Genomic DNA, 72,089 nt, shown 5'->3' with positions numbered 1-72,089 from the left:
CAGCCATTACTTGACCTCTCTTATCTATTAAGCATCATCATCACTATCATCATTATCACATTTCAGTTTTCAGATTCTTCTATATACACTTCACATACACAAAGAGTGAAATTTGGCTAATTTATATATATATATATATATATATATATATATATATATATACAAATGGTTAATTTATATATATATAATTTATATATATATATATATATATATATATATATATATATATATATATATATATAATTGTAGATGGACACAATACCTTTATTTTATTTGTTTATTTTTATGTGGTGCCGGGGATTGAACATAGTGCCTCACACATGCTAGGCGAGTGCTCTACCACTGAACCACAACTCTGGCCCTGGTTAATTTTAATCTTAAAGTAATTCTCTTCTTTGTGATGAAATAAAATATTTTTCTCAAAGGAGCATTTATAATTCTCTAGTATTTTTTTTTCTTTTTGCAATGCTGGGAATCAAATTTTTTGCTTTGCACAGGCAAGGCTAGCATTCTACCACTAAGCTATACCCCCAGCTCAGGACGAAGCATTTTAAAACTAGTACACCATCTCTAATGATATACAAAAACCGTGTGTTAAATAATAAATCCAAGATGACTTCTGTTATGGGTTGGATCTTAAATGTTCCCAAAAAACTCATGTGTTGGGAGATTTGGTCCGCAGTGCAGCAGTATTCAGAGGTGGGACTTTTTGAAGGGCTCTGATACAGTGAGTGGTTTATGGATTCATAGCTTAACAGGCTTAGCAGGAGTGGTTTTAGTGTAAGAATATGTTCCCCCTCTTTGTTTCCTGGCAGCAATAAGATGAGCAGCTTTGCTTCAACATGAGCTTCCTGCCATGATGTTCTCCCTTGCCACAGGCCTTAAAGTAATGGAGCTGTGTGCTGCTGAGAAGAAAGTGTATTCAGTCATTGTTGGATGAAATACCACACACACACACACACACACACACACACACACACACTAAGTCTAAATTAACAATTGTATTTTTTTTAGTTCTATAGCTCTTTTATTTAGTTTTTGTTTGGAGGATATATCCAGTGGTGAAAGAATTGTGTTAAAGTAACCCAGTATTATTTTGTTGTGGTCTATTTGATTCTTAAAATTGAGAAAGGTTCATTTGATGTTCAAAGATGCTCCATTGTTTGGGGCATAAATATTTATAATTGTTATATCTTGTTGATATATAACTCCCTTGAGCCATATGAAATGCCCCTCTTTGTCCCTTCTGATTAACTTTGACTTGAACCCACTTTATCTGATATGAGGATAGAAACTCCTGCTTGTTTTGCAGCTCATGTGAATGATATGTTTACTCCCATTCTTTTACCTTCAGTCTGTGGATGTCTTTTTAGATGAGGTGAGTCTCTTGGAGGCAGCATACTGCAGGGTCTTAGTTTTCCAAGCTTTCCTTTGGTTGGAAAAGCATGTTTCCTCTCTCTTGCTACTTTCCTTGCCTGAAATCTATTTCGAAGCTCTGTCTATCACTAACTATGCCACTTCTGACTTCTTCAGGTGACTTGGGTAAGCTGAAAGGGATTAGAATGGGGAAGAGTACCTTTCTTCCAACTGGAATAATGTTTCAAAATTGTGTTCTATCAAATTTCCATCTCTAGAAAGTGAGACCTTGTTATGGTAAAGTCTGCAGGCAGATTGCATAAGGGATACTTTTTACCACACCCGCCAGATACAGAAGGAAACCTTTCTCATTTTCTCAAACTTTGCTGAGAAAACCTAAGGGAGGTGGTTACTGTAGGGCAAACTCACAAAGGCATGGGGGAAGAGCATGCTGAAATTGCAGCCCCTAGGTCTTTCTCACTCTCAAGCAGGTTTATGTTCAACCCCTATTCTTCTGTCAAAATTAAAGTGTTCCCGGTTGATTAAGGCTCCAGTAGTTCCTGTCACAGATAAGTGAATCTCTGTTGTGACTCTCTGTATTTTCCTACTTCTTCAGATTTTGAGATTTGTTTGGTAACCTCAGCACCCTGGTAGGTCCATGGTTCTCTAATGGGCCCATAACTATAAACCTATTCCATTAAAATGAGTGATATTTGTTCATTTGTCAAAAATAAGAAGTGGGCAATTAACTTAAATCTAGACATCATTTAGTCCTTTCCACTTTTTTCCTTTTTTGGCCCCAGAATCCAGTCTAGGATACCACACTGGGTGTGATACCCTGATCTGTGACCATTTCTATTTAGCTTTTGATGATGGCTGGCCAAATGCCTTTACAGTGCTGCCCAATGTGACCTGGTTTGCTTTTCTCATAACTGCAGTAATGGATTTAGGAAAATAAAGTCAAAGAGGTGAAGGAAACTTCTTGTCACCTCCTGTCAGGGATTTAGGGAATACATGATAGCCATGTGACCCTACTGGCATTATCATCTGATTAAGGAACTATCTCCATTATCAATTTATTATTTTTCCTTTCCTTTCTCTATTCTTTGAAAGTGCGTCACTGAGGCTAGCCCATCCTTATCAGTATACTTTCATGGTGCATGCTTTGGTGCGATAGCCAAAGCTTCCTTGACAAATATCAGATCATGCAAATATTTGCCTTTATTTTATTCTAAATGATTGATAGTTTTACACTTAGATTTAGCTTCATACATGACACGTTTTTGGTTGTTTTATTTGAAGCATGAGGACTGTCTGTAGGTCCATTGGCCTGTGTACACCCCATTATTCCTAAATTTTTTACTGGTAAGAATACCTTTTCCTCATTGACTTGCCTTTCTTCACTGAATTATCTTTGGCCTTTGTCCAGAGATAATTGTTGTTAGCCAAAAAAATGCTAACAACAGGAGAGACGTGTATGGAACTTCTCTTGTACTACTTTGTAACTTTCCTGGAAGTTAAAATCATCCTAAAACAAAAAAAAAAAAAAATGTTTATTCTATTAGAAATCAGGATAGAGTTTGCACTGGGGCACTGAGGGAATGGAAGGGACTGTGAGGGCTTGTTAAATGATGATAGTGGTGAACTGCTAAATACAGGAGATAATTAAACACCCATATAGGGTGTTTTTCTTTGTTAAGATTTGACTTGCTGACTTAATGTAATTTTCTGGGTCTATTTTATAATTCGATAAAAATTATTTTAAATGAGAAAAAAGATATCTGTTAATATTTAATTGCACATGATATATTTGAAATTTATATAAGTAAGATTTTGACCATTTCAATCAATTTAGAAGTGAATTAGCTAATATATAAACTATTGTATATTTCCATTTAAAATCTGTGATAGAAATGAGAAAATATGACAAAGTGGTTTACATCAGGAGCTTTGGAGTAGGAGAAACCTGGACTTCATTTTGGAATCAAAACTTTGGGAAGACTTTTCATTTTCAACAAAAGTAATATTAACTATCATATAGGATCTATGTAAAAAGCAAAAATTACAATTTACTAGCTTATAAAAATGCTTAATAAATGATAATTATTATTCATTTTAATTTATGAATAAATCACAGAGGATCAATATGGCTAAGAGCTTTGTAAGAGAATAGAAAATCAGATGAGTATGTATCTTCCTTTCAGAGGATTAAATGAAGCAGATAGAAAAGAATAAGTAAATAAAAAAATATAAAACAGTAAAGTTTCTAAATGCATATACAGAAAACTCCTTTGTGTGATATGAGGTGAAATATGTCACATTGTTTTCAGGTAATGTAAGAAAAGTCTCTAAAATCAATTTAAGCTTTGAGGGCATTGCAGAATTTTCACAGATGAACACAGAATGACTGTAAGTGAAGTTACAATCAATGGATTTTATGCAGGAAAACAGTAAATAATTCAGAATATCTGGAGAATATCCTTCATGTTGATGGGGGAGAATAATATAGATGAAATTCAGGCTTTCTGGAAAGACAAAGTGGAACTTAATTTTGTAAGCTATGTATTTTTTTAAAGGGAAAAGTAACATAATAAAATACACAAACAAAATTTAAAACATTCATTTTACTATTATTGTACCTTTTCAAATTTAATATTCAATTATCCAGGTAGATGTTCTGAAAAAGAAGTTCTTGAAACTAATGAGACAAAGGACAGTTCAGTAAGAGAAGAGAAACAGGTAAATATATTGGTGAGGAAAGAGAAAAAGTCAAGAGTTATAAGAAACCCAGCAGTACAAGAGTATGCTCCTGTTGGATGCTCTATTTCAGTTTCCCTTGTAAAATAGTATGAAATTAGGTGTGGAACCAAAGATAAGTAGAAATTTCAAAGCAAATAGTAGTACACATTCAAATTGAATTTTACAATATTGCATAATTAAAGAGTTACAAAAATAATGAATAGTGTTATGTTCTTCTTGAGAAAGTAGCACTAATTGTTGTTTTAAAACAATATTAATCATTTATTTTTGTTTAATATTTCTAATAATTAGTGTTCCTAAATTGATTATCTGAAATACTAAGCATAGCACAAGAACTTATTAATGGGGAGTATCGAGGGCAGACATTACTAATCTTAATGTAATTCCAGAAAAATCTTAGAAGCAGATAGAATTTTGCCATTTTATGCTCATTCTTCATATGATAGCCAGTATGAGTTGTTTCCTTGAGAAAATTCATTTAAAGGGGCTGTAATAATGCTTCTTCTGAGTCTCATGTTTTCATTGTAAATTACGTTTATATTCAAACTAGTAAAATAGATGCAAATATAATTCAAAAATTGATTTGGATTTTGTTAGCAATGTCTATTCTGTGTCCCTGCATGTATACCATGGAAAGATTTAATATTCCTATCAATGGTGACTACTGCATGCCTTGTGAATGGATCATTTAAAACAATTTCCCAAACTGTAGTGATAGTTTTGATGGGATATATATGTTAGAAGAAGAATAACGCTAAAATAAAGAACAAATATACATAAGCTGCTTCTTAAATATGGACCTATTTATGTTTCCAAATTATGCCCAGGGATAAGTATTTTATTAGCTAAAGTTTATTTTAAATAAAGTCTTGAATGTTTAAGCATGCTGATGACCAAATTTTGGGAAAAGGGACAAGAGGATGTATTTTTGGTAGTCAACACAGGGGTTAAAGGAGAATTACCAAATGGATTCATGAAGAATTCACTTTCACCACAGCTCAGTAAGCATGATTGCTGCTGCCTGGGCCAAAATTCATTTTATTTTCACTCTAGCTTTCTTTGCCAGTGGGGAAACCTAAGTAATGCTGCTGTCTTTTCAGTCATCCTTATCATAAACGATCACTCTGTGTGGCATGTGTTAATTATTCCAGCCGCCTCTCTTTCTCTCTATTAGATTAATAGCTGCCAATTATAAATCCTCTCTCCTGCATTGCTATTGTGTACACATTTTCTAATTCTCTTCATTACACCAGTGAGTATCTATAATTATGGTTGTAAGTTATCCATCTATCTTTTCAAGGACAGTGAGCAATGTAATGCTGTGAGGGCCTGGAGTTTGTGCATGTGTGTTTGTGTATTTGAGAGAGAAAGAGACAGATACAGAGACAGAGAAACTCTTGGATAAACTGGACTGCAGGAATTAGAAAATCACCGATCAAGTCTTCTACAGAAATGGATGCATTGTTTTTATTAACCAACAAAATAAAAGTAGTAAAAATATATTAATACAAGCAAAGTCTTATTATAAGCACTTAGTCTGGCCTTTGAGAGAATACATTTACCCTGCAACACAAATATCTTCCCCAGTTTACTGGTGAATCAAAACTCCTCATTCTATTTGAATATTTTAAAAATATATGTATTGTCATATAATCGACAGTATAAAATTAAAATGTTATATAGTACCATATCAACTAAAATTCACAGTATATTGCAAACATTTACAATATTCAGTGGGAGGTTGGAGGGGGAAATAGACAGTTAGGATTTGTATGATTTGGGGCAATGGGGCCAGTGAGACTCAACAGGAATAGTAGTAACAGAAAATAGAGGTGATGAGTTTTGAAAACATCCACTTACAGCCTCCAATAGAGTTGATTTTTAAAAATTTTTTTATCCCCCCCTTACCAATATGATTTTACCCTTAAGTTTTTCCAGGTGTCCAATTAATAGATTTATGAATACAATTAATAGAAGAAAAAGTAAAGATGTAAAAAAATATAATATTTGTATTTCTTTCCAAAAATATTGAAGACAAACTAGACACATATTTTCAAATCAAAACCTGTGTGTTTGGAGGCATGAGGCTGTGCTTATATATTCTGAAACTTCACTTCCTTTTGTTTATGAGAGAAGTACTGGTAAGCCACCAGACCTATCTCTAATGGGTTGTTCTGTAGATTGTCAGACCCTTTGCCTGTGGGGATTCTAACCTTTACCTCCTTGAAAAAAAGAAAAGATAGATGATCCTCCCTCACAGCCTTTTCAACCTGTGTATTCCTCCTCTTCATGTAAATCCTCATTTCTGCAAAGCTTTACTTGGTCCCATTAGCCAGAAAATTGCCTCATCTATTTCTGGACTCTTAACCTTTTGTATATCTATTAGCACTTAGCATATTGTGAATGCTTGTTTATGTATATCTGATTCTATCCCAAGAAAATAAACTGCTAGAGATTAGAATCTTATTGGAATTATTTACAGCCTCAGTTTATTCCATAAGTCCTGGATCATAGTTATTGTTTAGTGTCTTCAGAACATATCTCATAAATTCTTCCTTCAATGGAGATAATCACTTAGTATTTTTAAGCATCAGTTATCCACTACATACTGTGCTAGGAGATGCTGTTACAATCACAAGTTAGAGTTATTTCTCTCAGGCAGTGTAAGGTCTAGTAGCAAGGAATTAAAAATATATATATAAGATAAAACACCCTAAATCACATATACACATAATTAGTGAATTGACGTTATTGTAGCATCATATACATATACATATACAACAGAGGTGTATGCATACAAATATACTTCTCAATATTTGAAATTTTATTTGGTAAATAAATCATTCTTTGAGAACAAGTTCTAGTTTTGTTACTACAGTACTAATCCCTTTTTAATACATATGCAATGAAATATTAGCATTGCTAAAAGTAAATAATTTTAAAATAATATATAATTAATATATAAAAATAAAGAATTTAAAAATTACTTTTCTACTGTTGCATGATATTTTCTAAAACTATTTTTAAGAGAAAATTTATCATATGTTTATAATAATGACAAATATTTATTGGACATATAATTTGTGTTTTGTATTGGACAAAAGAATATACATCCTTACAACACTCTATGTGTTTCTATTCTTTTAGAATATATCATAATGAATATATTCTTTTAGAATACATCATAAAACAAGCTGCATTTATTATCTCAAGGAATGTGGTTCCGGTGTCTGTGACTTAGTGGGATACTCTGTTTGGGATCAAGGCTGAGATCAAGTGTTAGCTGTTCTCATCAGGAGGCTTAAGTACAGGAGAGTACGCTTACAGATTTTGGCAGAATTTTTCATGCAGTTGAGGGACTGAAGATCTTGTCGTTGGGTTAGCTATTGGGTAGAGGTTGCATTTAGCTCCTACAGGCTGCCTTATGAGCCTTTTTTCTCTGCAAGCAAAAAAGTCACTGGACAGTTTCTCTAGAAAGATTGTATCTTTAAATAATATCATACAATCATCAGGTGACATTCCAAAAACTTTGCCATATTCTGTTGGGTATAATTAAGTCATATAAACTTTCTACACTCAAAGAGAGGTACTTATACAAGCTGTGAACACTAGGAGGTAAAAACCAAAGAGAATTACTATGAATTCCTATGATCCCATATAAAGTTGACTTTATATTATAGTAATGATACTAAAAGCAACAGAGATGTATAACATGCCTGATTATCTAGCAATATCCAGATCCAGCATTGGCTGTGCAATTACTATTTATAAGAATGACTAGCACTCTCTTGAGGACATAAAAACATGAATGTCTCATGTTAGTTACAGAGTCTTAAATTGACCTAATAGAGTATGATACATTAAACATGCTATATTTGGATCTTGGAAAAATGTAGGTTTCCTGCTTGGAATCAAATTTTAAATGTATTGCCCTCAATAGGGTTAGGAGCTAAAGTGACAAATTTGTGCCAAGTATTCTTTCTTTGGCTGCTCCAGATAAAATCAGATCTGAAAGTGGCAGATGATCTTCTTATGTCCTCCTAATGAAAATCACTACTGTGATCAGAAATCATTCCTTGAACTCAATATTACTTGATAGCTATTTGAGAGTAAGTCAATTGCTTTCTTTTTTATAAATTTAGGGAAGCCCACCCTAAGTGTATCAGTAATACATCTCTCACAGGAAAAGAAAACAGAAAAATGGTGAGTTTGGAATGAAAGTGACACCCTGTTGATCATGAATGAATTATAATGATAAGAAAATAACAAAGATTTATCAAAGACATGGAGGTTTTCCTATTACATCTTTAATTTTAAAAACAAATGAGGAACAAGACAGATAAATCTAACTTTCAATCTAGTGATAGCAATTATTCTTAATCAACTTAAAGGAAAACACTTTAATTCTCTTTGAATCATGTTTCCTTATCAATAAAAATGATATGATAAAATTCAGTTGTTAATCTCCATTTTCCCCAGGACTTGCTGTATGTGTAAAAATATGTAATTAAAATGGAAAAACTTTGTATGAAGTACTTTAAAATGACTATTGATAGCAGATGATCTTATTTTTACCTGGTGTTTTGAAAAATCTTATATCAAATGCCAATAATTTTCAGAATAAATTTATATATATATATATATATATATATATATATATATATATATATATATATATTTAATACAGTTAGATGTTCAACTATATACAGAACATTGACCATGAATAACTGATTTTTTACATGGCAGACTGTTTCAAAAAGAAAGTGTGGGTCATATTGCTGGGGGCGTCACAAGTCATTCCTAAAATGCACTTTTCCTCATTTAACTTAATGGGAAAGATTACAACTTTTTACTTCCCAGGTGTGATTTGATGCCTTCAGACATTGTCTCTCTGTTCACATTTCAATTAAATTAAATTACATTGTTCCTATGGATGCAATTAACTCATTTGGTTTATAGCAAGGAAGTCATCATTATATAGACAGGCTCAGAATCCAGGTTCTCTACCCTTTTGTCTGATTTCTTTCTACTTGCCAAATGTTAGTCCCAGTGAGCATGCAAAGTAAAAGTTTGTTCAGCAATGCTATCAATTGCACCTTGCAGAGCTTGAAGCAGAACATGAAAAATAAAATGAGTTAAGAGTCAGGATCTACTCTTCCTTGTAAGCAAGAGAAAGAATACAAAATAGGTGAGGAGAGGGAATAGAGGAAAGGCTGGGGGTAACCTCTTTATCAAGATAAGAACCTGTGGAAATACTTAAATGGAAGACTTAAGTACTTTGTGTCGGGTCACACAACAAATCAGTAACAAACAGGGGGAGGCCCCAGGAGCTCATAACCTTGGTCTGTGATCTCAGAATGAGACAATGTTCTTTTCTCAGTCTCACAATTGTACAAAGCAAAGCTGGAAATTTTGTTGGCAAAGAATGAGGGCTAACTTGCCTTCTTCTTCTCACCCCATGGAGTTTACATGGATTTACACATCACTGTGTCCTGTGTTGCTCATGGCTGCTCAGTGAATCACATCTCACAGGCACACAGAAGCTAAAGTGGAGTAGAGTTGCTATACAGAATGGTAAATTTTTGTTTGCTAAAGTACTAAATTTATGCAGAAGCTCTGAGTAGACCTTAAAAGAAAAACTTTCACTACTCTCTTATTTATCTTTTTTTTTCTCTTAACTGTTTTCAAAAGCCAGTATGATGAATTGAAATAAGGAAAATAGAATTGAATTTCTGGTTTTTGAACCTCAGAGGTGAATAATACAATTGCTTTAGTTTGGTTAAGTTAAAGATTCCATGCCTTAATACATTCTAATGTCAACTTAAAATACATGCTGTACATACACTGCAGGAATTGTGGTAGCCTTTCCTCCACTGTGCCAGCACATTTATTAGTTAAAAACCACTTAGATTCTGAAGAAGGGGGTGGGTGACATGATTTCTGATCAAGAGGGCTTGATTTAAAATTTCATACTTTGAACTATTCTCCTGCTCTAGGAATAAAACCGTGGATGATGTAGAAAAAGTCAGTTTTTATAAAACAAAAGCAACACCTTTGGAAATCATAACAAACAATTCTAAACTGAGTGAAATTCCTCACTCGCTGAGCACTGGTCTGAAGGCTTGCAGAAATGGGAGATATCCCCATGTCCTGGAGATAACAAGTAAGAGAAGTGTTCTAAGATCAGGGTGCTTCAGGAGGAATGACTACCAGAAATCAAAAACTAGGGGTAGGAGGAGGGGCTCTGTAAGATTTCATGAGGAAAGCATAAAACTCCTATCACTACTCCTGTGACTAGAGTTTTAGTATTCTTTAAATATTGATTATACTAAAACTGTATCTCTAGATCCTATCATTTCATGAAAATCATCCAGTTTTCTAGTAGATCATCTCTATTTGGAGGCACCCAAGCTACTTCTAACTTCACGTCTACAAAGCTGAACTTGAGAACAAATGATGACAAAGTTCAAACACTTGGACACAGAGATCTACTACATGAGGAATGAATAAGCAAAGAAGCTAATGTTTGAGAAACACCAAATAAAGACTCATAAAATCACCCTGGAATATTATTTTTTATACAAAAAAAAGACAGATTTTGAGCCTGAATATACCCTTAGTTTAATTTTTAAAAATTCTTAATCATAATTTTTGCTAGAGAATTTCAGATTGTTTGCTATTTAATAACCAGTAATGGAAGTGGGTGAATTTGTGTGCCAATGCAAATAATACTTTTTTGGCATTACAAGCAACTAATCTGAATAGAATTAATTTAATTTCTATTATGTAACATGAAAATATAATATCCAGAAAGAGCTGTTGTTTACTTAGAATTGTTCTTTTATTTTCTTCTTGCTGCTATCCTCACGGAATGTTCCACAATTGACATCTGCTTAAATTTGATTGAATCCATAAAATGACTTAATTTTTAGGTATGAAAATGTTGCTCCCATTGAGAAAACCCTTGAATATAAAGATTCTGCCTTGAACTATTAGTTTTGGTTCTCTGATCATACATAGACAGAAATCTTTTTCACATTTTTCTTTTCTTCTCTCTGTATCTGGTTTTCCTTTCTCATTCCCAAACTTTTATATTTGTGCCCCCCTCCATTTTTGTTTGTTCACAAACATGTTTAAGCTTATTTTTATAACAAGTCTAGCTTTGATGACATTCAAGTCTTCTCAAATAATTATCATTGTCCAATTTCTCTTTTGCCTCCTCTAGGCCCATATCTTTACTAGAAGCTATTTCTAACATTTCTCTGGTTCTCTCTCTTTCTGGCTAATGATCCTTGGTAACACTTTTTAGCTGCTTAGGGACTAACAGTTGCACTAACCTACAGGAATCTCTTGTGGGTTTTCAATCTATCAGATTAGTTTCCAGTTCTCTATTGAGACACTAGGAAGAAGCAATAAAGAGACCAGAGAGAATTCTACCCAGTTGATTTTCTTTTTCTCTGCATGTTGGTTCTAAGGGAGACCCAATGAGTACATTCAAAGTGGATTTTTCCATTTTTCTAGAGAAAAGGAATCTTGGATGCAAAGCTTCCAATCCCTGCTCCCTCCAATATGGCTCCCTAGACTCTTGCTCACCTGAAAGGAAAAAGAGTCCTGCGTCAGATCAGAAGCTTGAGTTTCCACAAAGCCTACGTTCTCACTCAGAACCTTCTCTGTCAGCCTCAAGCGACAGAAGTTACTTGATCTTGGAGGGGCTAATAAGTAGAGGGCGTGCAAACTACACCAGAAGAGGAAGAAGAGGAATTCAAACTTCCATGTCCAAACGTCCTCCTGAGCAAGTTAGAAAGAAATGCCTTCTCCTTGTGTAAGAAAGAGGGAAAAAATGAGAGAGGAAGGAAAGAAGAGACAAGAAAGTGTGAGTAAAGGATGGGATGGGAAGGAATATTCAATCACAGTCAATAATATTCTATTTCCTGTACATTTCCCTAATTTAAAGTCAAGTCTGTAAATAGCATCCATTGCAAATATCCAAGTCTATAAATAATATCCAAATATCCATTGTCATCATTATACTGTATTATTTCCTGCAATAATATTTGGACTTCTTATGTCTGACATAATACTTCAAAGTCAATTTTGAAACAATATTACCTTTCCTATGGAATTGTATCCACATACAATGTACTGACAACCCTTTCCAGAAAGAATAATTGTATTTGAAAAATGATGATACCATTAGAGAAAATAGTCAACATCCATATCATCTAGAGTTAGTTCACATGTATTTATTTGAAGAAATTCTTAATCTGAAGAGGGAGAAGGATTCTGGAGGGGTTTCACTTAAATCATGAAAGAACAAACATGTATGTATATGTATCAATATATATGTAGATTTATTTGTAAGAACTTTGAATCCTTGTCTTTCTTTTTTATTTAAATTATCCCTAAATTGATGAAATTTCTCCTATATCATATCTCATTCATCAGTACTCATCCACTTGCTATGGTTTGATTGGGTATTCTATACTTTATCATTCGGGAAGTTAAACCCCAAACTGATATGTTAATGGTTTGGGGAGGTGGGATCTTTGCCAGGCATATTGGCAATATATGAATATACCCAAATATATATACTATACTCTGCCCTCAAGAATAGATTAGTCTGTTCATGGGTTAATGGATTAATGTGTTATTGAAGCAATATCTTCTTTATGAAAGTGAGCTCGCTGGCATGTCTTCTTTGTCTTGCTTGTGATGTTGTCTGCCATGGTATGGTGCAGCAAGAAAACCCTCACCAGGTACCAATCTTGTTGTCTTGTACTTTCTAGATTCTAAATTAATGACCCAAATTAACTTCTTTTCTTTATAAGTTATCTCGTTTTGAGTATTGCTACAGCAAAAGAAAACGAACTATGGCACTCCTAAAGCAATGAGAGTAGACAAGACAACCATTTATGCCAATTTTATTTATTAATTAGTCATTTTACCTCATTGTCATGAACACACGGTCAGTGGGAAGACCTTGAGAATGCACAAGGGACATCACCTCAACACCAAACATAGTAGGAGGAACTAAGAGTAAATCTGTTAGGTTATGACACTGGAGAGTATATGGTCTAGCACTGAAAACTATTTAAATAATCATATTATTAATGCTTTTTCTTGGTTTCAACTAAAAATCAATTCAGCTGTAAAATGCTGATATTGCCATAAAAGTTATTCAGAGATGACATCTGAGTTCATGGATCTGCATAACAATAGGCTTGAAAGTCATAAAATAAAGGTTGTGAGGGAGGTTGCAGGTGTAGCTCAGGAGTAGAGCATATGTTTATCATACTCCAATGACCTAGATTCAATCCCCAGCACCAATACAACAAAATAAAAGTTGTTAGATACATTTATTTTCATTTCTATAAATAAGCATAGAAGACATAGCTGTGGGTAAAAATGGAATATAAATATGAAAAATAGATTTATTGAGAAAATAGTCTAGTCAAATGAAAAGACTTACTAGCAATTCCACTCCAAATTGTTGATAAGGCAAGGCTCTGATAGATGTTATGATTATGATTAATTCTACATTATTTTTTAACAGAAAAAATTAAAATTAAAAGTAAATACAGGCTACTGGTCTATGAAATACCAAATTATACTTTCATGAACCTTCTTGACAAAGTCTAAATTATAAGTTTTTTATCTATCCCAATCAAAAATTTTAATGTTTGATTTTAAATATTTATTTTCAATAACCTTTATGTGATCATCAATATTGTAAGTATTGTTGTTTAATAAAAATTTCAAATTTAAAAAATAGATTTATTGTTAAAAAGCAAAAGTGAATCTAACAAAAGATGGGATGTAGGAAAAATGTGGAAATATGTACAGCTATTTTCCTCTAAATAAGGCATTGGAGAGGCTAAGAGTATTATTATCTATAGTTGAAGTATCATAAAGAAAAAAATGGGTATATATATATGTATATATGTATATATATATACATATATATTATGATATTTGAAGTTACAGAAGCATAATTAACTAAGTTACTAATATAAGAATGAAACACCTGTAGAAATTCAGAGGAAGGAAAGGTTGCAGAGCTAAACTCTGTTCTCATTGCTTATTAATATGAAAACTGTATGGAATAAATCAGAAGTTGGAGTATGATCATATTTTCTATAATTTTGGAGGTGAGAGTAGGGCAAAAAAAAACTATGAAGTGACACTCTAAGGTAACCAGACTTATAGTTTTACACTACTGCTGTCCTCACAATTCCTTTATACTGCTTGATTAATTAATTATATATATATATATATATATATATATATATATATATATATATATATATATATATATATATATGAATGAATAAGGCTAAAAACAGCATGGTAGTTACATGCAACAAATACATAGAACAATGAAACAGAATAATGTGTCCAGAAATTGTCTGAAGCATACAAAGTCAACTGATTTTCATCAGGTGCACAGCAAGAACACACAATGGGGAAGAATAGTCTCTTCAATAAGCAGTAAAAAAAACCCAGCATATTCACATGCAAAAGAACAGAATTAAACTGTTATACCATACACATAAAAAATTAAAATGGGTTAAAGAACCAAATATAAGAATCGAATCTTTCTAAAACAAAACAGAAAGAAAACTTCAGAACATTGCCCTTGGCAATTTTTTAGATATCTCCGCTAAAGGTCAGACAACAAAACCAAAAGTGAACATGTGAGACTATGCCAATTGAAAGCTTCTGCACAATTAGGGAAACATTCAACAAAAAAGGGCAATTTGTATATCAGAAGAAAATATTTGTAAGCCATACACATGATAAGGCGTAAATACCCACAACATATGAAGAATTCACTGGACTCAATAATGAAAAATATATAAACCTTAAAAAAGTGGTCCAAAGACCTGAATAGACACTTTTTTCAAAGACATAAAAATCTCCAACAGGTATATTAAAAGTTGCTTAACATTACTAATCAACAGGGAAATGCAAATTAAAGCCATGAGGACATGTTACTTCATACCTATTAGGATGACTGAAATCAAAATGATAAGAAATAAGAAACACTAGCCAAAGTACAGAAAAAAGAAAACCCTTACATTCATTTGGTGAGAAAGTAAATCAGTATAATTATTACAGAAAACAGTATGGAGTATCTTCCTCAAAAAATTTAAAAATAGAAACTACCATATGATCCAGTGATTCTTCTTCTCGGTGTATACCCAAGGAAACAAATTCTCTAACTTCTAGAGACATCTGAACAAATGTATTAATTGCAGCGTTATTCAAAGCAGCCAAGACATGGAAGCACCCTAATTATTTGTGGAATCTGCAAAAAGTAAGATGCATAGAAACAGACAGTAGAACAGTGGTTGCCAGGGGTTTTCATGGGGGGAAATGTAGAGATGTTGATCAACCCATAGAATATACAATTGATTAGGGTGACTAAATCTAGAGATCTAATATACAACATGAGAAATACAGTTTATAATATTCATTTTACCACTGAAAATCTACTGAGAATGCATATGCACTATACTTACCATATCAATATATGTAATGATGTATATATTAATTTTTGTCAGTATTAATTAATTCATTGGGTATTGAAACATCAACTTTAATATCAACAACAATAAATATATGTACATATATATATGCATACATACAAAATATGAAAATCTATTCCTCCTGATTCAATGTTAATGGTTGACATGTTATGAACTTTTGAGCTATACTGTTTTTTTCCCTCAGTAAAATTTAGCATGATCATTAAAAAATAAAACAAAACAAAAAAAAAACTGCTGACTAGTAGCAGCTAGTAGCAGCTACTTTATTTATCCTTTTAACATTTCTGTTCAATAATAAGTAAAAGAATGTGAAAGAAGTTTAATATGAAAGTGGTCATGAAAGGCTTTATTTTTCTTTTTTCTGTTCCTGTTTATAATTTATTTGTCTTTGCACATCTCTGAACAAAATTTTTGATTCTTTTGATACTAAACTCTCCCTTAAGCATTATCACTTTAATTCTTTTATGGAGCTCATTGTTGTACTTAATGCTCTCTGTTTCTGAAGCGTATATCACAAGCCCTTCATGACTACTTAGTTTATTCTAATTAAAGGAGAGATGTGCAGGAACATAAAGATCAACACCATGGGTGTCACAAGAACTGGCATCTTCTCTACAATTGTGATAATTCTAACCAGAGAGCAATAGTGTTTCTGTTCTCTAGCTTTCTAGTTCATTTGGTTTCCTAGGTCCATAATAATTTTTCAAGTATTCAAAAACACTATAAAAGTATCACAAAATGTATTAATTCTATATTGAATTAGAAACAAATAGAGGAAATTGCAGTTGATCTTTCATTAATTGCTTGAAATAATTATACTTTGTCCCCTATTATCCTCTAGAAAAACTTCCATATAACAAAAGAGGTGACGATTCATAACTATTGATGAATTTTCACCTTCAGGAAAAAAAAAAGGTCATAAGGCCATCTTTACCTTTTTCTGTCCTAGAATAGACTGATTTGTGTTCACACGAATTTTAAAATAGTGGGCTGGTGGCTTTTACATAAAGTATCTTGCAAAAGTTTAATCAAAAACTATTTTTCTCCATGAAGGGAATTTTGTAACATTGGCAATTAGCAATGTCTATTTCTTTTGGACAGTTATATGCAATGTGCACAGGTTATGGTCCATATTTCATTGCAGATATTTACTTCCTGAAAAAATGATTCATATTTATATTCAGTAATGCATAAGTCTACTCATTTGTTACTCATTTGTGTACTGTGGAAGAAAATAGTGCCATAAGGACTTAACACATTTTCTGGAATTTTCCTATTTAAATGCATGATGCAAATCCTAGAAAATATGAATACATCCTAAAGTGCTATGACAGTAGGGAGAAAGGGGAGTAACCATTATTCACACAATTATCTTATCAAGAAAAATGATATGTAAGACATGAGATGAATGTGATTTTATGTATTTCACACGCATCTATAAATGCACCCCATATCAATAATTGCTGCTGTATAAATATTTGTCAAAGGCATGATTAGATTTATGCATAGAAAAAAATTAGACATTAGCATATAAAATCTTAAGGATTTATCTAATACTAATATAATTTTCTTCAAAGCTGCTACCATCATTTTCTAAAGCTACAGTAGGTATCAAGACTAATTCTCCTATTTGGAGCATACATTTCACAGCAAATGCATTTTGAGAAACAAGAGGTCTCTGTGTCCCAATCTTTTATATCTATCTATATATATATATATATATATATATATATATATATATATATATACATATATATATGAGGTCAGTTGATCCAGGTATAATAATATGAATACCTGGAAACCAGTCACTACGCCAGAGATACCATGTAAGAAGATAACATCTTCCATTTATGTTTCCAAGTAAATGAATGGTTGGGGAGGGAGGAACAGATTCCCAAGGATAATGCTGCTAGCTCAGACATGGCCCCTGGGGAAATTAGTATAATCCAAGAAATAGACCTATTTTTGCATGAGGTGAGCACTAGATTGGAAACTCCTGAGAAGCAGTCCATGTCTCATCAGGCCTGATGCAGAGTAGTCACTCAGTAAACCTTTTAAAATCTCATAGTCAGACTTTAGGACTGATGTTTCCCTGATTACACTGTTTTCTGTCATAATGCATGTTGTAATCCAAGAACGATTGTTCTCCAGTCATTTAATTTAAGTTACTCTTTTGGCAAGATTATATTTAAATTCCCTCGGGGTATCTTCTAACAAATTCGTTTTTATGAGTTTCAGATTAATGAATACTAGAAGATAAGACAGTGCTAAAAAACATATACTTTTTAAAGAGTTAAATTTGTAAGTTGCAACACAAAGGGTACTTTTATGTATCACTGGAAAGGCACAACATGCAATTTTTGTGAAATAAAACTCTTGATCAAAAGATTTTGCAGCTATCATAAATTGTATACGTGTATGCAAAACACTTAGGCTCCTTTACAATCTGGCTCCCATTGTCTACATGGTGAAATGTCCATTGTAGCTCCAGTGACTCAAATGAGCTAGGATATTCTTCTTCTGTGACTCTGCTTCCTTTTTGTATGTTTTTCCTGGTTCCAGTGCCTTTCTAAATGCTATTCAGTCTTACCTTCTTATCTTCAGCAATATGAAATCTTCCTTGGCCAGTTTACACCAACAGGAATCTCTTTTTCTAATGCCATGAAAACAACATTATTGTAAGAATGACTTATTTGACCTTTATTCAATTGTTTCTTTCAAAAATTCTTGAAAAAAGAGACAAAGTTATTTTTTCAATATATATTATTTCCTCCCCAATAAATAATATCTAAATTACTTGACAACAAATATAACATGTGTTTCCATCCTCAAATGTTTAACAATTATGTACAGAGTAAGCATTCAGTAAATGATTGTTGACTAACATAGTAATATATTTGATAGAACCTTAAGTAATTGAAAACAGCACAAATGTTTTGTATAAAGAACAGTCAACCATCCCAGTCAATAGCCTTTTCTTTCCTGTGTAAATTCCAGTGTGTATATTCTTTTTATTTAGGTAGTAAATATCTTTATCTTCATGATATTATGTACATGTTACCTATTCATGATACTTGAATCTGCCTCTATATATTTGAATGTGACAATTTATGAAAGTAACACATTTCAGTTTTTAAACAACATCATACTGACATTTTTCTTATTAAGTTTCAATCTTCGTATTTTGCACATGGGAATGCAACCTTCCTACTATGATTCTGCCTAATTAGAACTAAGCATACCAATTAAAAGGAGAATTGATCACTTTGAAATATATGATAGACTGTCACTGGTGTGATAAAGGACAGGAACAGAAGGAGAGAAAATCTATACACAAGGAATTGCATATAATTTCACATAAAAATGAAAATTCAGTGTAATTTTCTATAAATAAAGCCATTACCTCTATAAAAATTGATCCAAGAGTCACTAGATATTAAAGTTTTTATTAAGTTGGAACCTTCTGGCTGCATTAAAATTTTTGATAAAAATCTTCTTGACTCTAAGAATTATTTGTTTGAGATGCTCATATTGGTACAATATTTTATTGGTGCATGAGGAATCCAATTTCCAGGTTCATTACCCAAAACAACATAGAAATTTGAAACAAGAAAATATCTTAGTGCTTGAACTATAGATCAAACTATAATTCATACACCCTATTCCCTCATGGATTATTACGATAAGAAGAAAGAAAAAGAAAAAAGGCAATTTTTCTGCCCACTTGATCGATGTTCCATTTGACCTCTGTAATGCCCTCTTGCCATAACCTTTTAAATACCATCTGCTCTTTTTGTGAAGAGTGTGATGGGAAGGAGTCACTTCCACACAGCAATTGATTATAAGAACATTAATCAAGGGCATGGATTATCTGTAGCATGACACTATGTGCTGTAGTTAAGCAATCTGGCCTTCAATATGATTGGAAAGGCTAATCCTGATGTGGAAGCTTAAAACGAACTCACTACCACATGTTTAAGGAGAGCAGAGCAAATAATGCCTGCACATTTATTGGAATCTATGATAAATTTCAGCAATTTTAGGGCTAATTTGTTTATCCAGCCTAATGGGATTGAATTCATTATAATATGTGCTCATAAAATGCTAATACATAGCTCATGTTTGTTCTAATCACAGAGCACAGACAGAGCCGTGGAGTCTTTGCTTAGGACTTGAAAAATCGTGGCAGTTTCTAGTACATTATAATTTGAATAACACATATAGATGAATTTTTCATTTATATTTCTCAGTAATTAACATATTCTAAAATGGATTATAGCTCCTAGGAAAAACAATTCTACAAATATATATAAGAAGAAGAAACTTTTTTTACTTTAATATAGATATTAGAAAATTAAAATTTTTAATTTTCATATACCTTTCTGCATATATAATTTTTTTATTCACTAATAGTCTAAACTACTGTTAAAAGTAGAGTAGATCTTCTAAAAAAAAATCACCCTACCATTGAAAAGTAAGAGGCAGTTTATCTAAAGAGATGAAACAAACAAAAAGAACAGAGTGTTTTTTGAAAGAACAAGCATTTAAATACTGAGCAAAAATTAAAACAACAAAGAATTTTTATAGAATCATGAAAATATTATTTTTTATTTATTAAGCAGTTTGAAAAAGATGCACTATTTTTCAATGATTACACATTTTTAAACCTTATATCAATCCCCAAATTCACTAAAAGTAAATTTTTTCTTCAGGGTAATTTTTGATATTATTTTTTTTTCCTTCAACATTATATATACATAGCTAAAAGGCAAATAGCATTAAAATAATAATAATAAATTACATGATTCATTGATTTCAGCGACAAGGAAAAGAGAACAATATGGCTGACAAGCAGAACAAAAATTTATGTGAAGTTCCTAGGAACATCAGTGCATTGTTGCAAAAGCTGGTGAGTCCTATTAGAGTACATGTGATCATCTAGAGAGGACAAAAACAGTAACTACAAATGAGCTCAAGAGCCCAAAAAGTCATTTTAAATTATCACTCTCTTTTATTACCCAAGGCATTGTCACTGGTCGCAGGACTGCTGCTACTGATGGCAGCTTCTTCCAGTCATGAATATGCACTCATCTTCAGCTTAACTCCATTGCACACACTCCAGAAGTGAACAGTCAGGAAGAGGAGTATTTGCTCCCTCCATTCCAATCTCCCATCTACTTTGGGCTGTATTTGGACTTTTGGGGTGATAGCAATGTTTTGTTCTGTTTTAATTAACCTTGTTTTTTATTTGCTGTATCTTGGGGAAAATTTCTTTGTCCTTTTTTTTTAGTTAGCTTTTTGGTCACTGCGACCAGATCACTAAGAGAAGGGAAAGTTTATTTGGGACTTATACTTTCAGAGGTCTCAGTTCATAGATTGCAGACTCCATTGTGCTAGGCCTAAGGCAGCACATTTTAGGCAAAGGGCCCAAAGGAAAAAATCATCTCAGCTCATGGCAGAGTCAGAAAGCAGAAAGAGAGAGAGAGAGAGAGAGAGAGAGAGAGAGAGAGAGAGAGAGAGAGAAGAAGAAGAAGAAGAAGAAGAAGAAGAAGAAGAAGAAGAAGAAGAAGAAGAAGAAGAAGAAGAAGAAGAAGGAGGAAGAGGAGGAGGAGGAGGTGTGGAGCCAGGGAAGAATAATCATTCCAGGGCATGCCCCAGTGACCCACCTCCTCAGGTCATGCCCCTTCTGCCTAGAGTTACAACCCAATCAGTCCAAGTCAGTCCATTCAAACTATGATGAACTGATTAGGTGACGTTAACATAATCTAATCATTTCACCTCTGTATATTCCTGCATTAACAGGATTTTGGAGTGTTAAGAGGGCACCTCCTATCAAAACCATAACAGCCTTGTACTATGATAAGTTCAAAAATGTTTAAATACTTTGGAATTCAAATTATTCTAAAGGATTCAGTGGTTATTTTTCTGTAGCTTGCAGGTTTCCATTATGTCTACTCCAACCTCTAACATGACCAATGGAAATTCTGTATGTTAGGATGGCACTTACGACTAGTTGACTCTCTAGAGGTGACTGCATAATGAAATCATATTGTTAGAGACTTCTTGAAATGCCAGTAGATACAGGTTTTTCATATGAGTATATTCCTGTTTCCAATATGGATTCACCAATCTCAGACACTGGGGATTAAAGCCCTACCCTCTGGAGTTCTGGGAGCAGGCAAAGGATGTTATGCTGAGTAAACTTATATTTCCTGAGAGGAAAGCCATTCATACCTCTTTTGCTGCCCTTTACTTTCAAAGCCTTGACAATTCACCTTCTCTAGGGAAAAACAAAAACAAAAAACTTCCTGAATACTTTGTGCCAAATTTACTCAATTTTCCTCTTTTCAAACTCTTCTCTTCTGTAATCCTTGGTGTCTACATCCCCTGAATTTCTAAGGAATTCTTCAAGAGTACTTGGAATGTTTCACATGGTTGTCTCATTTTGCAAATTCTTTAGGTTTTGCTTACTACTAATCCAGCTAAGCAAATCTACATATGTTCACATTCTTCTAAAAGATTTTATAATCTCTTTTTTACTGATATTCCATCTGTAATGTGATTGTGTGTGTGTGTCTATGTGTGTGTGTGTGTACCCGTACACATTTAAAATGTTTTTTGGGGGGTGGGGTAGGGAGTGATCTAACTAGGGGTTGAACCCAGGGGAGCCTAACCACTGATTACATTGCCATCCTTTTTATTTATTTATTTTGAGACTGTCTTATCAACTGCTTAGGTCCTTGTTAAGTTGCTGAGGCTGTGTTTGAGCTTCCAATCTTCCTGCCTTAACCTCCAGAGCCTATGGGATTACAGGCACATACCATTGCACCTTTCTGGATCAAATGTTATTTATAAAAATTATATTCATACATATGTGGGCAATATTAAAATATACATGAGTGGCAGCTTCTTAGGGCTTACAACTGCTGGGAGACAGTACTATTTTAAAGTGTCAGGTAGAATAATTAGAATAATGGATTTTGAAATGAGACCACATCCTAATCCCCAGAACACTTTACCTTATATTGAAAAATAAACTTTCCAAATGTGACTAATTGAAAGACTTTAAACTATAGAGGTTAGCCTGTATTACCCAGGTGGACTCAAGCTAATCACATAGGTTCTCAACATCAGAAGCTTCCCTGGGTACAATTAGGGAAAGGTGACTATGAAAGAATGTTCATAGAAATGAACCACTGTAGTTTTTGTAGATGGAGGAAAGGGTCTATGAACTTCTAGAAGTTGAAAAAGGCAAATAATAATAATAATAATAATAATAATAATAATAATAATAATAAACCTTTTCTCATAGAGCCTTCAGAAAAGAGTGCATCACTGTCAACACCTCAATCTTAACCTAGTGAGATAAGCAAAAGGATCTATAGGACTATAACATGACATAATTTAAAGATAAAAAAGAGAAACTGCTACAATCCAGAAAACTATCTGTGTCTCTAATTGAGAACTTCCCATCTTAAATTGTAGCCTTCAGTGAACTTGCTAACTCAGAGTGATGTATAAAGCAGGGATAAGATTCGGGAAATGATATAACCAGCTTCAATCTTCTTTTCTCCAATTTCTTTAAGTGCTTCTACGAGCCATCAAAAAATTGGAAAAAAAAATGACAACATATATATTATAAAAAGTATAGAGAATACCTAAGTGTAGTGGTGGATGGACAAATAGAAAAACTGACATACATTTTTTATTCTTTTTTTATGGGGCCTCGTAAAGCAGAACAGATAAACATACCTGTTGTCAGTAATTTATTTAGTATCACAAAGAGTTCTTATATCTTGAAAATTGGCATTCAAATGTGTTAATTTTAAATATATTGGTAGAATATTATAAAATCTAATGTTTACTCAGCACTTATGCTTGCCAGACATACATGGAAGTAAGCACTTTCTATTTATCAATTCACTTAATGTTCAACACAGATCCTTGACGTTACTTACTATTCTTATTATTTGTCTTTTTTGTTGTTGTTTTGTTTTGTTTCATAAAAGGAAACTCAAATAAATTAAAGTCACTTTTTAAAAAAGTGGCAAAATCAAGTTGTAAATTATTTTTAAATAGTGGTTCCATGGTACAGAGTTCCTTGCCCATCTGTCTCAAGATTCTATATTAAACAAATAATACAATTTGTAGAAAGCATTCAATGTTTCAAAATTGAAAAACAAAAGATGACTTCAAAACATAATACATATTAGAGAAAAAATTTCCTTAGTCTTTATTCTTTGCCTTGACTGTTAATTTGTTTTTTGTTCTTTGTCTTTTAGCATTTACTTTGTGTGGGTGTGTTTGTAATTACTGAAAGATAATTATTTTACCTAAAGCTCTTAAGCAGAGAGAGTCAATTGGGAATTCTTATTGACTTCCCCTGGGTGCAAAGCACTGTACCAGAAACCGTGAGATTAGTGAAAGGGAAAAGTTCTCGGAGTGGAGAAAACAAACAATTACAAAGTAAGATGATAAGTATAATGAGCACAGGGACTTATGGAATGGAAGAAAAAGGATGCTTTAGTCACATTGGAGTATTGAGAAGTCAAGGTAGCCTTGCAAAATATGGTGACCACAGGGTAAGTAAGGGTTTTAATGAGCACCCAGGATAATTTGGTATATGCAAAGGAAGGGAAAAAAACACAAGCCCAAAGAAAACAAGATCAAGGAGACCACCATGTCAACAGAGACTTTTAGCATTTCCATTCCATTGAGTCATAAGTTGGAACATTAATATGCTACTTATGGCTTTTTGTAATCATTCAAAATCTGAACAAACAGACTAGCATTTCCAGTAATTCCAAAAAACACTTAGATCCAATCTGTGCACTCATTAAGGTGAGCTTGATATATATTCTGCATCTCTGTTCCATTGCCTTAACTCAGCTTTTGTAAATTGGCATTTCCTTTCCTTCTCTTCACACTAACTAGTATTTGACTATCAAAGATAAACACATAGCAGGTAACAGTTGTTCTTTTACTGAAAGGACTTTCATTAGTCTAGGATTGAGCTGTGTAACATTTTACATACACTATTCATTTCCATCTCTTCTATACTCTCCTCCTAAAACTTCCGTGACTATTAATCCTTCTCTCTGTGAAACTATAGCATTAATCAGTCTATCATGCAATTTAATAAATTACACATAATTCAAGGTTTATTCAGTACTTCAGTTTTGTTAATACTTTTAGATTCATTTTCCAGGTACTTACATAATCACACTTGCCTTGTTAACAAGAATTTCGGTTGCTAGTGCTCTCTTGAAGCCCTTGCTTGAATTACCTTAATAGCCTAGGGGCTTCCTTTATATTAAGGTGGTTACACTAATGCTTGACTTAGAGGGAATTCAGTATAAGCATTCCTCTGTCATTGTTTTGCTCTCAAGTGACTCACACTTTTTCATCTGACCATAAAGTCACTTGCCCAGAATGACAGAGTCACACTTGCTAGTATGCATTATGCTCACCAGCAGAGAGGTTCCCAGGAGTAAGTAAGCTTTCCAACATCCCTTGGCTGATGTTGAGACACATATCAATAGATTCCTTAAGCAAAGTCACTCTGCTGGTGTGGCTGGGTCCAACAGGTTTCCTCCCCACATACTCCCGAAATTCTAGGAATGAGCATGGGTTACCAACATAGGAAAGTCTCAAGGAAGAAAATACAATCGACATATTTTGTTTGTTTGTTTTTGTACTGGAGATTGAAGCCAGGGGTACTTTATCACTGAGCTACATCCAGTCCTTTTTACTTTTTATTTTGGGAGTCTTGCTGAGTTGCCCAGGTTGGCCTCAAACTTACTGTCCTTCTGCCTCAGTCATGAGCCATCATGACCATTTTGCAATCAACATTGGAAGTGGCTTGATTGTTCTACCACAGTTAGCAGTGAAGAACCAGCTTTCTTTGTCTACATATGTGTTAGTCATTCTGATAACTTTCAAGACTATGTTTGTCAAAACGATTTATCAGCATTGGGTGATAATTCTTTGCTGTGCATGTTTCTTATGCATGGTGAGATCCTTAGCACCATGATGGCCTCTACTCACAATGATATCTTGTTACAAGATAAATTATTCTGGCACTTCTTAGTTTTTAAAGAGTGCATCATCAGAAACTTGTTTTAAAAAATAGCAAGGAGACTTTTATTAAGAATATGGCAGGAGTTTAAGATTATTGCAACAGAGGAGAGAAATTAAACTCAACTCTGAATATCCCAAAGACTGCCCAGGTATCTCTGAGCTGATTTATCTCCAAAGATACCTGATTAACTTCAAAGATAGCCAGGGATGAGAGTGAGAAGGAAAATGGGTAGGAAATTCCTAAGGGGAACTCGATTAGACGTATAGGACAGTGTCATCTTTATCAATGTGACTTAGTTAGATTCTTCCTAAAGGTGGACCAAGATTTAGATACAAAAGAATGGGAATGAGGAATTTGTTCAAATATTAAGTGTAAGGATGCTGTGTTCACTAAACTGAATTAACAGGATTTTTGGCTAAAATTAGGATAATAGGCAAGGAACACAGAAGGACGATGCAAGGCCTAGTTAAAGAGAAGTCTCAGAGAGCCCGATTAAAATTTGTTCAAGTAGGGAATCTGTCATTTTACCCATCCCCAAATGGTGACAATAACAATGTTTATACATATTGCCAAATATAGCCTATAGGGAACAAAATCACCTTGCAAATAATTGTAAATCATCATTGAAAACAATTCTTCAAAGGAATCATGTTAGATTTTTTGTGCCTAATAATTTTACCACTGAACAGTTTGGTTGTGTTTATCAGGTTAAACATAAACATAGATTCTCAAAATTATTAAGTGAGAAACAAGAAGTGATGCCAACTATTTAGCATCTTCATAGAACTTTTGAAATAATGGGCATTTTTATTATTGTTTCAGTTAATATTCTACTGGAAACAATATAATTATATAATTTGTCATTCCTTATTTTAATGAGTTTTACTTTTTTATATCCCAATAGTAGCCAAAACTTAAAGTTATTTTAAAGGAGAAAAGTAAAAATCATTTTAAATTTTATTGTGAAACACTACTCACATTCCAAAAAGACATTATATTTATGCTTTTTATTTCTCTGGTGAGCCTGTTGAAGGAGGCTAAGGAGATGCAAATGAGCGAAAATATTTCATGTAACTATTAAAATGTACAAATTGCAAATGCTTAAGCAAGTTGTTTATTTAAATGATCTGCATATTTGTGACTGTGTCCTAATATATTGTATTTTTTCTGGGATTCAGATAATATTTATATTTGTCAATTCTAATAGGATAAGCACCACTTGCTATAACCCCTACAATTGCTATTTCTAGGAAGAGATAATGTTTTAACATATAAAATATACTTCTATTAGCAAACACTCTAATTAGACCTTGAATATACTAGAAAAAATATATATCACATGAACAGATTTATAAACAGGATAATTAGAGAGTTAATTTGAAAACAAGCATTGAGCAGTCATAAAGAACTATAAACTCATTAATCTATTTTTTCAGTCTTCATTTAACATTTCATACTCAGAAAAAATGTTTTGAGCTTCTTAGATATAAATAGCTGCTTTAGCTTTTATATTATCACCAGCATAAACTTAAGACAAATTAATTTGAAAAGCATGGTTTACTTTGGTTTATACCATGTGTTACAATTTAGGTTCTATCTAATAGCTACTTATCCAGCATAAATTTTTAACCCAGTAAATTATCATATATTTAAGTATAGAATGCAAAATCACTATATACAGTGTTTTAAAAATAAGGTAAATACCATAAAACTAAAACTGATGATCTGACTTTACAAGTACCTTTCAAATTATTTGGATTGCAGATACATGGCAAAAGTGAATACAAAAAAAAAAAATAATAATGTTTTTAAAATCAAATGGAAATTGGGTTTTCAAATAGCCTATTATTTATGAGCAAAGACTGTAACTTATTAAATGAATCAAAGGTTTTATTAAACACCACAACTCTAATTTTATGGTATCACATCATCATGGATCCATTTTAGTAATATTTATTTGATTTTCCATTAGTTTTTTTCCCTACACTTTAATTTCCTATTTGGAGGTAGTAACTAGGATTCAAGATAATTGTAATATTGTATATTCCAAGAGCTAAACACCATACTTCAAACAATAATGGCTGTAGGGCAACAGAATCACTAGATAGTCCATGTTAATTGTGTATAGATAAAATCCTTTAGGTATATATCCTGTCTCCAAAAACAAAAAAGAAAAATTGATCTTACATTTAATATTTACTGAAGCAATTTGGTATTTCGGTATTCTTACACAGTTATGTAGGAATGGACATGCAGAATATTAACACTGTTAGTTAAAATATGTGTTATCTTAGAAGGGAAAGTCACTATGCATGCCAGAGAGAATGACAATTAAATATTAATTTTGCTTTCCCTTAAAGTCTTGACAATGTATTCTACAGCGATTTTCACATATGGATAAGTTACAGAACTCCTTCCTTCATTGATGAGATTTGTGTAATTTGTATATACCTACAAGCGCCCTACCTTAAAATATATACAGTAATTTTCCCTGTTGTAAAATGAATAATGCAGTCAAATTTTATCAAGAGAATTGTTTTTGAAAGACTTAAATCCTAATATTGTAATGATGACAGAGATTGAACAGATCTGACATAAACAGAAATGATTTCAACAGGTTCTTAAAATATTTACACATTGAAAGATTATTAATGATAATGGTAACTGTGGTTTGTCAAGGATTTTTTTTTAATCCAGTCAGAATTTCACATATTGTAGTTTTAGCTATAGCTAAACTAGTGACATTTCACAGTCATACGTTACAGTTACATACCTGAGCAGGATGACAGACCATCATTTGGGGTTCTTTGTTGATCAATATAGTCAATATTATTAAAAATTATGTTATTGATATGATGTTTTTCTAAGTTCACTGCACAAAATTTTCTTAGGAAATATTTATTTTTTGAGCCTTAGGAATATTTGTTCACTTCTTATATGTATTTTTAATTGAATTTATTCAGTGTTTTAGTGTGCCCTGTGTTGTTATGGCATAATACCTGGAACTCAGTACTTTACAAACAAATGAAATTCATTTATGTCACAATCCTGGAGGTCCCAGAGCATGGTACCTGTATTGCTGATACATGGCAAAAGTGATTAAAAAAAAAAAAAAAAGCACAGTAGTGCATGCCTGTAACCCCAGTGACTTTAGAGGATGATGAAGGAAGATTACAAGTTTGAGACAAACCTCAGCAACTTCTCATCAAGGCCCTAAGCAACTTAGCAATACCCAATCTCAAAATAAAAAATAAAAGGTACTGGGGATGTGGCTCAGTGGGTAAGTGTCCCTGGGTTAATCCTATTACAAAAAAAATCAATATTTATAAAATCAAATGGAAAATGGTTTCTGAAATAACCTTTTATTTACAAGCAAATAATATCACTTATTAAATGAATCTAAGATTTAAACACCAAGGATTCTTCTAATTTTCAGGTATGAAATGATCATGGATTCATTTTAGCAACATTTGATTTTTAGTTAGGTTTTATCTACATTTTAATTTCCTTTGGGGGATAATAACCAGGATTCAGGATAATTGTAACATTCTATATTCTAAAAGCCAAATACCATTCTTTTACCAACAGAGGCTGGTGGGCAATAGAATCACTAGATATTTCATGTTAGAGCTGTCTAAATATAATGTCTTTGTCTCCAAAATTTAAAAAAAAAAATTGTTTTTGAGTGTAAATTTTATTGAAGTACCAATGTAGCATTTCTGTGCTATAAACATTGATGTTTTCTTATCACTATAAATACCAAATTGGATAACTCTATCACATGGTGGGTTCATTCCTAGTTTTTTGAAGAATCTCTGTACTGTTTTTAAAGTGATTGAACTAATTTGCAGTCCCATTAGCATTTACTATTATTTGTATCCTTGATGATTAATATTTTAACTGAAGTAAGATGAAATACCAATGTGCTTTTGATTTGAATTTCCTTGATTACCAGAGATGTTTACCATTTTTTCATATATATGATGATCATTTATATTTCTCCATTTGAGAAATATCTCTGTAATTCTTTTACCCATTTATTGGGTTATTATTATCGTTGTTTGGGGTATTCAGTTTTTTGAGATTTTTAAATATTCTAGATATTAATTCATTATTAGAGGAGTAGTGGGTGAAAATTGTCTCTAATTTTGTACACCCTCACTTCACACTTTATATTGTTTCCTTTGCTGTGCAGAAGGTATTCGATGTGATGGCATTCCACTTATTGATTCTGAGGTTTATTTCTTAAGTTTTAGAGGTCTTGTTGAGGAAGTTGATACCTGAGCCAATATGTTGGTATATTGACTTTATGATTTCTTCTGGCAGCTGCAAAGTTTCTGATATAATTCCAAGGTCTTTCAACTCACTGTTTTGACTTTTGTGTAGGTTGAAAAACGTAGGGATCTAATTTAATTCTTCAACTAGTGGATTGCCATTTTTCTCAATATCATTTGTTAAAAAGGTTATCTTTTCTCTAACATGTGTTTTTGTCACCTTTGCCAAGTGTCAGGTAACTGTAAGTAGGCAGGCTTGATTTTTTTGTCTACTGTTGTATCTAATTGGCCTTCATCTCTGTTTTTATGCTTTTTTTGTTACTATAACTCTGTAATATAAGTTGGGCTTTCTGCATTCTTCGACCTTTACCTTGTAGATGTCTTTGCTTATAAGTTGAGTCTGTTGGTAAACAACATATGGTTGGGCCATTTTTTTTTCATTCTGCCAGCCTATGTATTTTGACTAGAAATTATAGACCATTTGCATTCAGTGTTATTATAGATATGATTTTTATATTCTGTTGTTTTGATGTATTTATCATGATTAATTTACACTGGATTCACTATTAACTGACTATTCAAGAAAAATTCATCCATATGCTGGCTTCAATATTTATTTTTCATTTCTTCTGTGTGAAATACTTCATTGTCTATGTTTTTGTAGAGCAGGATTTATGTTTATGAATTTTTTTTTCAGCATTTGGTTATAATGAAAAAATTTTATCTCATTTTCAATTCTGAAGGGTGATTTTACTGAATACAGCAATCTTGGCTTGTACTCATTATCTTTCAGGGGTTAGAATATATTATTTCAAACACTTCTGCCTTTTAGGGTCTAAGACAATAAATCAGTAGAAAATATAATTGACTTACCTCTAAATTTGAACTACTTTTTTTTCCCCCTCTCTTGTGGCTGTTAAAATTCTATCTTTTTTATGTATAAGGCATTTTAATTATAGTGTGTCTTGGAAATAATTTTTTTTTCATGTTGACTATTTGATGTTCTAATTGCCTGTTATATTTGGGTTTTTATTGCTTCCCAAGGTTTGGAAATTTTTCTAGTATCATTATATTGGAAAGGTTGTACATTCTTCTAGTTTGTATTTCATTGTCTTCTTCTGTGACAATGACTATTAAATTTCATCTCTTTATGTTATTCCATGTTTCTTGAATATTTTGGTCATGGAGTTCAATAAAGAAACACATTTTTTATTGTCAATTTTATTTTTAAGATTATATTCTCTATTAGGAGATCCGAAACTAGTCTTTTATATGACTGAATCTACCTAGATTGGTGAGGCTTTCAAATACATTTTTAATTTGATATTGAGTAGTTTTTCAGGATTTTTATTTGTTTCTTTTTCAGAATCTTTAACTCTTTATTGAAGTGTTTGTTCACTTTCCATATTTCCCCCCTTAGTTCATTCCTTACAGCTTCTTTTAGTTCATTGAATATTTTAACTATGAACTTATAAATTATTTATCCAACATTTCCTCCACTGTGGTGGTCAGTTGTTGAAGTGATGTGGCTTTTTTTCTTGCTTTGTCATATTGTTTGTAAGTCTTCTCTGCTGTTGGAATGATGATTTTTCCTACTTTTATGCAAGGGACTATTTAGTTAGTTTTGTCTCCTTCAGTGCCCCAGGCTGGGGAAATATCCAAGTGTTGATTGTCCCACTCAATATGTATACTCTGCTCTGCCCAGTAACCAGCAAAATTTTGAGATAATATACTAAATCTTATTAAGTAAAATATTTCATAGAAAACACTATACTGATAAACCTTAGGAAAAATACTTTTGAAAATTTCCTCCAAAATTCTACTAACCCAATTATAAAATTGCAGTAATGTTCTTAAATAGATTAGGAAATTAGTTATAAAAATAGTAAAATTACTATTGCACTGTAATAGGGGTTGCAAAAGAAAGAAGAGGGAAAAATGGCATGGAAAAATTTTTTTAAAAAGATAGGAAGAAGAAAAATGGGGGATTTGAGGCAGAGGCTGTTTATACAAGAGGAAAAGGAAAGACTAAGAGGTGTAAGTGTAAACTTAAGCAAGAAAATCAAAGAGAGTGATTCACGTTAATGTTTAAAACATTAGAAGAGATACAACCAATTGGATTGAGGACTGCAACAATGAATAATAGAAAAATATCTATGAATTTAATATGAAAAGTAGTAGTATCTATAAAATTAATATTGACATTAGAATTATTTATGCTCTTGCATGTCAAGGTGGGAAAATTTTTTATTGAATCTTTCTGATTTGGATTTCCTCAAAATTTGTAACTTTAGTAGATTTGCACCACTCCTCAGCTTTCCCTCCAAGTTTCCCTTAGTGTGGAGGTAGTAAACATACCAGCTCACTTCTGATACAATTTTAGCAGGCCTCCTCTGATTTTTGGTATGTCCAGGAACCTACTAACTTTCTAGTAGGTTATAGGAGATTGTAACTGATTGTCTGTGACTTAACAGCTAGGTTATTCCCTGTTAGATACAGGCTACACCCTTACGTGTCTTCCTGAAGAAAAGCTCCATGTATCTAACCCCATCAAATCCAATGTGGACTCTCCCCTGTATATTTCAGAGTGTATGAATGTGACAATCTGAGGTAGAGGCATTCTAGTCTGGTTGTATGGCACAGGGTGACCTATAGTGGGCGTAGAGTTGCAGACTCTTTGTAATGCACAGATCAGTGGGCTTGTGTCTGGGCACACAGAGTAGTGGCTAATATTTGTGGAATGCTCCTCTATAAGTCCCTTTGTGGGATACACAGCCATTTTGTATGTGCTGAGGTTCTCTACTGGCTACTTGGGATTATCCACAAGAATTGACTTCTGTGGAATATAAATTAGAATTGAGATAACTGGGGCTCACAGCTGTGAACCCCTTCTAGGGTTGAAGCACAGGAGTCACCTCTCTGGTTGCTATGGTTTTCTCACCAACCAGTGGTTATTAGTCAGCCCAGAGGCCTAAGTTGGCATGCTTGGAGGATGATGGATATGCTATTACTGCTGGGTATGGGGGAATCAGCATGCAGGGATCAAAGCTGTCACTGACAGCTATGGAACCTTGAACACATCTCTCCTTTGCAAGGGCTTTATTACAGTGGTATAGAGCTTGTTAGTTGTCTGTAACTGTAGGGTTTGTCCACGCAGATTTTCTGTGGGTGGTTTGTGGCACAGAAGCCTCCATTCTGGCTGCTGCAAATTTCTGGGATTCATCTATTGCTGTGATGGTGTTAGGGCATCAGTTGGCCTATTTTTGCCTGAGGTCCCAATTTTTGGAGGGTGTTGGGTTGTGGTTAGTACTTTCTAGGTGGTTCAGCTCCACCCCACTCCCCTTGTTCACAGTGTGAGGGAGAAAAGATTTATTAACCTTCAACTAGCAGAGATCCCTCCACAAGTTCCTTGTAAATGAATTACTACGACAAACCATTTCACAGGCACTCCCTGTGGTTTTATGTGTCACTTATCTGTAGGCGGGGAGAAACTGCATTGATTTAATTTCTCCTAGGGAGGCTAGAGAGCTTAGGACTCTACAAAATGGCTTCCCTGTCAGGCACAGCTTTGGGGCCACAATTTTGACTGACCTGTGTTATCTTTCTCACTGTCTTTGCTCCTCTTGTACCATTTCAATTTGGTTCATTTTTGTTTCCAACTGTTGTTAAGGAAGTAAGCTCTTTCTCTTTTTGTTATTCCTCACCCCAATCCCATCCTGGTCAGGGTTTAGAGTTAAGGAATTCTTTATTTTCTGTTCCCATAGCCAAATTCCCAGTGTTTCCAAATCTCACACTATTAAATATGGAGTATTAGAGTGTTTACTCTGTCATAACCCCTATAGTGAGGTATTCTTCCACCGCTTCATTTTTGGGCTGTGGAGGGGTTGAGAGTTGCTGCTTAAGCCCACTCTGCCATCGTCTGAGTCTCAATGCCTTCTCTTTTAATACCATCATGGTGAGGGTTAGGATTTAAACATAGAAATTTGGGGAAGACCCATACATTTAGACCATATAGATTGCTTTATAACCTATCAGACTTGTTTGTCCGGCTGGATTTCAATCTTGCTTTGGTCCCACCCCTTTTTTCCTTTGCCCTTATTTCTCCCTTGTGGAATGAAAATGTTTACTCTGAACTTTATATGTTGTACATATGTAGCTTGCTTTTGATTTTTTTATTCATTTTTTACATACATGACAATAGTGGAATGCATTACACTCACTATTACCCATTTAGAGCACAAGTTTTCCTAACTCTGTATATAATGTATGTTCACGCCAAAATTATGCCATTATACATGTTCTCTCTCTCTCTCTCTCTCTCTCTCTCTCTCTCTCTCTCTCTCTTTTAATAGGAGCTCATGCTAACAGTTTAACTTAAATCTCAAATGAGACTTTAGACTTGACTTTTGGGTAATGCTAGAACAGTTAAGACTATAGGTGACTAAATGTCATTGAAAATGGACTAAATGTATTTTTTTATTGTGAGACAAACATGAACTTTCGTGGGCTGGAGGCAGAATGTTATGGTTTACCTGAAAGTTTCCCCAGAAACTCATGTGTAAGACAAGGCAAGATGGCTTGGAGGTAAAATGATTGGGTTATGATAGTCTTAACCTAATCAGAGCATTAATTCACTAATAGAAATTAACTGAGTGGTTAACTGTAGGCAGGCAGAGTTAGCTGGAGAATGTGGATCATCAGGACCATGCTTTCAGGGTATATATTTTGTCCTTGGTGAAAGGAAAATTCTCTCTCTGCTTCTTGGTGCTATGTCCTGATTTGTTTTCCGCCATCATATACTTCCTCCATGCTGCCCTGCTTTATCTTGGGCCCTGAAGCGTAAAGTTTGCCATCTATGGACAGAGACCTCTGGAGCTGTGTGCTCCCAAATAAACTTTTCCTCCTCTAATAGCTCTAGTCAAGTCTTTTGGTCACAGCATCGGAAAAACTCACTAAAACACAGTGCAATGGGTTTGCCCTGTTAAATTTGTGTTCCTGATACAATCATACTCTGTCTCTTACCTCTACCTCCTCACACATAGATTTCATCCCTTGAATATTATCTTTGTTTTGCATATTGATAATCTCAAAGTGATATTTTACTTTCATTTTTTCTTATAAGTTGCCTAAAGTTAATTTTGAAACCAGGTTTGGTATCAGAGTAAAGGTGGGAAGTATGAAACAGTACTTTCAACTATAACAGTATACTTCATATACATCTTACCCTCTTAAAATAAAAAAAAAATCAATTTATTATGCATTTCCTTCAAAACCAACCAGACATTTTTTCTTAATGATTTTCAACAAAATATTTTACATATTTTATTGGTGCATTATTAATTATACATAACAGTGGAATTCATTTTTCTATATTTATACATGTACACAGTATAAAAACGCAATTTGGTGAATTTTATTCCCCATTATTTTTCCTCTCTCTCTCGCCTCATCCCTTCCCCTTCTGTCCTTCCTCTAATCTGCTTGTCTTTTCTATTTTCATGAAATTCTCTCCCTCCCCCTTTTCTCATTTTTTTTCTCTCTAGCTTCCATATACACAACAAAACATATGAACCTTTGCTTTGTGTTTGGGTTATTTTCCTTAACATAACACTCTCAAGTTTTATCCATTTTCCTACAAATGACATAATTTTATTCCTTATGGCTAAAGGAAACTTCATTGTGTATATGTACTACATCCTCTTTAACCATTCATCTACTGATGAACCCCTAGGCTGGTTCCATATTTTTGAATATTGTGAATTGTGTTTCTATACACATTTGATTTGCATGGATTGTTATAATATGCTGTTTTTAATTCTTTAAAATAAATACCAAGGACTGGTATAGCTGAGTCATATTTTCTGACAAAAGATATATACAGTGTTTATTCCTTGTCTTAGTCATGGTTCTCAAGAGAAAAAGAACCAATATAGAGAAGTTTGTAAGAGATGATTTATTTTTGAAAAAAAACTCATAAGATTGGGGGGTCAGCAGCACCATGATTTGGCCTCTGCACGCTGATGAACTAGGAAGTTAGCTTGTAGTGTCATTCAGTGTGATTCTGAAGGCCTGAGAACAGGGTTGCCAACAGTGGTGTGATTCTCAGTCACAGGCAGAAAGCCTTCTCACCTGGAGAATAAGTTCTGGGGTTTAAAAACTCATGAACCAGAAGTTGCAAAGTCCAAGAGCAGAAGAAGGTGTATGGTTCCCAACAAGAAGCCACAAGTATTTACACATCCTCTGATATTCTGTTCTATTCAGCCCTCCACTGATCAAGTGTTGTCCCCCCACATTGGGGAATAGAGAACTTCTTTACTATTTCTACTAATATAAGACCATCTCTTCTGGAAACACCCTTTAAAACAAATCTAAAAATGTCTTACCACCTATCAGGGTATCTTTTAATTCAGTCAAATTGATACATCAAATTAACTATCACATTCACTTGACTACTAGAAAAATATATTCCTTGACAATGAACATGCTAATATAAGAATGTCCAATAGATAGATTAGTGAGTAAAGGAATTAAGACTTCTGTTTAGTACAATAGGCATAAAACTCCCACAGTTGCCTTCCCAAAACTATCTCTCATAAGTAGAATGAAAGTACTTCTTTAGCATCCAAGCATGATAGAGTGATTTACTAAATATCATCTCAGAAGCATAGGAGCTTATTCTTTAGTATAAAATAACCAAGTAAAATTTATATAGAGAAATAAAAGACACATAAATGAAATATTACCCAGATATCATCTATCGGGGCATATAATTTTATGGGTGAAAATAGGATATGCTTGCTAAACTGCTAATTTGCTATTTGGATCATTCCATTTTACGTGGATGGAAGGTTTTATTCTTTGCACTGAAATTTTATAGATGTCAATTACATTAAATTTATGTAAAGAGAACAGTTGGAGTAATACTATGATGTAGAATAAAAATAACTAATTTTTAATGCTTATATGTTTTTATGTAGGAAGAAAAACATAAATATTTAAGAGCATATCTAAAATATTTGATGAGTCTGATGTTGTTTATATTATGATTTAATCATAAACTGAAGGAGATACTTTGGGGATCCAAACTTTTATAACCCTGGATTTCTTACTGCAGTAGTCACAAATAGATATGCTGAAAATCTAGTTTTAGTGGGTTTTTCCTAAGTTAAATTTCGGCCCATTGGAAAGTTGAATTAGCTCTTTCAGGCCATTAAAGACCATTTAGAAAATCACTTCTTCTTTACAATAATGGCAAAGTGTAAATGAAATAAGTCCATTAAGTCCTCATAGTGCTTGACGGAACTGGGAAGAGAATCAGAGGAATAAATAAAAGGATGTTAGCCCTCCTGAGAAATCAAGGCTAAAAACACTAATGAATCAGATTAGATTGTCAGTAGTCAGTTTGGGTTAGATTAATGATTTTTTTTTATACAAAACAAAACTGAATTACTATTCTCTACTAGAAGGTAATTTAAAAAAAAAAAAAAAAACTAATTATAGAAAAAAAAAACCAGAAAGCATTAAGCCTAAGTATTCATTAGTTCTTCACTGATTATAGAACTATTGATACATAACAAGATGTAGTATACATACACTGTAATAAGAAAGGGGGCCACAGAAGTGAATGGAGAAACATTTTAAACTTTCAGGCTAGAATATTTTTCTATGGGTATAATTTAGTCTTTACATTAGCATAGCAGAAAATTCTACACCTTGTATTATTTGCAAAGGTGGAAAAGCTTTAAAATATTCTAAAGTGTTCAAATGCAGTTTTGAAATATTTTTCAAATCATCAGATTACTTTTTATTCTCTGAATATTATTTTTTAAAATTTCAACTTTATGAAAACTAGATTCATCAGAACTTGGGTATAATAATTAATTATTTAATTTTGAAAAATTCTTATATGCATGGACTGCTTTTTTCCCATACTCTTTTTCTGGGAAATCATTCTATAACCTTCAGATCCTGATGTAAAGGTCAGTTTCCAAGGTGTGTGTGGGTGGGCTGTTTCTGAGTACCAACTCTGAGTTAGGTCTTCCTATTGAAGTAAGACAGGAGAGGCCGGACACTTGAGTAATTTTCAGGAAGCAGGTTTATTGACTGCATGGTTCAGAGAGGGCTATCACCTAAGATTCTGTGAACAAAGATTTTGGAAATTCTTTGAATTTTATACTCAGTGTGTGTGTGTGTGTGTGTGTGTGTGTGTGTGTGGAGGTCATTTGACAAGTGCTCTCTGTTCCATTCTCTAGACAAAACACAGGTTTCACAAGTTTTTACCGAGAAAATATCTTTTTGTACAATAAGCTTACAGACTAATTCTAACACACCCTTTTTTTTTAAGCAAATGTGGCATTTACAAGAAAGAGAAAACTACCAACCACAATAACCTCTGCAGACATCCTGCTGATCTGACAAGAAGAGAAGCTTACTATATGGCAAGAGTCTTTTGGATGGGGGTACCTGGTCTGCTTACTATAATATCCCATTTCAACTTTGACTTTGTCTTGGAGACTCACTGTAATTTGTAATCATATATACATGCTTAATAATTTCTGAAATATATGAAAATATGAAACAAGAAAAATATCTAAAGAGTATTCAACAACAGATTAAATGTATTGTGTTTGACAATGGAAATTCTCATACCAGAATTGATTATGTGTCATCAGGCAGAGCTTTCTTTAAAGGAAAATGGTGACATTATGTAGACTGTAAGATGTCATAATTTTTATACAAATGCTACTTTGGGTTTATAAAGGTTATTAAATCACAAGACAATGATTTTTTTTCATTATTGTAACTGACACATGGTACATATTCTTTTTATTTTATTCCTTTATTTTGGAATGTATTTGCCCAGTTAATCATTCCATAATAACTTATTTCATGATTGGTATGACTGCCCATTATATACTTTTTTTGTTTAAAAAAATGTAGAGGGAAAAGGCTCCAGCATGGAGTGATCTGGTGTTATGTTCCAATTTTTTTGATAGTTAACTAAACTTTTTAGTTGGAATTGAATATGCCCCTTCACAATGCCTTTTCTTTTTTAAGGAAACATCACATTTTGTTCAAACGATTAAGTGTTATTAAGTGAAGAATGAGAGAGCAAGAAGATTGCACCATTAGTGAAATTTAACTTTCTAACCTCACATTATAAACAATGGTAAGATTTCTACCATGGCATTTAAATTTAACATTTATCAAAGATACTTATTTTTAGCTAAAACAGATTTTTGGTATGCTCTTTCCTTACTGCCTCTACTAATGCTTGAATTTTAACTATGATTCTATAAAAACTGAAGTATGTTTAGACAAATATTACAAGTTTCAGAAAATGTTTTGAAGTATTGCTTCTCACTAACAAGCTAATGCATCTAGTAAGTGCTTTTTCACAAAATGGAAAAGAAAATATCTATACGTGTTTTTTGTTTTGTTTTTGCTTTTGCTTTTTTGGGGGTGGGGGGTTGGTATTGAGGATTGAACACAGGGACACTTGACCACTGAGCCACATCCCCAGCCCTTTTTCTTTCTTATTTTAAGACAGGTGCTCACTAACTAACTTTCTTGCCTACTAAGTTCTTGAGCCTGGCTTTGAACTTACAATCCTCTACCTTAGCTTCCCAAGTTGCTGGGATTACAGGCATGTGCCACCTGCATTTGTATTTCAAAATATGTTATCTTTGGGGTCTCACAGAATTTTATTGTTGTTACTCAAAAATAGACTCACCTAATTCATCTAATTGCTCTCTGACTTTTTAAATGTTTGCATTAAACTAAGTATTATATTAATATTGAGTTAGCTTTCCTCTTTATATACAAGTCTCAGAGGCAGGAATGAGGATTTCTTTATATTGAGGATGAATAATATCCAGAAGTGTTTTAAGTAGCAAAAGGTTGATACTAAATAAAAACAAATTGTTTATCACATAAGGCTCAAAGATACATTATCAACACTTTTTAATCAGTGGAAAATATTGAGAGCGGATTTTATTTGTGATAGCAAGGCTTTGAGTGGCCTGCCCTCTACCAATCTGATAACACCTTACCACCTTGTCCATTTCAGTCACCCTTGATTTTCCATCATCAAAAGATGCTTGTGTCTGTGGTTTCTTTGCATCTCTTACTCTAATCTGATTTTCAATCTTTCTCTTTCCCCCCTTCAAAAATATTATTTGAAATTGATCCTGTCATTAAAAAATTATTTTACATATTAAAATATTTTAAAAATATTCCTCTGCATTTGTGCCCAACTGACACTTGTCTGTCTCTTCAAAGTACTTTCTTCTACAGCCCTTTTAGGTAATGGGTATGCACACATATGTATGGGTATACACACACACACACACACACACACTCCTCCCACAGTTCAGGTACTCAGAGTGACAGAGAAGCACTCCTATGTTCACATTATTATGTCAAAGCAAAACTTCTCACTTCCTCTCTGAAGAATCCAAATCCACATCATTTCATATAAATCTTGTCAAGCTCTCTCACTCACTGATGATTCAGCATTCTGCCCACTCCTTCTCTTACTCTTCTGGAAACAAATGTTTATGTTCTTTTTTTTTTTTTTATTGTTGGTTGTTCAAAACATTACATAGTTCTTGATATATCATCTTTCACACTTTGCTTCAAGTGAGTTATGAACTCCCATTTTTAGCCCATATACAGATTGCAGAATCACATCAATTACACATCCATTGATTTACATATTGCCATACTAGTGTCTGTTGTGTTCTGCTGCCTTTCCTATCCTCTACTATCCCCCCTCCTCCCTCCCCTCCCCTCCCCACCCTTCTTCTCTCTCTACCCCCCCTATTGACCTTCATTTCTCCCCCTTGTATTATTTTTCCCTTTCCCCTCATTCCCTCTTGTATGTTCTTTTGTATAACCCTGAGGGTCTCCTTCCATTTCCATGCGATTTCCCTTTTCTCTCCCTTTCCCTCCCACCTCTCATCTCTGTTTAATGTTAATCTTCTTCTCATGCTCTTCGTCCCTACTCTGTTCTTAGTTACTCTCCTTATATCAAAGGAGACATTTGGCATTTGCTTTTTAGGGATTGGCTAGCTTCACTTAGCATAATCTGCTCTAGTGTCATCCATTTCCCTGCAAATTCTATGATTTTGTCATTTTTTAATGCAGAGTAATATTCCATTGTGTATAAATGCCACAATTTTTTAATCCATTCGTCTATTGAAGGGCATCTGGGTTGGTTCCAAAGTCTTGCTATTGTGAATTGAGCTGCTATGAACATCGATGTAGCAGTGTCCCTGTAGCATGCTCTTTTTAGGTCTTTAGGGAATAGACCAAGAAGGGGAATAGCTGGGTCAAATGGTGGCTCCATTCCCAGCTTTCCAAGAAATCTCCATACTGCTTTCCAAATTGGCTGCACCAATTTGCAGTCCCACCAGCAATGTACAAGTGTACCCTTTTCCCCACATCCTCGCCAGCACTTGTTGTTGTTTGACTTCATGATGGCTGCCAATCTTACTGGAGTGAGATGGTATCTTAGGGTGGTTTTGATTTGCATTTCTCTGACTGCTAGAGATGGTGAGCATTTTTTCATGTACTTGTTGATTGATTGTATGTCCTCCTCTGAGAAGTGTCTGTTCAGGTCCTTGGCCCATTTGTTGATTGGGTTGTTTGTTCTCTTATTGTCTAATTTTTGGAGTTCTTTGTATACTCTAACTAAATCCAGGTTGCAACTGAGGAACAAATTGTGGATATATATGCTGCACAATTTTTTTTTCAAATACTAGGACTACAAACCTCAAAAGACACTCCAAACTATTAGACAATGACTTTATATGCTTTCAGTGATATAACTTTTGCTGAAATAAGTTGAGCCCTTCTCTTCTCTCCATTATTCCCTACAAATATTTCATTCTTAGGTGATGACTTAATCACATATTTTATATGTAGAATAACTGCTAACAGGGAAGAGAAAATATGGCAATTACCAATAGTACATCCTGCCTTCATCTACCTGAAATCCTGAAACTGTGGTACGATTTTAATTGGCAACTCTGAAGACTCGGTCCCTACCAACTTTGCCTTATGAAAGATGTAGCTGTTATAGTTTTAATCTCACTTTTCTACCTCTTCAGTTCCTGACTTTTACTGTGTTGTTCCTATTAGAATATGAGCAGATTTGTTATATATAATCTTTCTAAAATGTCTTCCTTTGCTTTGCTCCAACCTGGCTACTACATTACTCTTCTACACTATTCCCAGCAATATTTCTTCAAATATACTTGTTTTGCATGTCTGCCATTATCACATCAGAAACTCCAAGACATCCAATTACAGAGAAATGTTCCTATCTATGTCTATTCTGTCTTTCTCTTGAGAAATTCTTAATATTTGACCTTCTTTTCCCTTTGAAACACTTTCTTCTTTAGTCTTTGAAGTAGACACACTCAAGTAAACATGCACAAAATAGAATACTTGAAATAGTCTTCTAACCATCTCAATACTTTCTTAAACATTGCATTTCAACAATTCATATTTCTTAACAACTCTTTTACACATCCAGTAAACATTACATCACAACTTTTCTACTTTCTTGACACATATCTCACTAATCTACCTACTTCTTTCCATCTCTATTACTAGTCTAAGCAACCTCATCTGACCCTCACACAGGAAAATGGGCTCAAAAGTTTTCATTTTGTATGTGATGTTTCCATCAGTTTGTCCTCTCCAAAGCAGGCAGAGAGAACTTTCAAAAGATCAAATATAATCTTGTATCTCTCTTCACTGAGGCTTTCTGACCACTTCCCATTATATTCAAAATTAGAAAGCCAAAGGGCCTTACATGATCTGGCCAATACTTTGCTCTCCTCTTCACTAACTGAGCTCTAATCATTTTTGTCTTTATTCTGAATCTCAAGGCAATCAGATTTGCTGATTTTTCCACTTGATTTGCCCTACACCCACATATCTGCGTGACCATTTCCTTCTCTTCATACAGAAATTACTCTAGTATATCATCTGCACAATGATCTTCCTTAAGGAAATAACTCTAAAGTAACTCCTACATGGCTGTCCAGTCACTCTCTTACCCCACCACCTTTAGTCTCTACAGTGTTGTGCAATCTTCACATGTCAGCATACTAAGTTGTATTAAGTATTTGCTTATGCATTTGTTGTCAGTGTTTCCTTTAGAAAATGTGATTTAGGTTGGTCACAGATTTTCATAATTACTTCTATTTTCATGGTAATGAGATCAGTGCCTGGCATAGTAGGTACACAATAAGTATTTCTGTAATGGATGACTAAGACTTTTAATGTGACCTCATATAATTTGTTTTTCCTAAATGTGCCATCATTATCATTTTTATTTAAACTCTAATTTATCTATTTATCAATTTTTATTTAAAGTCTAATTTTCTGTAGGAAAATCACATATCCATGTATTGATTTACATGTATTGATTCACATTCATGTATTGAATATTAAAACCTAGGATTACAAAAATAAAAAAATATAATCACTATCTTCATGTAATTTAAACTCTGGTAGATGACACAGGTAAACAAAAAGAAAATTACAGTGGAGTATAATATTTTTTATTTGATAACTTCATTTGCAGACCAGACATTCATTAGACACCTGTTATATGAGTCAAGCATTGACCAGGTATTCAGGACATATTTCAATAAAGTAATCCCTGCTATGTAACTTAAATTCTAATTGGGGACAATAAACAATATGCAATATAATATAATCTTGAATCATTTATTCTGTGTCCCCATCTATGTACAGTTTCCTGCAAGTTGTGATATTATGAGTCACTTCATAGTGACTTTATTCTTCTTTGAATAAGCTAATGACCTTTTATGATCAATAAAAATGAATAAAACATCTTATAGAATCACTACAGAAAATTACTGCTACTGGCTTCAGATTCTAGCTAGTTTCTTTAACATTCTAACTGTTGAAAATATTTTCTGGAGTCATAAAATTTTATGACTAAGAACATTTATAATTAGTTATTATTCAACATGAGCACTTTATGAATTCTATGGTCTAACTGGACATCTAGTAGACCACCAAGGAAACATACTGGTGAAAGTTATATTTTTCAGTGGGCAAAGTAATAGTATCGGCTGCTTTCTTTGTGCTCAACATGTAATAATGAAGGGCCTGAATAAGTTTTTGGTCATATGAACACAGTGGGAATCTCATAATGAGGACTCAGACTTGACAGAGCAAAGCCAAGAGCAGCCCAGGGAAGGACTGCAGAAAACAGGCAGAGCTTCTCAGAAGTAAATATCTGTTTCACATATATTCATTTATGTACTTATGGTGGTATTAGTGATTAAACCCATAGCCTCAACCAAGTGCTCTACTTCTGAGCTTCACCTCCAATATTCATTTTATTTTGAGACAGGGTCTCGCTAAGCTGCTGAAGTAGGTCTCAAAATTGCCATAAATTACTGAGGCTGGTCTCCAAATTGCCATCCCCTTGCCTCGGCTTTCTGTTTCTCAGATTATAGGTGTTGCACCTGTTAACTCTATGTATTTTTTAAGGATTAATATCTTTGATTAAAAACGGAAGATAGGAAGGAAGAAAATGGAGAAAGCAGGACAAATTAAAAGGTTTTTGCAGAAAACAATTTTTTCAGGAAAATCATTAATTCAGTTTTAAAATTGACTAATTTTTCTTCATTATCTCTTAGCAATATCTAGAAACAATAAGGATAGGTACTTAAAATTTTTAGTGTCAATTTTCATGTTGAAGGTATTTTGGTAAAATCAAAATATCTGTCAAAAAGTCAGTATGTGTTAACATTGAAATAAACACAAAAAACAAAAAACCCTACAGGCCCCTACAGTAGTACTAGAACACATGAAAAACATCACTATCCTAATTTTGTGATCCCTACACTATAATACACACACACATAAAAAAAAAAAAAAACATTTATCAATATATTTTATATTTCAGTCTGTGAATTACAATAATATAAGGTAAGTAGTATGGAGTAATATCAACCAGGGAACAGGGTTGATAATCAAATCCAATCACTTGTTTTCAGAAGCAGTTTAGACTCTCATATCAAAAGCTCTTTCTGCATTTCTACCCAGCTTGTGAAATTATTTAAAAAGTGACAAATTTCGAATCAACTTACATTTATACAGAAGAAAAGATGATTTTGCATTTTGATTTAGTTTATCAAATAACAAAACATGGGAATAAGAGGGTGAGCAGTTTTCCCCTCACCTTTTAACAAATAGGGTACCAAAAACAATAACTAATGGTTATGCTGGTTCAAGTGAGTCTCCCATTTAATATTAAAATCTCTCATTCACTTCGAAGAACACTGAATAAGAAAAGAGGTAAGTAAAAGGCATTTTTACAAAATCCAGAACTGTATCAATTGAATTTTATTATAAACATATTATGGGATGTTTGGATTTAATAGATTTTTAAATTTTTATTCTAATTTGTTATATATGACACCAGAGTGCATTACAATCCATATTACACATAAACAGCACAATTTTCATATCTCTGGTTGTATACAAAATATATTCACACCATTTGTGTCTTCATATATGAACTAAGGATAATGGTGTTCACCTCATTTTACCATCATTTCTACCCCCATGATCCCTCCCTGCCCCTGCCACCCCTTTCTCCTATAAGAGTTTGTCTAATTCTCCCATGCTCCCCTTCCCAACCCCACTATGGATCAGTCTCCTTATATCAGAGAAAACATTCAGCATTTGGTTATTTGAGATTGGCTAACTTCCCTGAGCATTATTTTCTCCAATTCCATTCATTTACCTGCAAATGCCATGATTTTATTCTCTTTTATTGTTGAGTAATAGTACATTGAGTATATATATATGATATTTTTTAAAATTCATTCATCTAATGAAGGGCATCTAAGTTGGTTCCACAATTGTGAATTGTGCTGCCATAAACACTGATGTGGCTGTGTCCCTGTAGTATGCTCTTTTTAAGTCCTTTGGGTATAGACTGAGGAGTGGGATAGCTATGTCAAATGGTGGTTCCTATTCCAGTTTTCGAAGGAATCTCCATACTGCTTTCCATATTGGCTGCACCAATTTGCAGTCCCACCAGCAATGTATGAGCGTACCTTTTCCCCACATCCTCACCAACACTTATTGTTGTTTGTATTCATAATAGCTGCCATTCTGACTGGAGTGAGATAAAATCTTAGAATGGTTTTAATTTGCATTTCTCTAATTGCTAGAGATGTTGAACATTTTTTCATATATTTGTTGATTGATTGTATATCATCTTCTAAGAAATGTCTGTTCAGTTCCTTGGCCTATTTTTTGATTAGGATATTTGGGGGGGGGGGTTTGGTGTTTAGCTTTTTCAGTTTTTTATATACCCTAGATATTAGTGCTCTATCTGATATCCAAGTGGTAAAAATTTGCTCCCAAAATGTAGACTCTCTATTCACATCACTGATTGTTTCTTTTGCTGAGAAGAAACTTTTTATGTTGACTCCATCCATTTATTGATTCTTGATTTTAATTTTTTTTTAAATTTAACAGAGTTTATTTGTGCAAAGAACAATTCATGAATCAGGCAGCACCAAAGAGGTTCAGAGAGCCCCACTGCTGCTGCAGCCTGGGCAGTGAGCTTTTTTTTTTTTTTTTCTTTCTTTTTTTTTTTTAATTTTTAATTGTTGGTTGTTCAAAACATTACAAATTTCTTGACATATCATATTCCACACTTTGATTCAAGTGGGTTATGAACTCCCACCTTCACCCCATACACAGATTACAGAATCACATCAGTTACACATCCATTGATTTACAAATTGCCATACTAGTGTCTGTTGTGCTCCGCTGCCTTTCCCATCATCCACCCTCCCCCCTCCCCACCTCTCCCCTCCCCTCCCCTCCTCTCTCTCTACCCCCTCCACTGTATAACCCTGAGGGTCTCCTTCCATTTCCATGCAATTTCCCTTCTCTCTCCCTTTCCCTCCCACCTCTCATCCCTGTTAAATGTTAATCTTCTTCTCCTGCTCTTTGTCCCTACTCTGATCTTAGTTACTCTCCTTATATCAAAGAAGACATTTGGCATTTGTTTTTTAGGGATTGGCTGGCTTCATTTAGCATAATCTGCTCTAATGCCATCCATTTCCCTGCAAATTCTATGATTTTGTCATTTTTTAATGCAGAGTAATACTCCATTGTGTATAAATGCCACATTTTTTTATCCATTCGTCTATTGAAGGGCATCTAGATTGGTTCCACAGTCTTGCTATTGTGAATTGAGCTGCTATGAACATCGATGTAGCAGTGTCCCTGTAGCATGCTCTTCGTAGGTCTTTAGGGAATAGACCAAGAAGGGGAATAGCTGGGTCAAATGGTGGCTCCATTCCCAGCTTTCCAAGAAATCTCCATACTGCTTTCCAAATTGGCTGCACCAATTTGCAGTCCCACCAGCAGTGTACATGTGTACCCTTTTCCCCACATCCTCGCCAGCACTTGTTGTTGTTTGACTTCATAATGGCTGCCAATCTTACTGGAGTGAGATGGTATCTTAGGGTGGTTTTGATTTGCATTTCTCTGACAGCTAGAGATGGTGAGCATTTTGTCATGTACTTGTTGATTGACTGAATGTCCTCCTCTGAGAAGTGTCTGTTCAGGTCCTTGGCCCATTTGTTGATTGGGTTGTTTGTTCTCTTATTGTCTAATTTTTTGAGTTCTTTGTATATTCTGGATATTAGGGCTCTATCTGAAGTGTGAGGAGTAAAGATTTGTTCCCAGGATGTAGGCTCCCTATTTACCTCTCTTATTGTTTCTTTTGCTGAGAAAAAACTTTTTAGTTTGAGTAAGTCCCATTTGTTGATTCTAGTTATTAACTTTTGTGCTATGGGTGTCCTATTGAGGAATTTGGAGCCCGACCCCACCGAATGTAGATCGTAGCCAACTTTTTCTTCTATCAGACGGCGTGTCTCTGATTTGATATCAAGCTCCTTGATCCATTTTGAATTCACTTTTGTGCATGGCGAGAGAAAGGGATTCAGTTTCATTTTTTTGCATATGGATTTCCAGTTTTCCCAGCACCATTTGTTGAAGATGCTATCCTTCCTCCATTGCATGCTTTTAGCCCCTTTATCAAATATAAGATAGTTGTATTTTTGTGGATTGGTTTCTGTGTCCTCTATTCTGTACCATTGGTCCACCCGCCTGTTTTGGTACCAGTACCATGCTGTTTTTGTTACTATTGCTCTGTAGTATAGTTTGAAGTCTGGTATCGCTATACCGCCTGATTCACACTTCCTGCTTAGCATTGTTTTTGCTATTCTGGGTCTTTTATTTTTCCATATGAATTTCATGATTGCTTTCTCTATTTCTACAAGAAATGCCATTGGGATTTTGATTGGCATTGCATTAAACCTATAGAGAACTTTTGGTAATATCGCCATTTTGATGATGTTAGTTCTGCCTATCCATGAACAGGGTATATTTTTCCATCTTCTAAGATCTTCTTCTATTTCTCTCTTTAGGGTTCTGTAGTTTTCATTGTATAAGTCTTTCACCTCTTTTGTTAGGTTGATTCCCAAGTATTTTATTTTTTTTTTGAAGATATTGTGAATGGAGTGGTTGTCCTCATTTCCATTTCAGAGGATTTGTCGCTGATATACAGGAATGCCTTTGATTTATGCGTGTTAATTTTATATCCTGCCACTTTGCTGAATTCATTTATTAGCTCTAATAGTTTCTTTCTAGAGCGTTTTCGGTCTGCTAGGTATAGAATCATGTCTTCTGCAAATAGTGATAATTTAAGTTCTTCTTTTCCTATTTTGATGCCTTTAATTTCTTTCGTCTGTCTAATTGCTCTGGCCAGTGTTTCGAGAACTATGTTGAACAGAAGTGGAAAGAGAGGGCATCCCTGTCTTGTTCCAGATTTTAGAGGGAATGCCTTCAATTTTTCTCCATTCAGAATGATGCTAGCCTGAGGCTTAGCATAGATTGCTTTTACAATATTGAGGTATGTTCCTGTTATCCCTAGTTTTTCTAGAGTTTTGAACATAAAGGGATGCTGTACTTTGTCGAATGCTTTTTCCGCATCTATCGAGATGATCATATGGTTCTTATTTTTAAGTCTATTGATGTGGTGAATAACATTTATTGATTTACGTATATTGAACCAGCCTTGCATCCCAGGGATGAATCCTACTTGATCATGGTGCACAATTTTTTTGATATGTTTTTGTATCCGATTCACCAGAATTTTATTGAGGATTTTTGCATCTAGGTTCATTAGAGATATTGGTCTGTAGTTTTCTTTCTTTGAAGTGTCTTTGTCTGGTTTAGGTATCAGGGTGATGTTGGCCTCATAGAATGAATTTGGAAGTTCTCCCTCTTTTTCTATTTCCTGAAACTGAAAATCAACGATAAAAGAAGGAAGGAAAAAGCATACATCACTTGGAGAATGAACAATAGGTTACTGAATGATCAATGGGTTATAGAAGACATCAAGGAGGAAATTAAAAAATTCTTAGAGATAAATGAATACACACACACAACATATCGGAATCTATGGGACACATTGAAAGCAGTTATAAGAGGAAAATTCATTGCTTGGAGTTCATTCCTTAAAAAAAGAAAAAACCAACAAATAAATGATCTCATACTTCATCTCAAAATCCTAGAAAATGAAGAGCAAAACAACAGCAAAAGAAGTAGAAGGCAAGAAATAATTAAAATCAGAGCTGAAATTAATGAAATCGAAACCAAAGAAACAATTGAAAAAATTGACAAAACTAAAAGTTGGTTCTTTGAAAAAATAAACAAAATCGACAGACCCTTAGCCATGCTAGCAAAGAGGAGAGAGAACTCAAATTACTAGCATACAGGATGAAAAAGGCAATATCACAACAGACACTTCAGAAATACAGAAGATAATCAAAAACTATTTTGAATCCTTATACTCCAATAAATTAGAAGATAGTGAAGGCATAGATAAATTTCTTAAGTCATATGATCTGCCCAGATTGAGTCAGGAGGATATAGACAACCTAAACAGACCAATATCAATCAAGGAAATAGAAGAAACCATAAAAAGACTACCAACTAAGAAAAGCCCAGGACCGGATGGGTATACAGCAGAGTTTTACAAAACCTTTAAAGAAGAACTAATACCAATACTTTTCAAGCTACTTTATTTTAATTTTTTGCATTATTGGAGTCTTATTAAGGAAATAGGGGCCTAAACCAATATGATGGAGATTCGGACCTCCTTTTTTTTCTATTAGACCCAGTGTCTCTGGTTTAATTCCTAGGTCCTTGATCCACTTTGAGTTAAGTTTTGGGAATGGTGAGAGATAGGGGTTTCATTTTATATTTTTGTATAGGGATTTCCAGTTTACCCATCACCATTTGTTGAAAAGGCTATCTTTTGTCCTATGTATGTTTTGGGCACCTTTGTCTAATGTAAAATAACTGGAATTATGTGGATTAGTCTCTGTGTCCTCTATTCTGTACCATTGGTCTACCAACCTGTTTTGGTGCCAATACCATGGTGTTTTTGTTACTATTGCTCTGTAGTCTAGTTTAAGTTTTGATATAGTGATACCACCTGCTTCACTCTTCTTGCTAAGGATTGCTTTATCTATTCTGGGTCTCATTTTTTCCAAATGAATTTCATGATTGCTTTTTCTAATTCTATGAGGAATGACATTGGAATTTTGATCAGAATTGCATTAAATTTGTATAGTGATTTTGGTAATATGGTCATTTTGACAATATTAATTCTGCCTATCCAAGAGCAAGGTAGGTCTTTCCATCTTCTAAGGTCTTCTTTGATTTCTTTCTTTAGCCTTCTGTAGTTTGTATTATAGAAGTCTTTCACCTCTTTCATTAGGTTGATTTCCAAGTATTTTTTGAGGCTATTATAAATGGGGCAGTTATTCTCATTTTCCTTTCAGAGGATTTGTTACCGATATACAGAAATGCCTTTGACTTATGGATGTTGATTTTACATCCTGCTTCTATTCTGAATTCATTTACTAGAACTTTTCTGAAGGAATTTTTTGGGTCTTATAGGTATAGAAATATATCATTAAAAAATATTGCTAATTTGACTTCTTATGTTCCCATCTGTATCCCTTTAATGTATTTCAACTGTTTAATCATTCTGGCCTGTGTTTCAAGAACTATGTTAAATAGAAGTGGTGAAAGAGGGCATTCCTTGTTCCAGTTTTTAGAGGAAATGCTTTCAATTTGTCTCCATTTAGAATGATATTGGCCTGGGGCTTAACTTAGATAGCTTTTATAATTTTGGAATATGCTCCAGTTATCCCTAGTTTTCTAGTGTTTTGAACATGAAGGGTTGTTGTATTTTTTTCAATTTTTTTTCTGAATCTATTGATATGATTGTATGTTTCTTATGTTTAATTGCATTGATGTGAGAAATTACATTTATTGATTTCCATGTGTTGAACCAACTTTGCATCCCTGGGATGAACCCCACTTGATCGTGGTGCACTATAATTTAGATATGTTTTTTTGTATTCAATTTGCCAGAATTTTATTGAGAATTTTTGCATCTATGTTCATTAGAGATATGGGTCTGAAGTTCTTTCTTTGATGTGTCTTTGCCTGGTTTCAGAATCAGTGTGATATTGGCTTAATAGAATGAGTTTGGAATTACTGCCTCTTTTTCTATTTCCTGAAATAAATTGAAGAGTATTGATATTAGTTCTTCTTTATAGATCTTGTAGAACTTGGCTGTGTATCCATCCAGTCATGGATTTTCTTTGTTTTTAGACTTCTGATGGTGTCTTCTATGTCATCACTTGAAACTGATCTGTTCAAATTGTGTATATCGTCCTGATTCAATTTGGGAAAATCATATGACTCTAGAAATTTGTCGATGCCTTCACTATTTTCTATTTTATTGGAGTACAACTTTTCAAAACAATTTCTAATTATCTTCTGTATTTCTGTACTGTCTGTTATGATATTACCTTTTTCATCATGTATGTTAGTATTTTGAGTTTTCTCTATCCTTCTCTTCATTAGCATATCTAAGGGATTGTCAAATTTATTTATTTTTTCAAAGAACCAAATTTTTATTCTGTCAATTTTTTCAATTGTTTCTTTTCTTTCAATTTCATTGATTTTAGGTCTGATTTTAGTTATTTCTTGTCTTCTACTGCTTTTAGTGTTGATTTGTTCTTCTTTTTCTAAGGCTTTGAAATGTAATATTAGGTCATTTATTTGTTGACCTTTTCTTCTTTTAAGGAATGAACTCTATGCAATGAACTTTCCTTTTAGTACTGCCTTCATAGTGGCCCAGAGATTTTGATACGATTTATCTGTGTTCTCATTCACCTCAGAATTTTTTAATCTCCTCCTTGATGTCTTCTGCAACACCTTGTTCATTAGCAGCATATTATTTAGTCTCCAAGTGTTGGAGTAGTTTTTATTTTTTATTCTTTCATCGATTTCTAATTTTATTCCATTACGATCTGATAATATGGTCTATTTTAGAAAAGGATCTATGTGTTGCTGAGAAGAAAGTGTATTCACTTGTAGAAGTATGAAATATTCTATATATGTCAGTTAAATCTAAGTTATTGATTGTATTATTGAGTTCTATAGTTTCTTATTCAACTTTTTTTTTTTTTTTTTTGGAAGATCTATCCAGTGGTGAAAGAGTTGTGTTAAAGTCATTGAAAATTATTGTGTTGTGGTCAATTTGACTCTTAAACTTAAGAAAAATTATTAATGAACATAGATGATCCAGTGTTTCCTGCATATGTATTTATAATTATCATATCTTGTTGGTTTCCTTGAGGATTATAAAATGTCCTTCTTATCCCTTTTGATTAACTTTAGTTTAAAGTCTATTTTATTTAATATAAGGATGGAAACCCCTGCTTGCTTCTGCAGTCCATGTGAGTGGTATGATTGTTCCCAACCTTTCACCTTCAGTCTGTGGATGTCTTTTCCTATGATATAGGTCTCCTGGAAGCAGCATATTTTTTTTTTGATTCAATCTGCTAGCCTATGTCTTTTGATTGGTGAGTTTAGGCCATTAACATTCAGAGTTATTATTGAGACATGATTTGTATTTCCAGCCATTTTGGTTTATTTTTGTTATTTAACTTGACTTGGTTTCTCCTTTGATTAGTTTTTCCTTTAGTATAAAACTTCCCTCTGTTGATTTTCATTGTTTTTGTGTGTTTGTTTGTTTGTTTTGTTTTTTAATTTCCTCTTCATGGATTATTTTTCCAAGGATGTTCTCTAGTGCAGCTTTTCTGGCTGTAAATTCTTTTAACTTTTGTTTATCATGGAAGGTTTTTATTTCATCATCAAATCTAAATTTTGCTGGATACAAGATTCTTGGTTGACAACCATTTTCTTGCAGAGTTGATATATATTGTTCCAGGATCTTCTAGCTTTCAGGAAATGGTTTGGAAAATCTGCACATAACCTAATTGGTTTCCTTCTATATGTTATTTGATTCCTTTCTCTCATTGCTTTTAATATTCTCTCCTTATTTTGTATGTTAGACATGTTCATTATAATGTGCCTTGGTGTTGATCTGCTGTGATTTTTTTATATATATTTGGTGCCCTGTAAGCCTCTTAAATTTGGTTTTCCAATTCATTCTTCATGTTTGAAAAATTTTTTGATATTATTTCATTGAATAGATTGTTCATCCCTTAGGTTTGGAACTCTATGCCTTCCTCTACCCCAATAACTTTAAATTTGGTCTTTTTACATTATCCCATATTTCCTGAATATTCTGCTCATGGTTTCTTATCATTTTCACTGTGTGGTCTACATTCTTGTCAAGATTATATATTTTGTCTTCATTGTCAGAGGTCCTGTCTTCCAAGTGGTCTAATCTGTTGGTGATGCTTTCAATTGAACTTTTAACTTGTTTTATTGTTTTTTTCATTTCAAGGACTTATGTTTGGTTTGTTTTTAGAACCTCTATCTCCCTATTGAAGTAATCATTTGCTCCCTTACTTGTTTATGTAGCTCTTTGTATAAATGATCTTTTGCTGCCTGTATTTGCTGTCTTATATGATTCTTTAATTAACAAAATAATTTAATTATGTTCATCCTGCATTACTTCTCTGTAATTTCTTCCGCTATGCTGGTTATGGATTCTAATAATGTTATATATTGATTTGTTTGGGGCATTTTCCTCCCTTGTCTTTTCATGTTGCTTGTGTGTCTTCCCTTCTAGCACTGTGAATCTAAGGCATTACCTTTTTTTATCCTATAGGTCTATAGTGCCCTGTAGGGTACCAATACCTATCCTTTGAGTTGAAGGACAATGTTAACAGATCCCAATATAAACAATATACAGTCTTAAAAACAATTAGTTGCTATTAAAACATTCACAGTTTGGTCACAATGTACATAAATGATGAATTCAATTATTATCTACAATATAATCAGTAGGTTCTTAAAGGGGTTTATAGTTTCTGGTGGTGGATAAAGAACTGGGGGTGAAGTGTAGGATGACATGCTGAGGAGGTAGGGAGTGAGGATATAGAGTTATTATATCTTAAGAAGTTTTAAAGAGAAATTTAAAGAAAAAAGTTAGTAGCAGGAGAATAGAGAGGAAGTAATTTGGTGTAGATAAGTACATGGGAAGCCAGTAGAATATATAAAACAAACACACATATATATTAAGAAAAATTTTAAAATATGTTAAAATAGTAAAAGCTGTAGGAAAAAAAGAATATAGAACACAACTGTTATATACTATTCAGACCTTCCAGATCTCAAAATCCTAATTTACGAAAAGTACTTGGTTTAACATATATTGGGGATGTGAGGGCAGAAAAATAGGAAAGGAGAAGAAAAAAACAATATTCAAAGAATAAGCAAGGATTGTTTTGGTTGGAGATTAGTACCTTTCCTGCTTCCCTTATTATCCAATATGTGGGGTCGTCTGTTATTAGCTGGTATGGCCGCCTTCAAGATGGTGAAGTTACCCAGGTTGTCCCTGTGCCAGGCTAGTGGTTTCTGGAAAAGGAAGGAGTTAGAAATGAGCACCTGGCCAGCTGGAGTTCCAAACTGGGTGTTGTCCCCACTAAAGATGGTGATGATGGTGACCCAAGATGGAGGTGCCTGCTTTCAGCAATGGGGTGTTGGGTTGGGTTGGGGGAGCCGGGTGATGATGTTGGACATGGACGATGTGTTCAGAGAGAGCTCTCTGGCATGTAGTGTGTTGTTTTGCCTGTCTTTAGAGCCTGTGTGAAGTTCCCAGTTGCACACAGGCTAAAGAGCATAGGGGACTATTTCCTTTGCTACAGTGTTCCAAGATGGAGGCGACTAGGGGAGCCCCATATTGGTAGATGTGGGTCCATTTGAGAGTTTCAGCTGGAATTTCTGCACGTGGGTAGCTGCTGGGTGTCCTTAGTGAAAGTGGCATCCAGGATTTCTGCTCAGGTGAGTAGCCAAAATTCTGCGTGGGTGCTGATGCCTATGGTCCCTCTCTGGTACCCAGTAGTCCTTCTAGTCATGTGTGGGCAAGTAGTTGGGAGACCTACTCTGAAGCTGAGGCCTAGAGCCCTGCATGGGCACAGCGGTTGTGATTGCTGCACAGGAGAAGGAATATAGCTTGTAGAGAAATAGTATTCTCACTGCTTGAGGTCATGGAGCAACATAAAATGCTGCCTCCCTGTGGCCCACCATCTTAGATCCCCATATTATTTTTCTTTTCTTTTTTTTTTTTTTTTTTCCCATATTATTTTTTTTTAATAATAATTTTAAATGTAGCAGTGACTTTTTCACTGAACCTACATTTTAGTCAGGTGGGTATATATTTTAAAAATGATTTTGATGAACAAATAATATTTCCATGTAGGTATGTACTGAAGAATGATCAATTCAATGTAATTACCACATCCATCACCTCAAATATTTGTTATTTATTTCTTATGAGAATATTCAAAATTCTTTCTGCACCTATTGTGAAATATGTAGTAAATTATTATCAACTTTAGTCATTTTACTGTGCAATGGGGCATCAGAATTTATTTCTACCAACCATAACTTTGTATTTATTAACTAATATTTTCCCCTTTTCGAACCCTGAGTCCTCTGCCCTCTCACCCTTGCCTCTGTTAACTACCACTGTACTCTCTACTGCTATGAGTTTTCCTTTTTTACCTTCTACATACAGGTGAAAATATATAGTATTTCTCTCTCTGCACCTTGCTATTTAGCATGGTCTTGCTGAGGAAAATTAAATCAATTTATTCATGGACATTTGAATATTAACCACCATTCATTTAAGAGCCACTCTACTTTATGATTATAAAGTTTGTTTAGTGCTGATAATTATAGAAATAAAACATAATAAAAATCATTTATTCTACACATAGAGCAGTACAAATTCCATTTCAATTGCTTTCAATTTCTACTCATTTTTATTTCAAGTATCATTAAACAGTTTGGCTTAGTCCAAAATTACATTTATATTTTCCCAACATATATTGAAAGAGTGTTTTACTGATTGTAAAACATGTGTTGCAGTTAATATATAATACATAGGAAATAGAGGTGAGGGAGCTATTTTGGAACCCTCCTCCTTAAACTAAAGAGCTATAAATGGACAAATTAAAAAAAATGTATTAGATCTATATTTAGCATGTATTTAGTAGCATCAATTTTGTAACATTTATTAGGGGCCAAACTAAACAATGAAGAGAGAAAACAGCCCCATCCATTTAGCATATGTGCATCCTCAAAAATGAAAAAGAGCCAAGTTGAGCAGCAATGTTAACATATGTGCATCTAATACAGCTAAGTACTGTAAGATCAGATATTGTCCAAGCAGCTATAGTATTAGATTTAGAGTTTTCTAATACTAAAAGCATGGTTCTGGTTTGTATTCTAATACTTAGCAAAGGTTATAAAACAAAAGGACTCTAAATAATGCCAGCCTCTGTGTTCGTGATTAGCACTGCTCTCTATTGGGAGTAGAAAATGTAATGCAGTCACACTTCAGGGCCCAGCTGCTTTGCTGATACTAGTCATCCCAGACCACCTGTTTTCACATTCTCATATGCACTTTAGTCTGTCATTCACGGATGCCCTGCGCACAAATTTCCGTTTGCTTGCCCACTGCTTTGGCAGTTTTCCAATGAAAAGTAAGTGCATTGAGCTTTACAATTTCTATGTTCGATGGTTTCCAAATTCACTTAAGTTGCTCACCATCTCCATAAGCATTACAGAGGCATTCTAAACATGGCAAATTGCCTAGGCCAAAATAATTCCACCTAAATTTTTAACCCAAGGACTTTAAGTGGACTTATGTATTATTTCTTCAAAAATATCAACTTCATAACCACAAAACACACAAAAAAAATAGATGACTGATCTGATCGACATAGTGTATTTTTCTCCTTAATTTTGGAATCACAATGTACAGTAAATATAGATTTAATTTTGTGTAGAATTGCAATTGTTGCTTAGATCTCCAATACCATTTAGGAATATGCCATAAAGAAAAGTTAACAAATAGCAACCTTTAAATTAATTTGATGTTTCACTTCAAGAACTGTTACTAAATATGCCCAAGAACTGATAATGAAAGCTGGTATTTCTTTTCAAGAGTATATATCTTAGAGCATATGCTACTGTTATAGTGAGAAAAGTTCATCTCATATTCAATACATAAGATTCATTTTAAAATAGAATGCCTCTTGTAACTAATTTGTTTTTCAGGAAAATCATTCTGTTATATAATGGCATTTTAATTATTAACAAATAAACAAGTGCAACAAATAAACCAAGAGGCATTGCAGTTAAAGTAAGTAATTGGATAAAATAGGCAAAGTTAAATAAGTCATAAATCTTAAAATCATTTAGTAAAACTACAAAGCACTCACTCTATCTTTTCCCAGGTGGTTTAGAGAGCAAGCTATTAAGAGAATGTTTCACATACTGATCATTTCAAAATTACAGCATGCAAAGAATGGCCCAGGGAACCAGAATATACAAAGATCAGTAAGAATAAGATATTATTCCCAAAAATTAAGTGATCTCATTCCAGTGATGAGATGTGTGTGTGTGTGTGTGTGCTTGCGCACGCTCATACTGGTACATATTCATGTGTATGCACGTGCACACACACACACACACACAAAGAGTGTGCATGATGAGAACATGAAAAATTGTATTATAAAACGCACTATCATGATTGTAAGAGATAGGAGCACATGGCTCATATTAGAAGTGGCTGGTTCTTTAATGTTGGAAATCACTTTAATAGGCCATTTTACTCCAATAAAGAGGGCCCCATTTTGTCCATCTCTCTACTGTGGGTAGGTCAGGAATGTTATCCACACAGAGACACTTTGCATGCGAAAATCTGAAATGAGCAGAGAATTAGGGTTGGGGAGGCAAGATCTGGGGAGAATAAACCAGATGCTTAGTTTCTTGACAGTTTAGTGAACCCAAGGAGGTGTACAACAAAGGGGAAATATCTGAAGAAAATTCAAGATGACCATGTCTGAAATTTTCTTTTCAACTCTTTCATGTGTTTTTCTGGGCTACCTCTCTATCCCAAATTTTAGTGAGAAGGTATTGGACATTACAATCCTGGCTCTGTGATGTTTTCAAAATATGGGTGAAAGCACCAGAAGTCTGCTGAAGTAGTGAGGAGAAAGGGGCAGTTCCTGTCTATAAAGATGCAGAATAAGACTCAGGCAACAATGAAGAAAAAAGCTGCCATAGACTTGGACTGAGGAGTAGACATGGGGTGTTCCCTACAAATGACAGTAGGAGTTGACAACAGAAGGGAGTCTGTTAAAAATCTGGCACCAAAGTGAGCTAATCCATGCTGAAAATTTAATCAAGCCCCATTTCAAAAATTCCAGAGAAGGCATCAGGCTTCTCACAACATGGGAAATGAGGGCTTAAATTATATTAATTGAAAGGATTATTGACATGAGAGGATGAAAATATATGTTCCCCTGTAAGGGCTGTAATAAAAGTGCAAAGTTCATGAGGCAATGGGAGAAATACAGATGTTTTGAAAGCAACTGGATCCTACCTCCATTTATAAGCTATTTCATAGCAGGGAAGTGGATGATCTTCTCTGGGACATGTTTCTCACATATTAAATAAGATTAATAAGGTTGACTTCACTGGCTAGATGCGAACAACAAATGTGTTTAAGGCACCTGGCAGAGCTTGGGCAATGAATAAATCTTAGTTCCTTTGCTAATTGTCCTATCCATCCTACTGTTCAATGAGGATTTTAGAAGACAGAACAATTGATTTCAATTAGAAATCAAAAGCTTGTATGAAAAAATACTGGCTTTGAGTTAGGCCTTGAAAAATAAGTATATGAAAATATAATCAGTTATAGGTTTGTTGGAGGAATGTAATATGATTTCAAAGGAATTTAATATTATATATAAGGATGTTCTAAAACGTACAAATTTTTCATAGAAGACACAGTAGGGAAGTGCTGCTATAATAGAGATTTATGATGTGTGGTAACAGGGTTTTGCTCCCCATTATCTTTCCCTGTGGTGTTATGGTTGTGCATAATTTGCCTTATATAGTAAGAAAGAGGAAGAGAGAAGCAATAGTAAGAAATTCCTCAGAGAGAAGCAACGTGAAAAGGACTTCATCCATGGTTGCTGACTTTGAAGATGCAGGAAGAGACAAAGAAACATATAGACTGTAGGAGCTTGAAATATCCCTCAGCTTGAAGCTAGCAAAAAAAAAAAAAAAATAGAGCATCAGTCCTATGACCACAAGGAACAAACTTTGCTCTAGAATTTCAGAAATGAATGTAGCTTGGAGATAACTTGAGTTTAATCTGTACACACATCACAGAATTGGTGTACACATAATAGCAGACTCATTCTTTTAAGCAATTAAGTTTGTGTGGGGATAACTAGAGGGGCAGAGAGCTGTGAGATGAATTGCCTCCCAGTGCTAGTGGAGGTGAATTTTTATGTTGTATTACAGTGTTATTTTTTCCATCACTTACAAATATTTATTTAGAAATTCTTAGGTAATATTTTATGAGAGCAGCTAGAGGGTAATACAACAAATTACAGTGACGGTTTCTGGTTAAGTAGTTTGGTTGGGTTCATAATATGATATTCATTAAATTTTATTATAGTAAATGCAACCCAGTTTCCCAGGGATAACATAAAATACTAAAATCAAAGGTCACAAGGCTTATATGGTCCAGAAATACTAAGGTACCTAGTGCAATTCATTAAGAAAATCCTCTTACTAAATGACTTGTTTACATTTGCTTTTCTTCTTCATTAGAAACTGGCTTTTCTATTTTGATAATAAAGAAGAAAATGATTCCCAACTAAAAATCCCATGGAACTTTCACTATCCTGTTGCCATAGTGTTGTGGGTGATACAGATATTTTCAACAGAGTGAAGAGACCTATTTAAATTTTAAAACCAAGTATTTCTAATTTTTATAAAAAATACATTGGGAACTTGAAAATTATAATCACATTTTTAACAAGCATCCAGTGGCTTTCTAGAAACAAGTTGTCTAGCCAGCTGTCTGCTACTTTTGATATTAATGTGCTTCTACTTATTCTAGGGTCATATGAGAATGGTTACAAGAAAAGTCATAAATGAATAATGAATGATTCTACCAATGGATAGTCCTTCATTTAATTTTTAAATGTATTTGTCTCCCTTTAGTATGTAAATCAATTTATAACACAAAATCATTGGATGTGGTTCATTTGGATTGGAGAATCCAAAATGGGCAAAGTGTCAAACATGTGTATCTTCTCCAATGTATATCTTTTTTGGATTATTTAGAACTGTTTCTCTTTTTTGTCTTATTTTCTTTTTAATATTAGGTAACACAGACAACTAAATTTCTCTATATCTCCCACAGGATTGATCAGGATCTAGAATGAGAGTTATCACAGGAGTAGAAATAGTGTAATTTGGGGCTCAAATCCAGGGAGTGTATATGTAATTAGCTTAATTTTTTTCATCATTTATCTACCTTCTCCAGGTATGGAAGAGATTGCTTTTCTATCTGAGTTCTCTAAAATTTCTCTGTCTTGTTCTTGTCTCCCTTTTTCTAAATGTACATTTCTGAAAATCTCCCAGAGAAACAGTATGTGCTGCTTGTTCCTCTCAACTGACATTCAACTTCTGCCCTCTTCCTCCTATTACCATTTTTTAATCATCATTCTGCTCTTGTATTGAAAAAATTGCATTCTTTCTGCTTTGTTTTAATCACAAAATCTCAAATTTTCTTCTGCTGCCAAAATGATCTTTCTAAAATTCAAATCCATGACCCTATTATTTTTAAACATCTCATTTTATTTCAAATTGACTCACAACCCCTTAGCATAGTATGCAAGGTTATTTGTAACTTGGGTCTTTCTCTAAGAAACCCCAAAATCCATGCCCCATGACATATAGTCACATCAACTATTTAAACATCTTCAAAGAACACAAAGGTTTCCTGCTGTCTCTCCTGTATTTGTAGAGATCTTTTTTTTCCTGTCTGAAAAAAATCACTTTTCCATTCTTTTAATTTGCATAAATCTCATTTTTTTATATTTTTTTTTCAAAAAAAAAAAACTGCAATGGCTGTAATGTTACCATATTCTCTGTGTACTCAGGATTTCTTTAGATTTTATTACTTTAGAACATATCAGATTTCATTATTATAGAAAGATGTTCCTCATTTTATTTTCCTGAGGCCAGAGATTCTTTGTTCATTATCTTTTCTCAGTTTCAAATATAGGTTTTTAAAGACTGGTAATTGAGTAAATGAATTAGTCAATGAATTAAAAAGTTAACTAAAGTTATGATTTGATCCTTTGCCAAAGGTTGATAATAGACATGACTGTATACGGAATATGGAGCCTGTCTAAAATGCTTATAAATTTTGAACAATTTTCATCAAATATGAGCAATTTCATGTTACATTTACACAGAAGAAAAGTACTGTCTTATGAAATACAATGACCCTTTATATACAAAAAGAGCAAAAGAGAGGAAAGAAGTATACAATTCATAATATTCTTTCTCTACTATGAATAACAGGAAATATAGAAGTGATTTTTTATATTTAAAATAACTTATATTTTTATTCAGATTTTTCCCCTTAGGTTTTTGTAGCATAAAAGATAAATAATTATGGGCCTTTTCTCATGAAACTCATATTCCAAGATTGATATTAAGAAAAAAACACTTTGAACACACCTTTATCTCTCCAGTATCATTTCAAACACTTTGTAAACATTCTCATTTGCAAAATGACAAGACGGCACCACTCTCTGGGATTGTTGTACAGTTGAATAAAATAATGTTCATAAAAGACAGTATAGTGTGGGGCTTAAAGAGCATTCTTTCTTTTGCTAACATATGTATTATTTTCCTTTTCAATTTTATTTATAGGTAAGGGAACACAATTTATTTTATTTTTGAAACAATTCAGTATAAACCCCTTCAAATATTGTTGTCTTTAAAACATAATAATCTAAATAAATGTATATGTAGGTGGCTAATAAATTAGTTTACATGATGATAACAGAATCAAATTCCAGTCATTTATGAAACAATGAAAGTGACTTTCAAATAAATACAAACTAAGAGAAAATTTAAGTTTCTGTGTGTCCACTTCATCACTCTTTCCTGGTGTAACAATACCTATGAATTGGCGATCGTCTCCTTTCTATCCACTTTCTATTTGGCCATCAGACCAATCTTTCTAAAATGTGAGCATAATTTTGACAACCCTGTGTTTAAAACAATTTGGTGATTCCCTGCCACATATACAACACAGCCCCAATTCCTAACCATGATAGTGGTACACTTTAGTCATCAGTCATCAGTTCTACTGCCACCGAAAGCTCCAGGGATTTTAAACTACTTGTGGCTTCAGAGTTTACCAGGAAAACTTTAGCCTTTGACGTCTATACCTGAGATTCCCCTTCTCTGAAAACTTCTCTATCTCCACCCGCATCTGTCCTCCTGCTGAGCTCCTACTGTTTCGAGATACATCTCCAGTACTATTACTCAATAACTTGTTCCCAAATCCCTCAAAAGAATGGTGTGTCTACTCTTCTTTGAACTAATGTCACCCATCTCATGAAAGTTGTATTATTTGTTTCTACAGTTTCAATGAGGTTGTGAGCCTTTTAAAATTAAAAATTGCACTGTGACTTGGGCTTAATGTTTGAAAATATTTTAATAGAGCAATATTTGGTTTGCTGTTTGTAGTATTTTCTTTGGTATTTCTGGCATTTAAATATTATGATATTTTTCAAGACCTCTATAAATCCAGTTAGAATGAAATCTACCATTTATGTAGGCAATAAATGTTTGCTCAAGGAAAATAATTATTTCTTATTCAATGAATTCTTTCACCAGCCCAAAACAAATTGCTTAATTTCAGGGCAAAGAAAGAAACATCTTGGTTATGGTTGAGATGAGATGATTTAGTATTATTTTCCTGAATATTAGACTTATTTTAAAATCTAACATTAAAAATCTATGTTTAAAGTAAGCTTTTATGATTAAAATAAGTAAAATCTTTTAGTTACTTTTGTTATTGTTTAGGAAAACACTTCAATGTGTTATTTTTTTTTCCTTTTTACATAATAGGTGTGACATTTCCAAATTTCTCTGAAGTCTCAACTATATAAAATGATGATTAAAACAAATTTCTATTTCTTTAAAATTGACAGTATTCTCTTTGGTCCATATCTCCAGTCATGGTGGATGAAAAATGAGAAATCTGCAAAAAAAAAAAAAAAAAAAAAGTTGGGGGCGCAGGGTAGGGGTATATTACATTGCCCTGCAATATTTACATGAATATCACTCCTATTGTCATGAAATTTAACATATCCCAAATCTTTTCTAAAAATGCTCACTTTTGAGGTGTGGATCTCAGTGAAAGAGTATATATTTAGCATGTTTAAGGCTAACAGTTCAATCATAAAGAATAAAAAACTACAAAATATCATGGTTTGGATATGAAATAACCCCCAAAGCTCCTGTGTTAATGTTGGAATGTTTGGAGGTAAAGTGATTGGAGTATGAGAGCTTAATCAGTCTGAACTAATTTGAATGAACTGAGTGATACCCCTGAAGGAATAATCTTTCTTGTGTCCCTCTCTTTCTTCCTTCTTTCTCTTTCTCACTTTTCTCTCTCTCTCTTTCCTGGCTTTATGAGGTAAACAGATATTCTCAGCTGTGCCCTTTGTCCATGATCTTCTGCCTTAAATTGGGCTCAGAGCAATTGAGTTAGTCATATCTGGACTGAGACCTCAAAAACCCTGAGTCACACACACACACACACACACACAAAATTGCTTCTCTATTTTGATCTGGTCAGGCATTTTGGTCACAGTGACAAAAATCTGACTAACATAAAAAATAAATAATAAACAATAATAAAAACAATCACTTTTGCATTTTGCATTTTGTTGTCTCAATGACATTTTTTATATTCTCCATAATAACATATGAAATATTTATTGTCAAATAATTTTAATCTCAGGTAACTGTATAAAATGGCTGCATTTCAATGAGAATTGTAATGCTGTTCACAGCAAAAATAACAGTGTGCATTTGAAAGCACCTTACAATTAAAATCTTTTGTATATGAACACATTAAAAAGAATATTTACTGTGTCCAATGTCAAAGTTGTGTATGCTTATGTATGTCTACAGGGAAACATTTAAGAAACAAAGCATTAAAATTTCAGAAAATAAAATTTTCAAATACACAAAAAGAAGTATTCAAAAAGACTGAGAATATTAACTAATACATCTGTACAAGATGGCTCATAAAATCAACCTTAAATTATACGTAAAATACTTCATAATGTAGTATTAAAATCCCAGTTAAAATACAAGTTATAAGTAAAATATTGTTAATTGTTAAATAATTTTTACTAACTAATGTATGTAAAAAATTCTAATATGCAGGTACAAAATATTTTATATGACATTTTGACATTTCACATTATAAAATAATTATAACTTATCTGTATTCAAGAGTAGGAATTTACCAATACATTAACAATTGTTATATTGTTTAAAAGCTTAACTATAGGTTCATTTCAATAATGTAGCTTCAAGGTGTGTTAGTAAATTTTGTTGATTCATTTTATAAGTCACTTAAAAATGAAATACATTTTGAAAAACGTTATTACTGCATAGATAATTTTAACACTTCTAAAATATTAATTTAATACTAGATTTTTGAAGGGTAGTTGGAATAAGGCTGAGACTCAAAGAGAATGAACATTTCTATCATTCTCAAAGTGAATAACAGATTTAATCAAAAGGGGTATTATCAAAGGGAATGATGGATTGAAGGAGAAAGATTTCAAAGTGAATGTTGAAACAAAGGAAAGTCCAGAGCAGACTAAATTCTACAGTCAACAAAGGACTGAATTACCATTTCCCTCATATAACATTTCCAATATCCACATCCATATTTCTTTGCATGTCATCTAATTTACTGTTGTTGTCTATGGGTTAAAATTAAACTTTCTTTACCTCTTTTTTTATTGTTTTATTGGGATTATATGATTTTCTACGTTATTAGAATTTTACATTCACTTCATGTTTTAATTCAACTGTCTAAGATTTTTGCTTTAGGTCATACAGGAAGGTCAGGAACCCGAATAACCCTTGTATAGTTATCAACTACAGAACTTGATAAATTACAGAACACAATTGTTTTCAGACACACGGCACCAGTCAGAGAAAATTCATGATTTCTGAGAGAAGGAAAACATTTAAGGTGAGATTATAAAAACCCAGGTTTTCTCTATGGAAAATTCCAAGTTCCAAGGAAAATATCTTTCAGGTTCCTTTTGAACTGAAGATAAAGAGATGAGAGTTTGAGATGGCTTGGCAGCTGGAAATTTTAGGACAGACAGAGGTATCTAAACAGAAAGAAATATAAGAAATCTGCATTTGAATCAACTTTAGTCTTTTCAGAAGTTATATAGACACAGAAGTTAAGAAGAACTTTTTAAATTATCATCAGTGTACTCAAAGTGTTCAAGGATTGAAGGAAAACGGTATTATGAACTAAATTGTGTTCTTTCCTAATTCACATATTTGAACCATAAATTGCAAGGTGAAGCCATGTTTTATAGAGATATGGCCTTAGTGAAATTAATTATGGTTAAGTGAGGTCATAAGATAGGATCCTAATCCAATGTGAATGACCATTACTCTCTTCTTATGAGAGTAAGAGCTGTCAAGAATGCCTAAGCACAGAGGAAAGGCCAAGCAAAGATAAAGTAACTGCAAACCAGAAGAAGGCCTCACCAGAAGCCAAACCTACCAGCACCTTGATCTTTGGCTTTCAGACTATAAAATTGTTAGAAAATAACTTTCTATTGTTTAAGCCACTCAGCGTATGATATTTTGTTATGGCAATTCTAGTAGAATATGACAAATATAGAAGTATGCTGTTTAAGTACAGAATATTTGACGATTTTCTGGATTTCTAAGTTTTGTTGACTTCTACCTAGTGGAATGTAATTCTTTGTGGCGATAGAATACTTTCTTTTTTAATGCAGTTCTTCAAAATGTATTGAAATATTTTTTAATTCCCAGCAGTTAGTCTTTTTTTTTTCAGTGAATGCCACAGAAACACCTAAGAGAACTCATACTCTAGGAATGTAGTAGAGAATTATGTTGTATTTGTAAATCAGACCAGGTTGGGTGATAGTGTTGTTTAAAACACTATATATTTACTGTTTCTATTCATTTTTTCTGTATATTAGCAGCATTGGAATCTCTGAGCAAAATTGTGGATTTCTGTTTCTCCTCTCAGACAGTCAAATTTTTCTCGTCAAAACTCTCTTAGAGGGTAAGTACACAAATAGGTTACATGAAGAAGAGCAAGCTTAAAGCAAAATATGTAAAATGAAAGAAATAATAAAGACAAAAGAACAAATTACTTGAGTAGCAAAGAAAAATATGTGACAATAAAGCAAACTATTGAAAATTTGAAAGTAATTAGGCTAATCAATAAAAAATGAGAGAAGATACAAATTATTAAGAGCAGAAATAAAACTAAGATACAACAAACATCAGATAGATAATAAGTGAAACATTCCTCCTTTTGATTGCAGGCTGAGTCAGTGAATATGAGGGATATCACACCATCATTTCAGAAGGTGAAACTCTAGGAGGACACTCCCATGTGGGCTCCAGAAAAAGAGAAAGCATTTATTTCCTTGAACTTTTTATCACTTTAAAGCATCACAGATTAAAAATATATTTTATAATCTGAAGTATAAAGTGCTTTAATATAAGTAGATAAAAGTTTATGCTTCATATTATTTTCTAAGTGACAAAGATTTGTTTTTCTTATTTAAAAATTACATGAACTTATTGAAAATTTTTTGATGAGTTCATAAATATGAAAAGATGAACTGGGGTTAAAACCCAGTACCATAATTTACTGTTATAGAGTAAGCTCTAACGTGTGTTTTCCTTTCCTGAAATGTACCCCCAGGTGGTATATTCAGGCATCTTCAGGGCCTAAAATATGTCAACTTTTATTAAGACTAGCCAGCCTTGCTTTGATGTTCCATTTCGGTTCTCTTGCCTCTCTTTACTGCTTCATAATTATTCATGCATACTATTGGGAGAAAACTATACATGAGTCTCTCATACCTGCTGAGAAAAGGCATGATGGCTTTTGATTTGACTGTCTTTTTAAGCATATTTGCATAGAAAATATCCTTAAGCAATAGAAATCATGATTCTATCTGGATGAACTGGAAAATTCGCTTGCAGTCCTAGACAATATAGAAAAGGTCTCCTAGGAAAATCTTGACTCCTGTAGAAACATCCAGGTTCCCAACTTGGGATCTTTACAAGGAAATACAGACAACTATGTGTTCAGGCATCAGCAGGTCCTCTGCTACCCTATGGATGTGGCTTGATTGTGTCCTTGAAATATATGTGGTCTGGAAGCTTGGTCTCAGTGTGGTGAAGTTGACATAGTAGAATCTTTAAGAGGTGGGTCCTTGTTCAAGGTCATGTGGTCATGCCCTCACAAGAGATTAATTCCACAAGAGATTATTAATATTAATTAATATTTTAAAAATATTGTTTTAGTTGTAGGACACACAGTATCTTTATTTATTTATTTATTTATTTTGTGATGCTGAAGGTCAAACCCAGTGCCTCACACATGCGAGGCAAGCACTATACCACTGAACTATAGTCCAAGCCCCTAATTACATTTTTGAAGAGTGAATTAGTTATTATAAGAGTGGCCACTCAGTGTATTTTGTCCCTTCTACACAGCGTGTTTGCTATTCATCTATCCACCATATTATATCCCAGCCATGGGTGTCTTACCAGAAGCCAAACAGATGAACCAATCTTATCTTGAATTTTCTGTCTTTAAAAAAATGAGTTAAATAAATCGCTTTTCTATATAAAGCACTCAGTCTCAGATTTTTGGTATAGAAACAGACTAATTCACCACATAATGACATACTGTGGGAGTTCAGGCTCTGGCAACCTGAAGAAATGTTACTATTGCTATAATAAAATCATTTTGTCTTTGACATAGAGTTTTGCTGCTCTACCGGTGTATATGAACCTGTGTCAGGCTAACTTGTTAACTTGCAATTACTCATAGACCTTTCACAGTTCTTGGTAATTCTGATCTTAAGTATGTAATAGTGACAGAGACATGGATTTCTATAAAGGAAATACAAAGACCATTCTGCAGGCTGAGTAATGGGATCTGAAGGAAGTTCTCAGGAATAGGTAGTGGAATTATTGACTGAACTGCATGGTCAATCAGGCAAAACATATTTCTCTTCTATCTTGCTTGTTAATGAGAAGGTTCTTGCAAACTGAGTACTGACAAATAGGTACAGCTTCCTGGAGGTGCCCCAGTTGTTACTGACTATCCTCCAGGTTCAGCTGGGTAAGAGAGAAGGAGACAGTCAGGAAACAAACCAAAATGTTGATGTATCAGCTAGGGATAAGTTTTATACCAACATAAAATATTGTGATAATAAAAAAGCAGTAATGGGTGCAAATAGTGAAAGATATTTGCATGGATTTCTAAGGATTTTAGACTTCATGGTATTCATACCATACAAAGCAGTATAAGGTCCAGATCTTAAAATGTAATTCTGGTGATTGTGAGAAGAATTTGCAAGTAGAATTTTAGAATCCTACTGCTATTAAACAAGAAAAATAATAGAATAAATAGAGGTGCATTACATAAATAAAATAAAAATATCTGGTGCCAACAAAAATTATGCGGAAAGTAACAAAATATTCTAAAAGGGGTAAAAGTGGGCAACAGTTTCAATTGTTCTCTGTCATTGATGATATAAGGTATGTTGAGGTGTAATTAAAGATACTATTTCATGTGTTTATATGCTATAAACTAAAGTGATAGAAAGAATGTAGAAATGTATTTGAATGTTATTCTGTATGTTGAAGTTCCATAAAAGAAGTGATTCAATATGACCATTGTTTTTTCAATATCACCGGTGCTATAAACTAAAGTAATAAATTACTAATTAAATTTGATTGACATCCTCCAAAATGAATGATAAGTTTTTCATGGCTTTTCTTCCTTCTTCTTTTTTTCCTTTTTTTATTTTTTTTTGTTTTGTTTTTGTTTTTGTTTTGTTTTGTTTTTGCAGGACTGGGGATTAAATTCAGGGCTTTACAAATGGTAGGCAATCACCACTGAGCTACATCTCCAGTCCTGATATGGAATAATTAATATATTTAATTTTGGGTATTTTGGGTCAGGGATGTCAAGATACTCAGAATTAAATTTGGGTCTCAACTGTGTTACATATCTGCTACATGTACTTTTTCTGTCCTTTCAATGTCTTCTGATTCACATATTCCCAGTATTAATCTTATATTTTTCTTTGGGATTTTGTATTTTCTTGGACACAGTTTTGCATGGTTCTGACATTGTTTCTGTTTTATAAAATCTCAGAATAAATTTAGCCAGTGGATGGGAATGTATATATCGGTAAATTGTTTTTTATCTTAAAAAAAGGATAATATTCCTTATGAGGGCATGTTTTGGAGAAGCATAATTTAATGAAGAAGAGTAGACATGAAAAATAACAGAGAGGGATCTACAGAACTTGCAAGGAGAGGAGACAATGAGTAATGGGATTCCAGAGAGAAAATAAACTGTGGTAATGGACACAGATATCTTCCAAAATGTTGTCAGAAGCTGTCAGCTTCATATATATATATATATTAAAACATTTCATGGTATTCCATGAAATATATATATATTTTTTTTCTTCACATGATGGCTCTTTTTCATCTCATTTCTGAAGCAAAAATCTCCACAAGCATAGGCTATAACAGGGAGCAAACTGCAGTCTGACTGAGGGCTATATGGATTAAGTGAATACATATAAAATGTGGAAGGAGACAGAGAAAAGGTATTTAATAATCATATTAGTTGCTGCACAAGATAATTTATGTAAATCATAGAATTTACCTCGCATGGCAATTCTGTACAATTTGTATTATGAGGTTTCTGTTATATTTGAGGAAAAAGAGCTTCAGGAATTAGAAAATTGTTCATGCCCTAATTTAATAATTTTTGGAATCAAGAATCAATTCAGGCTTTTTCTTTCTCTTCGTCTCCATGGAAAGACACTGTAAAGTAAAGGATTCAGATTATATTTAAAAGACAACTCAAGCTGCAAATAAAAGATATTTTCATGCCACAGGAATATCTTTTGATGCTGAAGGCAGGGATGTAGCCAGATCTTGAGAAGAAACAAGAACTTGGCAAGGGAATGCTGAGAAAGAACCAGCAGTATCCTTTTCTTGTTTTCTGTTTGCTTATTTTGTTGTCATTGATGTTTCTAGCTGTGTGTCTATGATATCTGCTTCTGCTGCTCCCAGTGAAGTCCAGCCTTCTCTGCTTCTCAGTCCCCAGGGCAGAATCGTACATAACAGCTGCACAAAATGTATCTCCCTTCCTGCAGTAAATTGCTCTCTTTATAAGAAAGATGATTTTTTTATTGATACATAAACACATAAAATTATCCATATTAATGGACTACCATGAAATGTTTTAATATGAGTAAACACTGTGTAATATTGACATCAAGTTATACATATTTATGTCCTCAAACATGTATCATCTCTTTATAGTGAAAAACTTTCATATCCATTCTTCTAGCTTTTTGAAATATTTTATAGATTGTTATTATAGTAGTCCCACTGTATAATAGCACATCTGAACTCCTTCCTCCTATCTAACTCTATCTTATAGCCCCTTTAGTAAGCAGTTAAGAGAAATACCATGCACTGGATCAAACCCTATAGCCATTTTCCTTATTGCTTTTGTTGTTGTACTTGTTCTCTTTTGTTTTGTTTGTTTAAGAAGAGCAACAGGGGAGGAAGTTGAAAGGCAGGAAACAAAAGGGGAAAATAGTGAGAAATTATCTCTTTCTAACACTGCAAACAAATCTTCAAAAAGAGTGGGCTAATAGGAATTACTCATGACTATATAGGGTCTTGTAAGGTCTTTGGGGAAGAAGTTTGTTCTTAGAATTCACATAGATGACAGAAAACTTGAGAACAATCATAATAATATGTGGACTAATTGTCTAATCAATCAGTTTTGTGCTGAAAAAATGGTTTCTCAGAATTGCCTTACCATTTTCTAGCCAAGAAGAAATGCATAGTTAGGAGAATTTGGGAATTAACAAAAATCCATTGTATTCTTTGAGTTTCAAAAACAAATCTTTTAAAAATAATTAATGCTGTAGAAGACAAGAAAAGTCAGATTCAAAAATGAGAGAAATTATAACCTGTATTGAAAAATATACACAATTTAATTTCTTAGGAGAGTGATGTGAACATTTTGTTATTTGAAATAATAACAATACCTGGAAGTAAATATGTAAACTAAATATATTCAAAGAAAAGACAAAATTATGAAGATGTGATATATTTTATTGCTAAAGTCACATTTTGAGTGGGAGCATTGCAAGACAATTACTTTTGTGGATATTGCAGATTTCAGAAATGAAGAGATTTCCTGCTGTTAAGGCTGAA

Source organism: Marmota monax, unplaced genomic scaffold, assembly GCF_021218885.2.
Source record: "Marmota monax isolate L192 unplaced genomic scaffold, Marmota_monax_Labrador192_F-V1.1 WCK01_AAM20220418_F8-fsc00016, whole genome shotgun sequence".
NCBI lineage: Eukaryota > Metazoa > Chordata > Mammalia > Rodentia > Sciuridae > Marmota > Marmota monax.
This window is presented reverse-complemented; position numbering follows the sequence as displayed.